The sequence below is a fragment of the Talpa occidentalis genome, unplaced genomic scaffold (assembly GCF_014898055.3).
Source record: "Talpa occidentalis isolate TD23 unplaced genomic scaffold, MPIMG_talOcc4v2.1 talOcc4.12, whole genome shotgun sequence".
Lineage (NCBI taxonomy): Eukaryota > Metazoa > Chordata > Mammalia > Eulipotyphla > Talpidae > Talpa > Talpa occidentalis.
Window position 1 is genome coordinate 61,780,857 of NW_023601212.1, and position 72,089 is coordinate 61,852,945.

Below are 72,089 nucleotides of genomic sequence, written 5' to 3' on the forward strand. Positions count from 1 at the left end.
CTTCAAATCTTCAAAGAATGAGGACAGGTGATGGGAAGTTGATGGATGATTGTAAAATGAAGAGGGAGTGGATACTATTGTAGATTATAATGGCGTGTTCTTTAAAGAGTTGAAACTTTGTGGGGGAAGCATGGGTGATTGGTTTTTATACAAACATGAGTTATGAAGATACTTACACTATTTGCACACATTGTGTTATGTTGAATGTGGAGAAAATATTCAGGGGATAAGGGTTCAGATATAACAGTACATATTCACCTGGGCTAGTGGGAAGCACACTGCAGGGAACACTGGGAGAAGTGTTTGAGGATAGAAGGGTTTTGCTGATGACATCTGTGAATTCCATAGGATGTGGTAGAAAATTTTGGATGGTTCAGGAAGGATGGAAACTTAGGCTAGTCAGATATGTAGAATCCAATAGGGAGAGAAAAGTGATGACAGATAATCTGGGAGCCTGGACTTTTGTGGTTGACTAAGGTAAATGGGGAGGTAAGGCATGATGATATGAGTTCTAGTGGACTCTTAGAAGAAGGTGGCTATCAGTTCATTTGTATTTTCTTTTACTGATTTGGACTCATAGGTGGTACAGGTGCTAGGTCTGGGAGGAATAGTCTCATCAGGAGTTTCAAACAAATATCCCCTAACTCTCCAGCACATTGTAATCCTAATGCCTCACCAGCCTGATCGCCCTCTACTGGTTACATTCTATTTTATCAACATCATAGTTTGAATAGATTTCTTCAAATAGAGTGTGATATTTTGAATGTGGGTAGGAAGCATAGAGTGACCTTAACTTGTTACCTTCTTTGATTGAGATGCCATTTTTGCATTTATCCACCTGTTGTGTTCCTCAGTTCATGGCTAATAATCACTCTGTGATATCCCCCCCTCAGAAATTGCTATAGTGCCAGTTCTTCCTATATGCTATACTTTTAGAATCATATAGTTCTTGTGCAAGATGAGTTCAAAATATCATTTAACACATTTTACAGACGAGAGACAGTTCCTGTTAGGGTAATTGATGAATGTAATTTAATATTCTGAATCAAAAACTTGACTAGTGGGCCTCCCTGGAGGCACAAGGGGTTAGACCCAACTTATGAAGCAAACTGCAGCCACCACAGTGTGAGTTCAATCCCTGGCCAGGGAGCAAACCACATGGCGCAGCAGACCTCTCCCAGCTTGCCTGCTGCTTCCCACAGCAGTATATTTTGGTCAATCTTCCTGTTCTGTTCCCCACTCTGTCTCTGGTGGATCCTCTCACCACCTGCACCTTTGGCCTATACCCCCATTCTTATATGCATAAATAAATAAACCTTTAAAAAAAAAACTTGACTCTTGATTAGTTAAGAATGATGCAGGATTAATAAAACCACTGGCAACTTACCTTAGTCAAAGTGTGTGAATCCAAACCTTCTGGAAAAGTCTGGGTTATTATGGAAAAGTCTGGACTTTCATTTGGTGGTGGAGGGTTTTACATTTGCATAGAGGGACTTACCTGCAGCATTGCTAGCTGGAAACTGGCCAGCTGGTCTAGCTGTTTTATGGAAACTGAACTGCCTTGGCATTTTGCTGTCTTTCCTCTAATGTTAGCATTTTTATCTGAGAGTAACAGATAGTCCTGACTTATATTCTGTCTTTAAAAAAATTGCCCTGCTCAACAAAGTATTTTGTTTTCACTTAGAAATGTGACTTCTATGTTTTTATCAGATACTCTGGATATATCCCCTATCTCTTACTCCAACCCATATAATTTGCTCACTCTATTCAGAATATTGTGGTTAAAGCTTATTGCTCAAATTTGTTGCTTATTGTAATCACGAAACCAAGTTGCATCTTGCATTTTAGACATCACCTTTAGTAACAAGAAATAAGAAAACACACTTAAAATGAACTGAATGTTGCTTCTGTCAACATTAAAAGAAATATTTGTTCCCCTTCCAATATAATATGGGAAGGCAAAATCCATTTTCCAAGCTGTTGCTTGAATTTTAACCCTAATCGGATGGTCCTGTCTGGTGGGACTTAAAGTATGGTCTATTCTGTTTTCTAAAGGTCAGTTCTCCATTTCCCACAGTGGACCTTTAGTCCACTAGTCATTAAATTTAAAATGGATGCCAGTAACTTTCCTCCTGGATAAATTCCAGTTGGAGTCTCTGAGGTAAATACTATATAGAACAAGTAGGAGAGAACTAGGCATTGCTCTTTCATTATTGACCAGTTTATTCACTCATCACCTTTTGGTGAAAACTCTTAGAAACAGCATAAAATTATTTGCAACTTTTATTGATCTTTCCTTGACCTTTGCCTTTATGGTCAGACATGTATTCTGAACTTAGCTTCATATAGATTCCAGAGCTACTGAAGTTAATATAGAGGCTATACTTTAATAGCATCATGAAAATCTGGGTCAATAGATGTTTAATTCAGTTGGAAGTAAAATGCAATGTGATGTAGTCTATACCCTCCTTTTAAAACAGTTCTTCCATAATGGCTTGACATCATCTCTCTCTGAGTTGGGTGCATGACCCTTTGCTGAAAAAGCACATCTATATGCTGGTACTGGAATTATATTACCAAGAATTATTATAATCTCTTACTGTAAGAAAGAATGTCTTAGTTCAATTTTAGAGAATCCAGTAACACTAGGATGTTTATGGAAATTTAGTACATTAAAGGTGTACATCAAATCCCTGGGGAATGATGAAGTATTCAATTTATTCCACTGAGAAAAGCAGTTATTATTCAGAAAAGGAAAAAAAAGTAACATGTCATTCATTAAATTTTAAATTGCTTAAATGCTTAAGTATAAGAAACTATATTTTAATGTGCTAAAGTGAAACAAAAGATTATTTAATAATTTTGTGGCAGAAAAGTCACAAGAAAGACACTGAACCCAGGAACCACAAAAAAAGAAAACAAAACAAAACAGAAAAAGAGGTGTTCTTGTAAAATTAAAAGTTTTTCAAAATGAAAGTTACCTTAAAAAAGTAAAAGATAGAAACATACTGGGAGAAAATATATACAACATATATAATAGAAAAAAGGTCAATATTAAAAAAATAAAAGGAGCTCTCACAATTGTTAATTTAAAAAGTCAAACAATAGCAATTGTGAAGATAGAAAGGAAGAAATACAAATGACCCACTTAAAAAATTACTCAACCAAGAACAGGAAAATGTGAATCAAATTAAGGTGTGGCTTTTCCACATTATTTATAAATGAATAGAGGTAGAACTCTTATAAAGGGACTAAGAAAATTTAATAATACCTAAATTTGTCAAGAATGTGAGGCAAAGGGCTCTGAAAAGGGTTTGATGGTATCTATCTATTGGCTAAGTAATGCTAATTCTAACAATCTATCTTAGTATCTTAGTCAATTGATAGACATATATAGATAAATAGATAGTCAATTGAAAGACACATATATATGTGCCTTTGAGTTCTAATCCTTATTTCCATTTCTAGTTGGTTACTGGAAAACTCTATTCAACCAAAAATTTCATTTCCTTATTCTCAATTCTAATTTTTATCCTATCTTTCCTGTATCAGACATTGTACCTCTATCCAATCTATTTTCATGGCACAAAATAAGGAATATATTTGACTCCTCTCCTTTATATCACAAGTGGGGAGTGAGAGGATTCACCAGAGACAGAGTGGAGAGCAGAACAGGCAGATCTACTGAAATACACTGCTGAGGGGAGCAGGGGGCGAGACAGGAGAGGTCTGCTGTGCCATGTGGGTTATCTCCTTGGCCAGGGATCTAACTCCTGTTGCAGTGGCTAGTGATAGCTTGATAGGGCTATGTATTTAACCCCTTGCCATCAGGGAGGCCCTCACTCCCCCCATTTTTAAAATAATTTTTTTTTGCAATTGCTTCATAACTTTCATGCTTTTATCCCCACCAATTCAAATTTCTTTTTTTAAAGATTTATATGTATGTATGTATGTGTATATATATATATATATATATATATATATTTTTTTTTTTTGTGGGACTCTCGCTGGTGGCCGGGGATTGAACTGCTGGTGCAGAGGCTACGGGCAGCCTCACAATGCAACCCAGCACTCAACCACTGCGCCACCAGTGGAGGCCTGATTTATTTATATATTTTTAAAATTTTATTTTATATATTTTTTACATCATTTTTCATTTTTGCACAATGTATGCATTTTCATCTTGGTTATAGTCCCCATACAATTCCCACCCCCCTTGTTTTGATCCTACTCCCTTCTCCCCCCACTGTAGTGTGTCTCTGGTTTATAGTTGCTTGTTGATTTTGATTTTTACTTTATTATAATTAGTCTTTTTCCTGGTCCCTTATTTAGCTTTTCTAAATTCCTGCCATGAGTGAGACCATCCGGTATTTTTCTTTTTCTTTCTGGCTTATTTCACTCAGCATGATCCCTTCCAGCTCCATCCATACCAACTCAAATTTCTAAGTAGTAAGAAAATGAAAGGACAAGCCACATACTAGAAGAATATATGTATAAGTCACAGATATGATAAAAGACAGACTATAAAACAAGTGTTTACATTTCAATAAGACAAACATTGTAATTAAAAAATGGGTGGAGCCTCCATGGTGGCACAGGCTGTTGAGCACAGCGCTGTGAACCTGTCCACACCCTCTGCAGTGCCTGTTCGATCCCCGTCGACCTCGAAGCAACCCACATGGCGAACAGACTTCTGTCTTGCCTGCTGCTCCCCTCAGCAGTGTATTTTGTCAGTCTGCCTGTTCTGTTCCCCACTCTGTCTCTGGTGAATCCTCTCACCCTCTTATGCATCTGGCCTATACCCCGGTTCTTGTATAAATATAATAAATCTTTAAAAAAAATGGGTAAAGGATTTGAATAGACCATCAAATATGCACACATAGCAAAAGATAATAGAAAGGAAAAGATGTTCAATGCTGTTATTCATTAGAGAAATGCATATTTAGACCACAAAAACATACACATCTGCTAAAATGACTACGATAAAAAGTCAGGCAATGGAAAGTGTTGGTGAGAGTGTAGAAAAACTGGAGCCTCAAATATTCTTTTTTTTTTTTTAAAGATTTGTTTATGCATACAAGACCTGGGGTACAGGCCAGAAGTTGGGGGTTGAGAGGATTCACCAGAGACTGGGGAGCAGAACAGGCAGATGGACTGAAATACACTGCTGAGGGGAGCAGTGGGAGAGACAGGAGAGGACTGCTGCGCCATGTGGGTCACCTCCCTGGCTGGCCAGTAATCGAACTTGTGCTGCAGTGGCTGCGGATAGCTTCATAGTGCTGACCTTAACCCCTTGTGCCACCAGGGAGGCCCGTCTCAGATATTTCTGATGGAAATGCAGCATCATCAGCCACTGGGGAAAACAGTTTGGCAGATTCTTAAAATGTCGAACAGGAACTTAGCGTAGATCTAGCAATTTTACTTCTAGGAATCTAATGAAGAGAAATGAAGTGAAATCTACGCCAATACAAAGAACTGTAGATAAATGTTCATAGCGGCCTTATTCATAACAGACCACTTGAAAACAATCCAAATGTCCATCAATTGGTGGATGGATGAACATGTCTCATATACTCAACTTGGAATACTTCTTAGCAATGAAAAGGAACTACTGTTACATCCAATGCCATCTATGTACCTCAGAAACATTGTGCTAAAATGAAACAAGTCAGATGCAAAAGGTTACATAGTACATCATTCTATTTATTTGGAATTTCTCAAAAAGACAAAACTGTGGAGACGGGGCCTCCCCGGTGGCGCAGCGGTTGAGCGCTGGGTTGTGAAGCTGCCCGCAGCCTCTGTAGCGCCGGTTCGATCCCCGGCTGCTCCCTGGCCACCGGAGGAGAGTCCTGCATGGCGCCCAGACCTCTCCTGTCGCCCGCTGCTCCCCTCAGCAGTGTACTTCGGTCATTCTGCCTGCTCTGCTCCCCGCTCTGGCTCTGGTGAATTCTCTCGCCCTCCCGCGCTTCTGACTGTACCCAGTGCTTGTATAAATAAATAAATAAATCTTAAAAAACAAAAACAAAAAAAAAAAAAAAAAAAAAAACTGTGGACACAGAAGTCCACTTACTGGTTACCTAAAGGTTACAGGTGGGAAAGAAATAGATTCAAATGGACATAAATGATTTTGTTTGCGTGATTGTAATGATAGTTGTACAACTGCATAATTTCATTAAAACGCATCAAACTATGGGCTTCCAAAGGCTAAATTGTATGATAGGCTAATTATACTCCAGTAAGACTTAAAATCCCCCTTGTAGGACTTTAGTTTATAACACATTTTGTGTAAGAGCAGACATGTTTACCATGACTCAGAAAGTCTTGATTTATTTGACTTGTTTGACTTTGATTCTTTAGACCCCTCAGGTGTTTCTTTTTGCTCATTGATTTTCAGTTGGCAGAACCTACTCCCAGCAACACACTGGACTCTTTTTGCTTCAGGGACTTCCTACCTGCTGTTTTTCTGCCTGAAATACACTTAATCCTTCACTCGTTGGCTGGAGAGCTATTACTAATCCATCACGTCTCAGTTTAAATGCCACTTCCTCAGACAGAACTTTCTAGACACATCCCTTCACAGTTTAAATTAGATCACACTGTCATTTTCTTTTCCGGGGCTGTTTCTTCAAAACATTTTCCACAATCTATAATTATAAAATTACTTTGTGATTGTTTAAATTCCCATCTTTCCATTTGAATGTAAGCTGTGAGGGCAGGGGTCTTGCATATTTATTTTCAGGAGGTATTCTCCAACATTAAATTCATTCATCCAATTCATTTAATTGCACAGGATTACACATTGCAATTACATTATCCGAAAGGATTCACCATAGGGCCTCCCTGGTGGTACAGTGGGTTGAGTGCAGTGCTGTGAAGCTGTCCGCAGCCTCTGCAGTTGGGTTCGATTCCTGGCTGGCCAGGGAGATACCACATGGCGCGGCAGACCTCTCCTGTCTCGCCCGCTGCTCCCCTCAGCAGTGTTTTCGGTTTGTCTGCCTGTTCTGCTTCCCTCTCTGTCGCTGGTGAATTCTCTCACTCTCCTGCACCTCTGGCCTGTACCCCAACTCTTGTATAAATGAATAAATCTTAAAAAAAAGGATTCACCATAAAGTGAAATGAAAATGTTAAAATGAACATAAAAACATTTCATTGAGTTTTCTTTTTTCTTTTTACTATTGGGCAATTGGTAACATGAACTCTGGGAATTTTTCAAGGTAATATTATTGCAGGCAAGCTCAATGTTATAGATGTTTGAGTTCTCAAATGTTTCTGTATACATTGGCAGAATTGATTGTCAAAGTGCAGATATGCCTTAATTGACCACATAGCTGTAGGAGACTAAATTCTTGCCAAAAGCTCATTTGAGAAGAGTAATAGGGAAGATTTCTAAGGGATATGTAGTTCTTCCAGAATATCAGGTACCTGCTTACTTGTTCTGGGCTATTTTGGTCCCTCCTTAAGGGAATTGCCTTAAGTGACTTGTGCCATCAGTTAATAAACAGAACATTCTAAGAGATACTCCTGCTGAATTTATTGCAAAAACTCAGTGGTCTGTATCACCCAGTGTTCATTTTATGAGAAATTACTGTCTCTCAGGAACTCCAGACTTGCATATCTTGCTACCTACTGGCATTTCCTCTCACATGCAGAACCAGGGATTAGAGTGAGCCAGATGATTAAATATAATGTTAACATACGGAATCCTTTTCTATTAGAGTTAATAGGAGTGAGAGGCTTCCAAAATTTTATCAGGGCATCATTTTCCCCAATAATATATGACTGGGAACCCCAATAAGTAAAAGAGATAAAAAACTGGGTCAATCATGTTGAGACAGGGGGAGCTATCCTTTAGTTTTTCTTCCTAATCAAGTATCTTTGGCCCTCTGAGGTAGATAACAGAGAAATATAAACCACTGATCTAGTCCAATTCCTTCATCTGGAATTGTGTCCCTCTCTAAAAAAACAGTGGAATTGCATCCCCAAGGAAAAAGTCATTTAATGACACAAAGATATTGTCAATGATTCCTCATAAAGATATAAGGGAAAATTTTCTTAATACTTTGCAGATATTTGTAGGCTATATAAATATAGCCTACAATGAGAGGAGATTGCTGGAGTTAGCAAAATGTGTGACCTGGACCAGTCAATGATGTATTGAGGATTTTCTAAGTGGCTTGTCTGTCAATCCTGGCTGGAGGGGGAAGGCTTTTGAAAACTTATTTAAAAGCTAATCAGCAGGGGGAGCTGTTTGTTAGGGTTTTGGTGTTTTAGATGGAGCTGTAGGGAACTATCAGTGTGGTAATATTACTAAAGTCTGGACAACCCTGAGCACCAAGCAAAGTCTATGAGGGCTTGGAGAAAGGAGAATATGGAAGCAAAGTCTCAAAAGGCATGGTTTCTATGTGGTCTCTTGCTTTATCTCAAAAATTAATGTAAATACCATGTTCTGTTCATAAACTGGCCCATGCATTTTAGTGTTAAAACTTTTTCACTGGGGCTAAAGTGGAACATAGCTTAACATAATAAAAACTCTAACAAACCCAGAGCTAACATCATTCTCAATGGTGAAGAACTGAAAGCTTTTCCACTAAAATCTGGTATAAGATAGGCTGTCCACTCTCACCGCTACTATTCAACATAGTATTGGAAGCCCTAGCTAGAGCAATTAGGCAAGAGAAAGACATAAAAAGAATACAAATTGAGAAAGAAGCACTAAAACTATCATTATTTGCAGATAACAGGATAATATACATAGAGAACTCTCAAGACTCCCTGGTAAAACTAAAACAATAAACCAGTTCAACAAATTGTCAGGTTATAAAATTAATATACAAAAATCAGTTGCTTTCCTATATGCAAACAGTGAGCTAGAAGAGGAACAAATTAAGAAAATGATCCCACTTAACAATCACCAAAAAAAAAAAAATTAAATACTTAGGTATAAACCCAACAAAGGAGGTAGAAAACCTATACAAAGAAACTATAAGACATTGTTAAAAGAAATAGAAGAAAACAAAAAATGGAAAGATATTCTCTGCTCATGGAAGACCCAACATTGTTAGAATGACCATCCAATCCAAAGCAATATCCAGATTCAATGCAATCCCAATAAAACTCAATGACGTTCTTCAAAGAATTAGAACAAACATAACTATAATTCACCACAAAAGAACTCAAAAAACCAAAACTATCCTGACAAAAATGGGAAAGGATGGCAGTATCACACTTCCAGACTTCAAACTATACTATAAAGTCATCATAATTATAACAGCATGGGACTGGATCAAAAACAGACATACAGACAAATGGAATAGAATTGAGAGCCCAGAAATAAACCCACACATGTATGGGAAGTTAATCCATGACAAAAGAGTTATGAATATATACAGGAACAAGGAACTTCAATAAATGGTGTTGGGAAAACTGGACAGCAAGATGCAAAAGAATGAAAAACCAGACCTCTATCTGTACCACACACAAAAATCAACTCAAAATGGGTAAAAGACTTGCATGTAATACCTGAAAGCACAAAATAAATAGAAGACAGGCAAAACACTTCAGGATTTAGACTTCAGAGATGTCTTTGTGGATTTGTCTCTAACAGCAAGGACAACAAAAAAGAATATAAAAATTGGGGCTAAATCAAACTAGAAAGCATCTAGTTTAAAGAAACCATTACTAAAATAAAGAGACACCCTACTGAATGGGAGAATGTATTTGCACACTATACATTTAATAAGCAATTAATAGCATAGATCAACCAAGAACGCATACAACTCAACAAAAAGAAAACAAATAACCCAATCAAAAAAATGGGCAGAAGAGTTAACTAGGCACTTCTCCAAAGCAGACATACAGATGGTCAACGGGCACATTAAAAAATGTTCACCATCACTTATGATCAGGGAAATGCAGACTGTCTTAATTACAGGTTGATTTTTGAGGTACAGTAGGGAGGTAAGGGTTGGGACTGACTCTGAAACATCCAATTCATAGATGAATCTCAGTGTTGAATAAATTAAGTGGTCTTTACTTCTTAGATGTCACATAGTTAAATGACTGCCATTTAGGAAGTCTGCCACTGTTTACTCCAGCAATCAGAAACTGTTTTACTGCCTAGAGAATTGATTTGAGCAACTTTATGCAAAAATGTTCTGAAGGCCTGAGCGTCTATTAGAGGGGAAGTAGCTACATAAAATTTAGAGGGACAAAAAATCAGTTCTCTTTCATCTATTCATCCATCCACCCACTTGACTGTTTTCAATTACTTACTTCCTTGGTTAATTCAATTCAATTGTCTCTCTCTCTCTCTCTCTCTCTCTCTCTCTCTATATATATATATATATATATATATGAAATGTTTGAATAAATTTATCTGGGTTGGAAACAAAACTGGTTAATACTGGATAATGTTTTACAAGGTAATAAACCATAACCTTTGGGATCATCTCTTCCACTAAAGAAATAATTTGCATCTTTTTTGTTTGTTTGTTTGTTTGTTTGTTTGTTTTTTGTGGGACCTCACCAGCGTCCAGGGAAGGAACCTGTGCTGCAGACGCTGCAGGCAGCCTAGCAGCCCAGCGCTCAACCGCTGCGCCACCAGGGGAGGCCCTAATTTGCATCTTTATTGGATATAAACCTCTGTCTTCACAGAACCTGAGTCCCTAATTAACAGTAAATAAAAATGTCAGAAAATTCTAACTTCTCCTAGAAAGTGAAATAATTCTTGAGACAATTTTTTTTAAAGATTTTTATTGTTTATTTTTATGTAGAAGAACTTGGGTATGGGCCAGAGTTGCAGGAGGGTGAGCGAATTCACCAGAGACAGAGAGGGGTGCAGAGCAGGCGGATCAACTGAAATACACTGCTGAGGGGAGCAGTGGGCGAGACAGGAGAGGTCTGCTGTGACAGTGGGTTCGCTCTCTTGCTGGGGATTGAACTTGTGCTGCAGATATCTTCAAAGCGCTGAGACTTAACCACTTGTGTCACCAGGGAGGCCTTAATTCTTGAGACAATTGTTAGACAATGATTAAGTGTGAAGCATTGAAAGAGGATGTTGGTATCTTCTTGACCTTATTTCTGTGTTTTGGATAATTTTACTTAAGAAGTGTGAACAGGTAACTTTAATTCTAACTTGTATATATCTCCTCTGATGTTTTAACTTTAGGATAGTGCAGCAATGTGAATATGGGGTCCAGAACATACTACCCTCAAATTTGGTAACTTGACATATGAATATCTTTTATTTATTTATTTATTTAAAAAATTTATTTATTTATACAAGCACTGGGTACAGTCAGAAGCGCGGGAGGGTGAGAGAATTCACCAGAGCAGAGGGGAGAGCAGAGCAGGCACACAGATGAAGTACACTGCTGAGGGGAGCAGCGGGTGGCAGGAGTGTCTGTGCGCCATGTGGGACCCTCGCCCGGTGGCCGGGGATTGAACCGGCGCTGCAGAGGCTGCGGGCAGCTTCGCAACCCAGTGCTCAACCCTGTGCCACCAGGGAGGCCCATATTGAATATCTTAATCTGAAGGAACTTGAGAAAATGGCAAAAAAGGGTGGTCAGTCTGACTCCATACTACCCCTTATACTTCTTCCAGAAACAGGTCATAAAACTCCCACTTGAAATGTACCCTCCCATACCAGTAGAAAGATCTCATTGTCAGAGATAGGGATTTGGGGCTGAGGGATCTGTACAAACAAACCTTGTTAAATGAACCTTTATTTCCTACTTGCTTTTTCACCATTGACTACGCCCAGTCCAAACCCTCCAAATCCTCTGTCTTTTTTTTTTTTTAATTGTTCTTCATTTCCTTTCACTCTCTTGCCCCCCATCCATTTCCTACCTCTAAAGAGTGTACAACCTAGGGCCTCCTTGGTGGCGCAAGGGGTTAAACACAGCACTGTGAAGCTATCCAAAGCCTCTGCAGTATGAGTTCGAGCCCTGGCCAGCCAGGGAGCAACCCACATGGCACAGCAGACTTCTCCAGACTTGCCTGCTGCCCCCCTCAGCAGTGTATTTCAGTCAATCTGCCTGTTCTGTTATCCACTCTGTCTCTGGTGTATGCTCTAAACCCCCCTCCACCCCCCCCCCCACCACACTGTGGCCTGAACTCCAGTTCTTGTATGCATAAATAAATAAATCTTTTAAGAAAAATGGTACAACCTAGAAGAGACATAAAAAAGTAATTGTAAAGAATTTTCCTTATCTGGGGATTTGTTATCTGATCTCTCAAGCTATGAGACTGTAGGAAAGTGAAATCATCATAATACAAAAATATTCACTAGTGAGTTTTTTTATTGTTCTTCATTTCCTTTCACTCTCTTGCCCCTATCCATTTCACTCGTCACATCTTCTTTGTACAGGTCTGCTAAGACAAAGCTTCCCACACAGTGTGCTGGAGAAATTGAACCCTTCAGCCTTCAGGTTGGTGGCCAGGTTGATGACAGCCCCTAACAGGGGTCAGAGGGTGAGAGCAGCCTTTTCAGAGGATTGAAAATGTCCTCAGACTCATTAACTACTTAAAAAAATGTAATATGGTTTTTTTGCTATTTCACACTGGGAATATTAGGATCTTATTTGTTTCTGGTAAAAGACATTTTGGATACCTTTGAAATTAGAAATGCTTAATATGAATAATAGAACCACTTTTTTTTTTTTAAAAAAAGACTTATTTATTTATTTATACAGGCACTGGGTACAGTCAGAAGCACAGGAGGGTGAGATAATTCACCAGAGCCAGAGCGGAGAACAGAACAGGCAGACTGACGAAGTACACTGCTGAGGGGAGCAGCGGGCGGCAGGAGAGGTCTGCGCGCCATGTGGGACCCTCACCTGGCGGCCTGGGATCGAACCGGCGCTGTAGAGGCTGTGGGCAGCTTCGCAACCCAGCACTCAACTGCTGCGCCACCAGGGAGGCCCGATAGAACCACTTTTAATTAAGACAGTGCATTCAACATTTTTCCTTCAAGATATACATATTTTCATTAGCAATATATGACTTAGTAGAATAAAATAATTGTACAGTATAGGCTCTAAAGATCAGAATCCTTATTTCAGTATCAAAAATAATATTCTAGTCACAAGCCAATGTTTTACTATTAGTATTGGTCTGAGAGAATAAAATTCAACCTCGTAGTGTTTGTGCTTGTGTGAGTGTGTGTGTTTTCCGTGTTTGTACATTAGGCCCCTTCAGCTCTTAATAGCTAATTCTCTATGCACCTAACACCCTATATTGTCTCACTTAACATTCACTTATAAGATAGGCACTATTATTACCTTCCTTTTCATTTTCCAGAAGAGGACACTGATGCTCAGAGAGGGTAAGCAACTTGGCCAAGGCCTCACAATGGCAGAGCTGGGATTGTATTCCAGGTTGACTTCTAGAATACACTGGTTCCCAGTTACTTGATAGTTGCTCTTAAAATATCCACATAAAATTAGGTTTTGGTGTCCTTGTGCATTTGCATGACTGAGGAAATCTGAGGTAAAGAATCCTGTTAATAGGAGAGAAGAATGTGGGTAGAAGAGGTGAGACAAGGAATGCCAAACCATCAAACCATTATTTAATCATCAAATATTTATTTAGAAACATTTGTTAGGCAGTGTGTTGGCTAACCAAATCATAGCCCCTTCAGGAACTCATTATTTATTAGGAGACACATACAAAAAGTAAATCATACTATAGTCAGACAAGAGCAATAACAGAGCAGTCCATGAGTCCATGTCCATGAGCAATAAAAGAGCAGTGCTCAGTTCTTCCTTAGGGGGAGTTCAGGGCAGGTTTCACAAGGGAGGGAATTGAACTCTGTCTTGAGTGATAAACAATCAGATGTAGGTTTGTGTACCTGGCAGACGTGACAGCTCGGTGCAAAGTGAAACCGTGTGACATTAGGAGTCTGATATCCCGGTGTCGGTAGAGCTGGTTGCCTCTGAAAGTTCTGAGGAAGAATCTATTCCATCCCTCTCTCGAAGCTTCTGGAGTTTCCTTAGCTTTAGACACATCATTCACTATCTGCCTTTGTCTTCACATGGTCTTCTCCACCATATTTGTGCCTGTGTCTCTTACCTTCTTTTTATACAGACACCAACCATATTTGAATCTAGGACTCAGCCTATAATATGAGCTCGTATTCATGTGATTATACCTACAAAGATCTTATTTATAAATAAAGTCACATTCACAAGTACCAGGGGTTAGGACTTGAATACAATTCAATCCATAACAGTTACCTTGTCATTTGATTAGGCCATTAGGGAGCAGGGACAGAGGATCAGAGGAAGGGAAGAAAATAAGGTTAGGTAATTTATTACCCCAATTCTGTTTTTTAGCCTCACCATGTACTACTTTATTCTGTAGGCTGAAGATCATAGCTCTTGAGAGGTGGCCTTCTCCAGTGTCTTTCTCTCTCTCCTCTCATAATTGCATTCTTCCCTGGCCTCATTAGGTGTAGAGATATTAAAAGTACATGTAAGTTTATTTATTTTTACTAGTTTGGGAGTATTTCATTATCCCTATGATTTCTCTATACTCTGCCTCAAACTTTTGTGTGTTTTTTTAAAGATTAACTTATTTATGCATACAAGAACTTGTGTACAGGCCAGAGGTGTGGTGGGTGAGTGAATTCACCAGAGACAGAGTGGGGAAGAGAACAGGCAGACTGACTGAAATACACTAATGACGGGGAGCAGTGGGTGAGACAGGAGAGGTCTGCTGCACCATGTGGGTAGCTCCCCGGCCGGCCAGGGATCGAACTTGTGCTGCAGAGGCTGCAGACAGTGTCATAGGTTGCATCTTAACCCCTTGCTCCACCAGGGACACCCTACCCCAACCTTTTGATATAATCTCTATATATTAAAATTTTCACAAATGAATCTAGGTTGAGTACATTATCAGACATGGATCTTGACAAAAATAATGATAATATTTTTATTTTAGGATAATTGCTTAGGTAACAGAGTAGAATATGGATTAGAAAGGAAGACAAGAAAGAAGGGTACTGAGACCGGAGGAGATGGTACAATAATTCAGATAAGAAATGATTGGACCTGAACTTGAATGATGGTAGCTATGATTGGACCTGAACTAATGATAGCAGTTATGATGAGAGGAGAGGAGGGATGCCCAAGATATTTGTAGATAGAATAAATATGACTTGGAGCAGTCCTCTTAACAATCTAATTCATCTCCACCAAATTTTTACTAGGTAAGGGGAAATTTGATCCTGTAGTTTACTTTGTACTGTTTTCAAAAAAGGTGAAGACTTATAAATCAGTAGAAGAGAGGCAAGTAGGATAGGTGCCCCCCAAATTTTTAAATAGTGTGATGTGGAGGCAGGTGTGGAGGAATTAGGAACGATTCGAGTTTTTAAAGGTTTTAGTGTCCTGACCCACTGGGTCAGGATAGCATTTCTTGCTCCATCCCATTTTCCAGGGCCCATAAGGCGGTACTGATAAGGAGTGCATGGCCCAAAGAAAACTTCCCAAGCTAGTCTGGGATCCACGAGGAACAGAAATGGGATATTGGGCTTCGCACCTATGCATGCAGCAATGTCATCCATATAGGGAATGTAGGCATGTTTATCTTCACTGGTATCTTTTATCACACCCCTGAGAAGAAAAAGAGAGATCACTTTGCATTTTCGAGTGATAAGAGTCACCTCTCTTTCCCCACATTTCATTTCATTCTATCAGAGTCAAACCATTCTTAGGAATGTTTTTCTATGTAGGGGAGAAACACGACTAGACTGTGGAAGAACAGTGTGGAAGCAGGGGAACTAGACAAGGGGTGACAGCAGGGGTCCTGGTGAGAGATGATGGGGCTTGATTTGGGGCATAGCAGCAGGGTTGGAGAAAGGTCTGGATTCTGAGTTTATTTGATAATAGGTGTTGACAGCATTGGCTGATCTGGGTGTGAGAGTAGAAGAGGAGAAAAGGATCAGGGATTTTGATTGATCATATGGAATGAGTAGCTACTGACTGAGATGGAGATGTCTCAGAGCTGCCCATGTGTAGCATGGTCTGGGGTGTGGTGGAGGTCAAGAGTTTTGTGGACTGAGAAAAGCATGATGAGGTTAAAATGAAATAATAGCATTTATTTGGGGGGGGGTCTTAGATTTATAAACTGGGGAATATAATTTCAGGGATTAATCTAAATTATGTCTGCTAGGGTTTTTGTTCAAGGTTTTTTTTAAATGTAATTTTTAAAAAAAATATAACCATTAAGGTGTATTCTTTTTTTTTTCTTTAAAGATTTATTTATTTATGCATACCAGAGCTGGGGTACAGGCCCCAGGTGTGGGGGGTGAGAGGATTCACCAGAGACAGAGTGGGGAACAGAACAGGCAGACTGACTGAAGTACACTGCTGAGGGGAGCAGCGGGTGAGACAGGAGAGGTCTGCTGAGCCATGTGGGTAGCTCCTTGGCTGGCCAGGGGATTGAACTCATGCTGCAGAGACTGCAGGCTGCGGAACAGTTCATAGTGCTGTGCTTAACCCCTTGCACCACCAGGGAGGCCCGATGTTGTTATTTAAATTTACTAATGTTGACAGTGAGGCACAGAGAAGTTAAGCTCCTTGGCTGTGGATCCAACTTGTGCTGAAAGTGCTGCAGTAGTTGTGGATAGCTTCATAGTACTGATGCTTAACCCTTTGCACCACCAGGGAGGCCCCTGTTTAAGGGGTTTTAAAGGAAAAAAAATGGGGGAAGAAGGATAGAACTGCAAAAAATTAGAATTCATCATAGATTACATTTCTTGCAGTTTATTGGCTTTTGGTTAAATCGGTTTGGTTTATTCTGGAAAAAAGGAAAAGAGAAAAAAAAGTTCTCAGAGGTAGCTATGTCCAGTTGGAAACTGGTTCTTGCCAGTCAGTAAATAGTTTTTAAAAGTTAAATGCTCAGTAAGATGGCATTTTGGGCACAAGACAAAGCTGGCTTAGTCTAGCTAATCCCTCTTCACAGCTTTTAGGCATATTACATTTGATATATCTACTCCATACCTAAGTGGAAACATCTAGACAGAAATGGATTGGGAATTGGTGTTCTGGAGAGAGATTTGGGCTAGAGACACAAGCTGGGAGCCATGAGTTAGGATGACATTTAAAGTCACAGGCATCTAAGGGTGAGTATTCACAGAAGGGAGAAAAGACCTGAGGATTAGGATTGGGGATCATCAATTTTTAGGAGAGAGGAAAAGGAAACACCAGTAAATGGAGAGAAAGTGCAGTCTGAAAGGCCAGAGGAGAATAAAAACAGGATGGAGTACCAGGGGCCAGTGAAAGGCAGCAATGTCACCTGCTGGGGCCAGCCTCTGTGTTCTGCTGGGGCAAGCTGGTACCTCACCTGACACACATGACACCACCATACTGGTGGTTGGAGGAGTCAGGACTAAAAGGATATTCTTTGGATTCCTAAAGCAGTTGTTTCCAATCTACCACAGTGCTTCTCTATGCATGGTTTTTATATTGAAGATTTTTTTTATGTAGTGGCATATATTGTTGATTTTTCCTGTAGATTTTCCAGATTTCTTACCTTTCTATGAGTTCTTTCTTTTTCATATACTCAGCCATCAATTTTTGGGATGGAGGTATCTTACAGAGTCCTGTGAGAAAAATCAGAAACAGCACTGAAGTCACAGGAGGTTTTCTCCTTGAGTTTTCCTCTCCCAGGGAAATATGAGTGTCAAAGCTCAGAATGGAATTGGAGTGCAGAGGATAACTTTCTGGAGTAAGACCCCTTCCAAATCCACTTGGCCAGGGTGCTCTACTTCCAGAACTGTGACAACGCCTCGTCCTCAGCCTGTGCCCACATACTGGTCCTCAGAACCTGCCCCAGCTGGCCTGTCCCTGCCTCTTTTCATCTGCAATCACATGACACATATTCATACGTAGTAGTATTTGTTGTTGTTGTTTTTTTTAAGATTTTGTTTATTTATACAAAAACTGGGGTACAGGTCAGAGGTGCAGGAGGGTGAGAGAATTCACTAGAGACAGAGCAGGGAGCAGAACAGGCAGACGGACCAAAGACACTGCTGAGCAGAGCAGCAGGTGAGGCAGGAGAGGTCTGCCACGCCATGTGGGTTTATCCATGGCCAGCCGGGAATCGAACACGTACTGCAGAGGTTACGGACAGCTTCACAGTGTGGTGCTCAACCTGCTGCGCCACAGGGGAGGCCCCCATAGTAGTATTTATATGTATTAGATTGTTCGTACACCCTTGTATTGTAGTGTGTGTGCGCTTGTTTGTTTGTGTGTGTGTGTGTGTGTGTGTAAAGCTGTTCACTGATGAAATGTAAAACTTAACCCTATTTTAAAACCCTGCTTTGGTATATCTTTGCTTCTGTTTCCCAGAGCCTCAAGCATGGAAAGAGGCACCTGAGGTCTCTTCATCCTGCTGAGGCTTCATCCTCTAGAGTTGGTGTGAGTATGCGTTTGTTCTCCATCTTCCTTCTAGACCATCAGCGCCTGAACTCTGTTTCCTGATCAGTTCCACCCCTGCCAGGGGTCAAGTGCTCACCACTTAAGATAAACCAAACTTATCTCTGTGGTGTTCTAAACACCAGGGTTATTTTATTCTGTAGAAAGCTAGCACACTATTTGGTAGTTCATGATTGCCTCTTGGAGACTTAGAGTATGATCTAATCGAGTTTTATTTGGTTAGCTTTGTCATTCTGATAAGTATTTTTTTTAAAAGATTTATTTATTTATACAAGCACTGGGTACAGTCAGAAGCATGGGAGGGTGAGAGAATTCACCAGAGCAGAGCAGAGAGCAGAGCAGGCAGACTGACAAAGTACACTGCTGAGGGGAGCAGCAGGCGGCAGAAGAGGTCTACGCGCCATGTGGGACCCTCGCCTGGCAGCTGGGGAGCGAACTGGCGCTGCAGAGGCTGAGGGAAGCTTCTCAACCCAGCGCTCCACTGCTGCGCCACCTGGGAGGCCCTGATAAGTATTTTTTTGAGCTCATAAAATAAACAGGTACTTAAGAGTCTTCTGTGGTTTTAATATAATTGGATAATGCTGTGAAAGCACTTTAATTGGGCTTAAGGAAATTAAAATTTTGTGATAATTTAGTGAAAGTCTGTGGAGTTTTCCCCTATCATGTAAATAAAATGAGATTCCCAAACCACCTTCTACCACCCCCTTTCAAATAGCATTTGCTAATTTAGTTGAACACATCATTTTTAAGTATGGTTGATGATATCTATTATATTTGTGCAGTGTGTCAGAAGTCAATATGATTTAGTACTATGTTATGGGTTATTTATAAGTTGCGGGTGATTGCTTTTATTCATTAAGGACAAAATACTGCTAAAGGACAGTTTATTGACATGAATGTTTATAGTTTAAAAATAAAAATGCGTTCTTTAAAATGCTAAGTAATCTAAAATTTGCCCAACTGAGAGAGATGATTACAGCAATAGTTGGAGGAGCTACCACTTAGTGAGCATTTATTATGTGCCATGTATTGTACTGATTGCTTTTTTTTTTTTAAAAAAAAGATTTATTTATTTATGCATACAAGAACTGGGGTACAGGCCAGAGGTGGGGTGTGTGTGTGAGGATACACCAGAGACAGAGTGGGAAGCAGAACAGGTGAAATAAGTTGCAGAGGGGAGCAGTGGGCCAGACAGGAGAGGTCTGCTGCACCGTGTAGGTCACCTCCCTGGATGGGCATTGAACTCATGCTGCAGTAGCCATAGATTGCTTCATAGTACTGACGCTTAAGCCACCGGGAGGCCCTTGTACTAATTGCTTTTTTTAAAAATATTTATTTATGCAAACAAGAACTGGGGTGCAGGCCAGAGGTGTGGGATGGGGGGTGAGAGGAGTCACTAGAGACAGAGTGGGGAGCAGAACAGGTAGATCTACTGAAACACACTGCTGAGGGGAACAGCAGGAGAGACAGGGGAGGTCTGCCTTGCCATGTGGATTAGCTCCCTGGCTGGGGATCGAACTAATGTTGCAGTGGCTGGCAATAGCTTGACAGCACTGAGACTTTAACCCTTGAGCCACCAGGGAGGCCCCTGTACTAATTGCATTGCAGACATTCATTTTGCAAAATCCTTGTGAAAGAGTTCTTATTATCCCCATTTGATAGGAAAAAGGGCTAAAACTTAGAGGACCTCACAAAGCTAATGAGTTTCAGAGCTGGGATTGGACCCCGTTATCCTCGTAGTGGTAACTAACACCATCTAGAATATTTCTCACGGGCATTTCCCAAAGGTTACAATCTCCTCAGAACTGAACTTTTTCCACTGTGTGCCTCATCCTAACATTTTTCTTTGGAAGCAATATTAAATTCTACTTTTAGCAATAAATGGAAAGACAGTAAATAAACTAGACTAGACTAGACTAGAATAGGATTCTGAGGCTTCCAATCATTTCAGTTAGTCTGAGAAATAGGATCATATTCTGTTGTCCAAATTTATCCCATCAATAGAGTCAAAATCTCTCTATTCAGTCACATGAGCAATATAAACATACTCATCACAATGTTAGACATATATAAAATTAAGCATTCACTTTTTGGGGGGTATTTTGTTAGGTTACATGTATTTGATCTTTAGCTACATTGCAGGACACTGATTTTAAGAGTTAGTTGATTACATAGAACTTTATATAGTCAAGGTACCTTTGAAAACTCTTGTGGCCCATCGGGCCTGGAGCTCCGTGGCCGATAAGATGGAACCTGTGAGGCTAATGAGGCCGATGATAGCTAGTGTGGTCCTCTCTAGGTTTGAGGGAAAGACTTGCTTGTACAGGAAAATCTTCTTTGCACAAAGGCTTTGGAAAGGTTCTTCAAGAAAAGGAAAAGAAACTGTGTATCCTGTGGAGAAGATTACAGTATCTATGTTTTCTTCCACAGTCCTGTCTTCAAAGATGACAGAGGTTTCAGTAAATTCCTTCACGCAGGTTTTTATGGCCACAGTCCCACAGAGGATACACACTGGCAGCTCATCATTTATGATTATTTTCATTTTTTTCCTTTGATACAGAGAAAAACATTCACTGTGGTAATATCTATGAGACACGTCAGCAAATTATTCATTTGGTCAAATCAGTGAAATTTATCAACAAAGACAAGCAAGTGAATCGACCGATGCCTTATTCAAGACTTTCTCCTGACTTACTGTACATATAATGTGATTTGTTTTCCTGTTCTTGGTAAAGGGTACACGGAAAATTACTAAATCTAGTCTTTTCTGGTTGAGGTTTAAAATTTTCTAACTCTTTGAAGGAATTTCTGGAGCAATGTTCTTATCAGAGAGTTAGGATAGATACATGACAATCCTTCTGAAGATCAGTTTTGGGTCTCACTGCACTCAGGCCTCAATCAAAGAGAAAATTAGCAAGAAGCTTTTGGACAAAAATTTGAAAATCTGAATCTTTTCATACTGATAGCTATTTGCATTATGAACATTAGTCTAATCACAGTAGATATAGTGGTTTTATAAAATTTATATGTCAAACCATCTGGCACCACTAATTTTCCTTTTGAGTTGAAAAATATCTTACCAAAAGACTATATTTGGGTAAATCATATAGTGAAGGTCACATTTAATGACCTTTGCATGCATTTCAAATGTTTGCCAATGTGCAGCTCTATACAGATGTATATTAAAATACATGATTCTAAGAATTTCTATTTGAAATTCATACTTCTAATCATTGAGCCAGAGTACACATTTATTAAAAGTTACTGGTGGTTGGCCACCCTCACTCCTTGATACTGTGGATACTCTAGTTGTAGATGGTAACTATTCTAATATTTCCCAAAGCTGACCTAAATTTACTGATTTTCAGGCTGGAAATGAAAAATTTCATTCTCCATTTTCTTCTCGTTTCATGAATTGCTGCTTTTGTAATCAGACAGAGCATACCCTATTTTTAAGAATCACTGTGATACCTGATGGACATTCTTAAGAAAATAAACTCTCAAAAGGATAGACAGAGGAAGCATTACAGTTATTGAACATTGGAGTTCTGAATAAAATAGAATGAGAAATATCGATTCCACCATTTTATCATGAAATAAAAAAAATAAGTACCCCTTTGTAATACTTAATCCATAATTCTCATGGTTAAATCTTTTATTCAGCTGCCTTGCTAGACTCCACTTTTGTACACACAAAGGCAGAACTTCAGATATAAAATTATGGCATCTTCTTGTATTCATCATATTATATGGGTAGCCCCCATCTGAAGAGCGGGCAATAACCCAGGTACCAGTTCTAGTACTGAGAAATACCTAAAAAAGTGAGGCAAGAAGGATAAATACGTGATCATCATTTTATAGTATTTTTCTTCAACATATTTCAAATGTTCTTATCACATTATGATCTTATAACAGAGAACATAGATTTACAAATTACTATCTGTTCCTATTGCTGTTACTGTTTTCACAAATCACACTGATGTGACCTACATAGCTGTTAAAGTATTTTCATTAGGTTTGCTATACAGAATTAAAATACCAGTATATATGAGCTATTGATTTGGCATTTTTTTTTAACATGTAGATAATAAAAGAATCTAAAGTGAAGATTTGAAAATACAATTTTAACTGAGTTTAAAAACACTATTCTCTCCAGACATAATCATTTTCCTATAATTTATGATAAAGTAGAATAGATTTCTAGTTGTGGATCCTTGCTGAGACTCTCTAAAATCATGATGTCTACTTCTTTGGCAAAATAAGGGTTGTTTTTATCTTAAAACAGGGTATAAATATCATGTCTAATAGAAAACTTGGAGATGTTCAGAAAACATCCTCTCCTTTTTAAATAAAAAGGAAAATAAAATAAGTAAAAATACATGGAAATTTTGCTGTAATTACAAAGGGAGGGTAAAAAAGAAAGTAATTGACCTGGTTGGCACAATTTGTTCATTTGGTCTTGTTCCTGAAGGAGCATCTCTGAAAATTCCAGTGGCCTGGAAACCACATAATTTTCCTAGACCCTTTCTTGGAGATGGCTCAGTTTTGTTAACTGTGGATTTTAAAACAGTTCAGGGAGGGTAAACAGTGGCTTTAAGGAAGTTCAGGGTTTTTTACTCATCTGGCATCCCCTAATATATTAACTGGCCAGTAAGTGTTATAATTTTGAATAGCCCTCTCCAGTCACTAGAAGTGATGCTGGGAATGGGGCATGGATTCAGGGATGATGTACCTGAGAAGCTGCTCGACTGAGCTCCACGGCAACATCCCCTCCAGTGTTTCCGAGACCAATTACCAAAACGCGTTTGCCTTGAAAGTCTCCTGCGGTCTTGTAATCTTGACTGTGCAGGATCTGGCCTTTAAACTTATGGATTCCTGGAAAGAAAAGGGGATTATAAAATTGAAAGAATCTAGAGTTATGATTCCCTCATAGACAGGCATAGGGTCTGTGATAAAAAAAAGGAAGTCCCTGAAATATGGCAGTCTGTTGCTTGTACTGATAATTGTGGGAGGTAGAACCAGCATATGCTCTTCTATGCCATTGGATGCTGTGAGCCTAGATACAGATTGGGTGGAGTTTGCTTTATTGAACATTTAGGAACACTTATATTCCATATGAATGGAATATAAGCAATGACTTAGGAAAGTTAAGCTTATGCAGACAACAGTAAGAAACATTTCATGCCTTACCTGGAAATCCTCTGCAAGAAGTAGATTATTTGATGCTTGTTATTTTACACGATAGATATATTCCATATGTGTGTCATTTGTGTATATATTTACACATTGAATTTTAATTCAATTAAAATTTCTCATAAAAGATATTTCATGGCAAATTCTTTTGTAAATATAACTTTATTCTTGTGATTCAGACTTGTTACACTTTGCTTTATGTTACTTTTACTTTGTGATTTATTCTACTGGATTCTTATGTTACTTGTTATTTCTGATTGCTCTCTCAAGCTCCTAAGATTCTATCAATAGAAGTACCACTGTGAGAATATTTACATAGTGAGAAAGTCAACCAAATATTTTTCCTCTTTCTTTATTTTGCTGATCATCTCCATGGCAGATGGGCGATTTGAAGCATGAATTCATATAAACTGACAGTGGTGATAGCCGTGGAAGTAAGGGTGTTTACCGTGGAGGCTGCAGCTATGGAAATTTTGAAAAGGTAGCAGAAGGAACAAAAGGGGGCAGAGACTGACCTGTTGACTGGTGAAAGGAAACACTGACAAGGAATCAGAGAGAAAAGTTCAGACAGACTTGAGAGCCTTCAGTCGAAACTTCAAGTGCCTCTGAAATTTAAAGTAAGAAGACAAAACTCTCTCTACCATATATCCTCCTACTATTCATTTAGTGACTCATTCATTTACTCAATAACATCATTGAATAGCTACTATATATAGCGATATTTTAAAAGGATTCTTTGCATCCTGAGGGTCCCCAAAGCAGAAAACTAAATGTAGTAGTTGCCACATTCCAAATGAGATGTTTAACAAACTGCAGAGTTTGCGAAGAATGTGTAAACAGACCCATTTCATGAGCCTTAACTCTTCTTCCTTATTGAGGGATTAGTGTTGAAATGGCAAGGGGATGGAAATTGGAGACTTTCATGAGAGGATTTTTTTTTTTCATGAGGTATTGTTAAAGGACTGTGGTGCTTTCTGTCCCTTTGGCATGAGCCAGGTTCTGGGGGCTTCAAGGAGACCACTGTAAGATATTGATCTTTGGAGTCCATTGGGCACAACCTAAATGGTTGTAATGGAAACTACCAGCAAGGGGTGATGGGTGCCCCATTAGCGAGATTTTCTGTCTGCTATTGACAGTATGAGGTTCTCATTCCTGTGGACCAGATGAAAGTCACATATGAGAGAGTTGGTTTGATGTCAGTCTCAAGTGACTTTGCACAAGGTAGCCATGTGCACAAACACTGAGTCCATGGCAGACAATCTCTATGGAGATGGCTCTGGGAGAAGCTAGGTTTTAAGGAACTTGAAGTGCTTGGCCTATAAAAAGGGTCTGCACTGAGAGACTGCCAGTAATGGAACATCTCTCTGAAGTAGAACCAATAATAGCACCCTATAAAGCATTAATCCTTAAATACCCCAAGAACCTGAGAAAACTAGTACCAGTTTGGTGCCAGTCAAGAAAGACCTTCCTGCCCCCTTACTTTTTATCTTTCCCTTGACTCTAATTCTGAAAGAATCCAACTGCAGTTGATGGGTGAAGGGTCTGGTGGGAGGTGGAGCTTATAGAGTTAGGGAGAAATCAAGCTCACCAGCTAGCTGTGGGAAGGGAGAGGCTTCACTATTATAAGTAGTTGCAAATTTTGATCATTGTATGAGACAAAACATTTTAGTTATGAAAATGAGGTTTTCTGGTAATTTAAAGTCATCAGAGGACTTTTCATTATCTGGAGTAAGCAGAAGCATGAAAACTGCCTGATTCTGCATGCAGGGGCAGGGAAATGTCAAACACTACAGATTAGGTCTGCATGGACATTATAAGAAAAAACACAGTTAGTTAATAACTGTACCTTGCAAAAATCTGTTCTTTCAACATTATATAGCCCAAGGGCCTACTTTAAGTCTATATAACTTTGATGATAAAATGCAGTCTTTATCACAAGTTGTTTATCTTCTAGTGGGAAATAGGTAAATAGACAATAGCTAACTAATATTTATTCAGCCCTATTAAGAAAGTCCCAGACATTCTTCTAAGGGCTTTGTACATCATTTAAAAATTTTTTTTCTAATTTTTAATTTTTTGAAAGATTTTATTTATCTATGCATACAAGAACTGGGGCACAGGCCACAGGTGCGGGGGGTGACAGGATTCACCAGAGACAGAGTGGGGAACAGAATTGAAATACACTGCTGAGGGGAGCTGTGGGAGAGGCAGGAGAAGTCTGCTGTACCATGTGGGTAACTCCTTGGCTGGCTGGGGATTGAACTCATGCTGCAGAGGTTGCAGATAGCTTCATAGTGCTGTGTTTAACCCCTTGCGCCACCAGGGAGGCTCATATACATAATGTTTAATTCAAACCACACAGCACTGGATAGGGTGGACAGTGTTGTTATTTAACTTTACTACTGTTGACAGTGAGGCACAGAGAAGTTAAGAAACTTGCCCAAGATCATAAAGTGAATAACAAAGCCCTGCTACTCCAGTCACCTGCTCGATCTTGAGTCATCTGCCTCTGGATCTCAGTTGTCAAGTGTCACACTGTACTGCCACTATAGTTGGTACTATAACAGCTCTAATGGAGAGTCTAACCTAGACTGAGCCAAGGAAAACACGTTATGGAGGTAACTTTCTTCTTTCAGGATGCAGTTTGAGGGCTGATTAGGAATTTGGCAAGGAAAGCACTAAGGGGATTCCAAGAAGATAGAACAGAGTATGTACTGAATGCTTAGAAAACAGGGCATCAAATCATTCATTGAGGTTTTGCTGGAGAGGAACTTCTTGAGGGCTCAATCTTGGCTTATAAATTGTGTATCTTCCATGTTATCTAACACAATGCCTTGAAAATTATAGGCTCCTTATAATTGCATATTTGAGCAAAGGACACAAGGAAACATAGGATGCATGGGTAGTTTCTGAGACAATGTTTGGTCAATGCAGTGCCCAAAAGGAAAAAAAGGAATCAATTTGGTAAATCACAATTACAAATTCAGGAAAGAAGTAAAAGACAATTATTTCAACTCCAGATGTGATATGTGTGATAATGTTTGACTTTCAAGTAGTTGTGCTAACACTTTGTAGATAAAGCTTATACTTTCTATGTATTTTTTTGATAGGTACAAAAGTAATAAACCCAATATTTCCTACAGAGACAGAAATTCAGGTGCCCCAGTAAGACATTCATGTCCAACAGAAATTTTAAAGCTCTCTGTGAGACATACTGCGGTGATTGGTGAAAACCAGAAATGGAAATTCAAAAAGAGTAAATCAGATGTCAGAGTGGTTTTGACAGAATTTTAAATCACTGAAGAAATGTAGGAGAGTTGTAGCTGTCTTGCACTCTGGTATAAGTAAATTGACAGAAATTATATCTATTCCCAAATGATTTGGATTTTGTCCAGGATTGTTTTGTAATGTCTTGCTATTTCCTTGATGGACTCATATAACTACTCAGGCTATTTTCTGAATTGCTGGGATGTCTGAAATGTTTACTTTACCACTGAATGAGTTCAGGAGTACCGCCCCAATGTCACTTTATTATATTGATGATTTTGAGCTGAAAGCACTTGAAAAACAGCAAATACAAAGAGAAGATTTTTCCCCTTAAAGGAGCTCAATGGTCAAAAATCTCCTGTGAGTTTCATTAACCAGAGAAGATTGAATGACAGGAGAGTTGACTAGAAATTGATACCACATTCAAGGAAATTTTGTCACAAATGATCATCTCTCATATTTACTCTTCTAAGGGCTCATTCATTTTTCTAAAAACCATTTACTTTCCCTTAAATTGGCCATGTCCCTCTTCCATTTCCCCTACCTTAAGATACTATATGAAATCTCATTGGTGGTTTTGTGAAATGTATTTTTTTTTCCTGTGATGCCCCCACATGTAATATAATAAATGATTTTTACTTGTTTACCTTTACTCCTGTTATTTTGCCTGTTGTCAGTTTATTTTTATTTTTATTTTTTTTCAAAGATTTATTTATTTATACATATAAGAACTGGGGTACAGGCCAGAGGTGTAGGGGGTGAGAGGATTCATCAGAGACAGAGTGGGGAACAGAATAGGTGGGTTGACTGAAATACACTGCTAAGGGGAGCAGTGGGCAAGTCAGGAGAGGTCTGCTGCACCATGTGGGTAACTCCCTGGCCGGGGATCGAACTGGTGCTGCAGTGGCTGCAGACAACTTCATAGGTTGCGTCTTAACCCCTTGCACCACCATGGAGGCCCATGTCAGTTTGTTTTTAGACCCAGCTATTGAACCAATAGGTAGAGGAAAAGTCTTTCCACTCCCAAATCCTGGAGGTGGCATGTTTCAAGGGAAACAGACACAGAGGGTGGTTCATTTTAGAAAGAAAGAAATTATAATCCTTTCCCTCAGCCCTCAGAATAAATTGATCTGTTAAGGGATGTTTTCTATTGCAATTTTAGTAACATGTATATGTGATTTCATGTTCTTTTCATAATAATCTCTTGAGGTCTTTATTGTTTTCACTCATATTTTACATATATGAAAACAGATTTGGAGGGATTATGTGATTTTTTTTTGTAAGATCACAGTCTGTGAGTAGGGGAGCTGGGATCAAATCCAAGAACTGTGAGGCAAGATTCTAGACTTTGAACCTTAATGCTATGCTCTGTCACCCTCTTCCAAACAGGATTGTGATCTTTAACCTCTATGTCAAAACCTCTCTCGCTCTCTTTCGCAAGTTCATACTATGATCACTTTGTGCATGGTAAATTGCATTATTAGTTTGCTCAGAGAATGAATTCAAGCTGTATTTAGTAGAAAGCTACCTTTTACAAAAAATCTTTAAGCTCAAGAGTTCTCTTATTTGGCATTTTCTATTGCAGTCATCCCCCTATCCCAGAACCAACTTTGCCAATTTACATACCTTATATCACCATTTGGAGGCTTGTTTCTCAGCTATTGGTTGATTGTCCGTAACAGCATTCTCTAGTTATAGTGTAAGTAGGACTGAAGGTAGTTAGGAGTACAGGGTAAGCCATCCCAAACCTTACTGTAAGCTATATTCCAAAAGCATGTTATACATTTTTGACACTTACAATACATTTCCACATAGAAATATTGCTGTAAGAGGTGGTTCTATAGTTATTTAGTTCTTTGCCTTTGTGGATTTAGTTCTAGACCAGCAACAAGCCAGAAGCCCACTACCCATTTGGACTTAATTTTGGCATAATAAAAAATTATTAATCAAATTCTTAATCTATTCCTAAACACATTTTTTGAGAGGATATTTTGTTAATTTGAGATTTTATTTATAAGTCTCAACAATTTGAGGTTGGCTGAACTAAATTTTGAAAACTTTTCTTCACATTCTTCCTTTAAAATTCTATCATTTCGAAAGAGGAGAAATCACAACGGACACAGCAGAAATCAAAAGAATAATCAGTAACTACTATGAACAGTTATATGGAAACAAGTTCAACAATCTAGAGGAGATGGACAAATTCCTACAACTCTACAATCACCCAAAGCTAGATAAAGAAGAAATAGAACACCTAAACAGACCAATTACAAGCAGCAAAATTGAAATGGTAATCAAAAACCTTCCCAAAAACAAAAGCCCAAGACCTGATGGATTTACAAATGAATTCTACCAAAGATTCAGAGACGAATTAGTGCCTATCCTTCACAAACTCTTCCAAAAAATTGAGAAGGAAGGGACAATACCAAACACGTTCTATGAAGCCAACATTACACTAATACCAAAACCGAATAAGGACAACACAAAAAAGGAAAACTACAGGCCAATCTCCCTAATGAACACTGATGCAAAAATCCTCAATAAAATTTTAGCTATCAGAATCCAACAATGTATCCATAAAATAATTCACCACGACCAAGTAGGATTCATTCCAGGGACACAAGGATGGTTTAACATCAGAAAATCAATCAACGTTATCCAACACATCAACAAAAAGAAATATAAAAACCATATGATAATATCAATAGATGCTGAGAAAGCTTTCGACAAAGTGCAACACCCATTCATGATAAAAGCCCTTGAAATTCTGGGGATACAAGGAACATACCTCAACATCATAAAGGCCATCTATGACAAGCCAACAGCCAGTATCATCCTCAATGGTGAAAAGCTGAAAGCAATTCCATTAAGATCTGGAACAAGACAAGGATGTCCACTCTCACCACTGCTTTTCAATATAATACTGGAAGTCCTAGCCAGAGCAATAAGACAAGAGAAAGACATACAAGGAATCCAAATAGGAAAAGAAGAAGTCAAACTATCACTATTTGCAGATGATATGATAATATACATAGAGAACCCCAAAAACTCCACAGAAAAACTAATTCAACTTATCAATCAATTCAGTAAAGTGGCAGGATACAAAATCAACACGCAAAAGTCAGTAGCCTTCCTATACACAAACAATAAATCTGAAGAAGAAGAAATCAAAAAAACCATCCCTTTTATTATCGAAACAAAAAAAAAATATTTGGGAATAAATCTAACAAAAGAGGTAAAGGACCTATACAAAGAAAATTATAAAACACTGTTAAAAGAAATAGAAGAAGACACAAAGAAATGGAAAGACATCCCCTGCTCATGGATTGGAAGAATAAACATTATTAAAATGGCCATCCTTCCAAAAGCAATATACAGATTCAATGCTATTCCAATCAAAATTTCAATGTCATTCTTCAAAGAAATAGAGCAATTATTGATGAAATTCATATGGAATCACCAAAAACCCCAAATAGCCAAAGCTCTACTGAAAAAAAAAAGAAGGAAATGGAGGCATCACACTCCCAGACTTCAAACTCTACTACAAAGCCATAATCATCAAAACTGCATGGTATTGGAACAAGAACAGACATACAGACCAATGGAATCGAATAGAAAATCCAGAAATAAACCCACAGATTTATGGTCAACTAATCTTTGACAAAGGAGCAAAGACTATGCATTGGAGCAAAGAAAGTTTGTTCAATAAATGGTGCTGGGAAAACTGGGTTGCTACATGCAAAAGAATGAAGCTTGACCACTACCTCACACCATACACAAAAATCAACTCAAAATGGATTAAAGAACTAGACATAAGACCTGAAACCATAAAATACATAGAAGGAAATATAGGTGAAACACTATGTGATCTGCATATCAAAGACATCTTTACAGACACATCACCCAAAGCAGTGATAGTGAAGGCAAAGATAAACAGCTGGGACTACATGAAATTAAAGAGCTTCTGCACAGCAAAAGAGACAATAACAAAAACAAAGAGAAACCCCACCAACTGGGAGAACATTTTTGCACCCAACACTAATGATAAAGGACTGATCACAAAAATCTGCAAAGAGCTGATGAGACTCAACAACAACAAAGAAAATAACCCAGTCAAAAAATGGGCAGAAGAGCTAAAAAGAAACTTCTCTGAAGGGGAAATGCAAATGGCCAACAGACATACGAAAAATTGTTCAACATCACTTGTAATCAGGGAAATGCAAATCAAAACTACCATGAGATACCATCTTACACCAGTGAGAATGGCACATATTAAAAAAACTAGCAACAACAAATGTTGGCGAGGGTGTGGAGAAAAAGGAACTCTCTGCACTGTTGGTGGGAATGCAAACTGGTCCAACCACTATGGAGAGCTGTGTGGAGATTTCTGGACCTACTAAACATAGAGCTTCCATATGATCCAGCAATTCCACTCCTAGGTATTTACCCAAAGGACACAGAAACATCAATTCCAAAGAACACCTGCACCCCTATGTTTATAGCAGCACTATTTACAATAGCTAAGCTTTGGAAACAGCCCAAATGCCCAAAAATAGATGACTGGATCAAGAAGATGTGGTACATATATACCATGGAATATTACTCAGCATTCAAAAAAGATAAACACATGCAATTTGCAGCAACATGGATGGCACTGGAAGGGATCATGCTCAGCGAAATAAGCCAAAAAGAAAAAGAAAAATACCGGATGGTCTCACTCATAGCAGGAATCTAGAAAACTTAAATAAGGGATCAGGAAAATGAATAACTATAAGAAAGTGAAAATCAAAATCAACAAAAAACTATGAACCAGAGACACTTTTTGGGGGGTGGGGGCCGGGAGGGGAGGGATTGGGGTCAGAATGGGGCATGTGCAGTTGTATGGGGGAATATAAAAATAAAATTTATTATTTAAAAAAAATACTGAATGTATTTGTCACCTTTGAAAACTAAAGAAAAAGTGTTATGCAAATACTATCCTATTTGAATAAATAAATTTGCATACTGAATGTAAAAAAAAATAAAATTCTATCATTTCCTTAAAAAAGTATGAACATTTCACTTATTGAATTGCCTTGGAAGCCACTGACAAGTGACAGCAGAAGAGTACTTTCATATATTTTAGTAGTCTTCATTTGACCTCAAAAAATGGAGCTTTACCAATCCTGAGCATATAAAAAGAATGGACCTTTGGAAGCAAGAGAGTTTGATTCTGTAAAAGGAAATTTCTAAAATCTTTGTTATGATAGTCTGATTTAAGAAGAGTATGGATTACTATAGTAGTAACTACTTTGAAAGGTGCAAATAGTTCTTTAGATATATAATTTCTGGTGTGTTTCTTAAAAAAAACATCTATCAAGTTTCCCAAAAGCCTCACTTCCTTTAGGTTATTGAATAACAGGAACTCCTGATTCAAATGACCTGTAATTCAGTGACAAAAATCAAAACCTGTTCTTTTTCATGATAAAGCTGATAGTTTTGAAATTTATGTGAACACTGAACTTGAATTAGACACACATCTAACGCTTGAATGATGGGGCCTCCCTTGTGGTGCAAGGGGTTAAGACGCAACCTACGAAGCTCACCGAAGCCACTACAGCACAAGTTCAATGACCCCGGCCAGGGAGGTGACCCATATGGCGCAGCAGACCTCTCCTGACTCACCTGCTGCTCCCCTCAGCAGTGTATTTCAGTTGATCTGCCTGTTCTGTTCCCCACTCTGTCTCTGGTGAATCCTCTCACACCCCACACCTCTGGCCTGTACCCCAGTTCTTGTATGTATAAATAAATAATCTTTTTAAAAAAAAGCTTAAAATGACATTAACATTTATAGTAATAATAGTAAGACTGGACACCTACAATGTGCTTTATATCTTCCAAAGGTATATACTATTTTGAAGGTACACGTTCATTTTGTATATATTATTTCTGAAGGAACATAAAATTATTTATCATTATTTAGAAGTATTTACAATGACAAATCAATAGCTTTTCTTCTAGAAGAGTAGACATGATCTCAGGTAGAACTGACTCACCAGGAAAAGATTCCAGAGGTAAGCAGGGATTTGGGAAGTGTCCGGTGCAGACCATGACAGCATCAAAGACATCTCTTTCCTGCTTCCCCTCTGTGTCTGTGACGACTTCCCACTGACCAGTTTCATTAAAGTCTGGATGCTTTGTTATGCTGCACACTGTGGTCTGAAAGCAGAAGGCAGTTGCTTTACATCCATCACTTTGGGATCAGGAATGACTGTTAAGGTGACCATGTTTGTTACTTCTAGTGGATAAGGCAATCTCATGCTCTGAAGTCTGCCAATATTGATTTGTTTTGCCCCTAGAGAAATTAAGTAACTTGTGCAGAGTCTTAAAACATATCATATAGACGAGCACCCAAAACACTTGAATCCTTTCATTGTAAGGAAAAGCAGTTAATTTTTATTCCTACAGAGGAGATGCATTATACTTCCTGATGTCTTGGAAAAATTTAGAAAAATGAGTTTTGATGCATTATAATTTCTATGATTCAGATCTCTAGTCATTGCTTCCCAATTGGTTTCAGGAACAAAATTTTTCCTTTCATCTCAGAAGAAAAATTATAAACTTCATCCTAAATGAGAGCTTAGATTTAGAGAAGGAATCGGGAAATTCCAGTATTTTACTAATTTCTGGGCCTGCAAGTGAGTAGCAGGAGAAGTGACAAGGCTTTGTTACCTGCCTTATTCAGGTAGAGGTAAAAATAAGATATAAGTTTACTTAAGTATCCCATTACCATTAGATTGCTAAATGGACCAGTTCCCATTCATCTGTCTACCATAACCCAAGGTGTCTTACCCTAAATCGAATATATTTCAGAAGGTCAAAATGCTTAGCAAATTCTTGGAGATAGTTCCAAAATTTCTCATGCTTCATGAAATTGGGGTAGTCTTCTTGGAAGGGGAAGTCACTATAACATGACATTTCTTTGCAGACATTTGTCACTAATGATTTGTAGACCCTGGTCATCCCATCTTTAGATGTGTCCTAAGGTGAAACATAGTTAGCTTGGAGGGATGGGGGAGACATGAGTAAGAGAACAGAAATCACAATGGCTTATGCCAGCCCTGTTGAGAGGGCTGCACAGCTGTTAGTGTTCCACTTGTAATTCCAAGAAAACATAATATTGGATCCCATCCTATACTTATCACAAATTATTGATGGCATTGGAATGATTAAAAACAGAATCTTTCTCAGGCTACAAAGAAGCTAACCAAATTTAACAGAACTCTCCAAGACTCACATTGTCTTTGAACAATTCCTTCAACATGGAACCCATGGTCCATTCTGGCTCCCTTTTTTTCTGCCTTTTCATGTTTAATCCCCCCACTCATGCTCCAGAACTCTTCCTCTGCCCTGCTCAGGGAACTGCTCGCTGGCTTTTGTATTTACTATCTCTGTATACTTTCAATCTATGTATACACTCTCTTCACCGGATCCTTACTATCAGCACTTAAAATACTGGGGTCTTTTATTTAAAAAACAAAACAAAAGCCCTTTTCAATCTACATGTCTTCTAACTTTCTTTCTCTCTCTCCTATTTCAATCTTCATAAAATAATTATTACATATTGGCAACCTTTGTTTTCTCACAGATTCCTCAAGTTGTTGTGTCACTCATTCTCTATCACTCAAAAAACAAAACAAAACAAAATCTATTTTAAAGGCACCAGTGAATATCTTGGGCCTGAAGCTAATCTCTATTTCTCCTTCCTGTCTCTTTGAAAACTTCAGTCACTGTAAGATCTGTGTGAGGTAGCTGTCTGGTCCCAGAGCACCTTATATGGTCAAACATTCTTTAATGACAACAATAGATTCTGAGAAATGCATCATAAGGCAATTTGTTATTGTATGAAGACCTGAGAGTATAATGTTACAAAGCTAGAAAGCATAGCCTACTGCATGCCTAGGGTATATGTTACAGCTTATTGGGACCACCATCTATGGCATCTGTCTTTGATTGAGATGTCATTTAGTGATGTACAATGTAACTCTAACAGAAAACTGATCACATTGTAATGGTTTGTAATGGTACTATTTCTGTTACCTGTTAGACTGTAGGGAGAGCAAGGTGTCTGCCTATCTTTCTCTCCATTATGTCTTGGTAGTAGGGATATGACAAGTACTTGCTGCATCAATGAAAATTAATACCATAACTGCATTCTTAAAAAAAGGTAGTATATATATATGATTAGAAGAAATTACATAGAAAATTTAATAGTTTACCTGTAAGTATTGTTATGAGGTATAATTTGTATTTTTCCTTAAAAAAATCTCAATATTATTTTCTGAAAGTAATCTACATAATGTTAATGTAGAAGGAACCACATCAGCCATGGGATCAGATACCAAAAGTCATACAATCCAGACCCAATACTTTCTTTTCATTTACATTTGGTGGTTTGATGAGGATACTAGTATGCCAGACTTTTTTCTAGGACACTACAATCCTAGGATTGTAACCATTTCTGCTTATAAACATTTGCTTGTTCAGTCTTTTTACCATCAGTCTTCTTACCATCAAAGATTGGTAAATACACCCCCTCCATGAAGACTTCCCTCATTTGTACTGGTTTGAAGTCATCTTCCCTACTTTGCGTTACCATAGGTGTTGCTCCTCTCTTCCTCCTGAAGCATTTAGTACTGGGTCCTCCAATTTTCTGATACTTTATACTCCATCCCTGGGACAGGTCTCTTGATTCTCACTGAAGACCCTGCAGGACATGTCCTCACCAGAGGCAGAGGTACTTAACTACTTTCAGCCACACCTTATGATGCTCAGGTTAACTGATGTTGGCCTACTCTGAGCATAACCCTCTGGTCTGCAAGTTCCACTCCTAAGAAGGACTGATCAGAGACTGGGTTCTTCGTATTTTGATAAAGTGAAGGTTATCACCCAAACCTTTCAACGTCTGGGTCCTTGCCTCACCTTGCCAGTTGTCTTTCCAAAGACCTGGTCAACACTGGGTTCTACTCTGATCCATATTCATCAAAGACATTCAGGTTACCTGATGTGACACTGCTACTTTATCTTAGAATATCCATGGTCAGAAAACCACTGTAACTTCAAATACCCTGATTGTCTATTGGGTGTAATTCTATCTTCCTCTCTCTTCTAAGAATCCCTGTCCTTTTCTGAACAATTTTCAAGGTTCATCACCTATGAGACTGCATCCTGCATAGTTTTAGTACTGCACTGTGTGTATGCTCGTGTTGTTGCAGTGAGCTGCTTCCTCACTTGATCACTAAGATAGGCTAAAGCCACCACAAATGGCCAGGATTATGGTTGGGGGTGTGATGGTATGAACTACGCACAGTGAACTTCCACAGTCCCCCGATGTCATTGCTTTTTTCAAAGCAGATGGGCTGCAGGTCCTCATCCAAGCAGCATTTGATGGAGGACAGGCCACTCACACCAGCTCCAATCACTGCAACTCGCTTGGCCATAGTAGACTCTGCTAGAGGAAGGGATAGAGGGCTTTTTTAAAAAAATATTTATGCATACAATAACTGGGGTATAGGCTAGAGGTGTGGAGGGTGAGAGGATTCACCAGAGACAGAGTGGGGAGCAGGACAGGCAGATCTACTGAAATACACTGCTAAGGGGAGCAGCGGGTGAGACAGGAGAGGTCTGCTGCGCCATGTGGGTCAGTTCCCTGGCTGAGAATCAAACTCATGCCATAGTGGCTGGCTATAGCTTGATGATGCTGAGACTTTAGCCCCTGAGCCACAAGGAGGCCCGAGAGAACTTTTTGATGACAAAGGTGGAAGGGAGCCCAACTTTTGCTGTGATATAAATATCCTCCTTTTAACTTTGATCTGAGGCAGAACCCCATTTTAATTAAGAATGCAGGCTCTGAAATCAGACTATTTTCTTATTTAAATATTTTATTTTATATAATTCTTACACTTTTTTCATCTTTGCACAATGTATGCATTTTCATTTTGGTTATATTACCCATACAATTGCCCCCCACCCCTGCTTATTTTGACTCTAGTCCTTCCTTTCCCCGCCCCTCCTCCCCCCAGTGTGTCTCTGGCTTATATTGCTTGTTGATTTTGATTTTTACTTTGTATTGATTAGTCTTTGAAATCAGACTATTTTGGTTTAAATGCTGGCTTAGTAACAGTATAAATTTGGGCTTAATAACAGACTTTAATTTTCTCATCAGTAACATGAGGATAGCAGTAATAACAACAACACTTATTTTAAAGGTTTGTTGTAAAGATTAAATGACTAATATATTTTGGAGGGGCTTTAGAAGTATGTCTGCTATATAGTAAGTGCTCAATTAAATTTAGCTTCTTTACCATCACCAAGCCCCTCTGAACCTTAGAAAATGTAGCCAGCAGAAATGTTAGTTTTTATTCAACACATCTAGAGTTCTAAAGAACAGTTGGTCTTGGAGGCATGTCCTGCCACAAAACAAAGATACTACATTAATCAAGGGGGCAATTCTTACCCTTGCAGAGAGGCAAGATTTACTGATTACTATACAGAACAAGAAAGAGACAAGAAAGAGACAAGAGACAAGTCCCCAAAGAAAGAGACAAGTCCCCAAAGAAAGAGACATGGGATATTTTAGTATCCAAAATGAGGCCAAATGAAAATGAAAATACCTGTGTTTTTCAGCAGGGATTAGAGGAAATATGTGTCATGGAGATTTATAACCAGTATTTCTTGATTTCATAATTTGGGCTTCTGCAATAAAGCTTTTGCTCTGATCACCGCTTAATACCCTCTTTCCTTCTATTCTGCCTAGAGAAGACAGCTCACACAGATAAGATTTATTGACAAGTTTAGAAGCAAGTAGGAAAACAAACCTGTAGCTTCCTTTGTGTTGAGGAATTGGAGGTTCAGACAGCTCCTAGTCAGAAACAAATGACCTCCACCAATAAAAATACTTGAACTTTCAGGCCACTTGATAAGGATCTGGAGTTGGAAGATCTCTGTTGTGCTGTCTTTGCAAGAATAACATGAAAGAAATGGAATTGGTAAAATGCAAAATGTGTTAGATTAGCAGCATTAATTTATTCAGCTGATGTACTCTGGCTGATTTTAAGTGCAGGTACTGAGCCAAGTGTGGGAGCTCCAAAGGTGATTGAGATCTAGTGAATAAATAATACTAATATAAAAGGATACAATGATTGGCCATAAGTAGGTGACCCTATGTGGAGAAAGGCTGACACACAAACTGTCATCTGGTACATTCTATAAGTGTGCTCTGGTTCAGTGTTTGGAGACATTATTGGGCTGTTCAGGTATGCCCGAGACATGGTTAGAGACACAGAGTGAGCTGTGTCTTTTCTGGGCAAAATATCTTGTCCTTTACAGACCAATTTAGAAATGGTACAGGCAGAAAAACCAAATTGAGAATCTGCACCTCTTCAAATTATGTAGTATTTGGAGATTTAATTTTTTTTTAGAGATTAAAAATTCCTGAGTAGGGCCAGCCATGTAAAAAATATGCTTCAAATCAATAAGGGAAGTTAATGAGTGAAATAAAAATTGAGAAATCTGAGTTCCAGTTCTGCTTCTGCTTATAACCAGCTGCATAGACTTGGACAACATTCTTGATTTCCTAGTGAGATTGGTCCCACATTTGCGAACTAGAAGCTTCTAGTTTTCATTTCCTTCTGGTTATAAAGAATAATTTTTACATCTGAATGTCAAACAATTGGTGCCAAAAATCGATGTGGATTGCAAGGCAGGAGAAAATACTATGGATTTGAAGGGTTGGGAGGATATAAGGTGCGAGTGAACTCTGTAAGCTGGGCTATAAATATAAGCCTTTGGGGCTCAAAGGTTGTTTACATTTAGTTCTTTGGTAGACATGAGTCATAATCTATTTTTTAAATTTAATTTATTTTTGATTGATTAACTTAGGTTTACAACACTATATAAGTTTTAGGAATATAAATTTATGCCTCTGCAAATATTTGTCACCACACCTACCACCATAGCACCAATAATCCACCATAGTCCATTGGGCCCTCTCTTCTGTTTATTGCCCCCCATCTTTCCCAGCTGATAGCCTCAATTCTGCAGAGAGACTTCTAGGGATTATTGTGTTTCCTTTTGGTCTATTCTTTATTTTGTTTCTCTACATATCCAATAGGAGTGGAAGTATTTGGTATTTGTCTTTCTCCTTCTAAGTCCTCTAAACTGGACTTTTGAACAACAGGAAACCCCATCCCATCTCCGACAGAGCAGCAAATACAGAAATCATTTTTGGGACCTGCAGAGACTAGGGTGATTTATAAATTGTGTTATTGATTATGATTTATTTGAATGTGGAATTTGATCTGTTTACATTTTTGATGACCACACACCAATGCTTTTAGTTTGTTACAGAATTTCCTATCATTCCACCAGTGAAGGAGTTTGTGTTGTTCAGTTCCTCAGACTCCCATCTCAGCCATAGGATAAAGTCAGAGGTGAGCTTAGATTCACAGAAAGTCCCATGATTCTGTTCTCACCAGCACCTTCCTTTTGGGTGGTTTCCTCCTACAATATCACTTCATTTACTACAACATTGTTTGGCTTTCTGACTCTCCTGAAATCTGTTGTTTCAATCCTAATCAAGAGGCCTTGAGAATCACATTCACTCCTAAGGTATACAGCCACAGAGGAGAAAATTCCTCTTATTAATCAAAGCTTACACTTAAGAGGGTGCCCCTTTCCCTAGCCCCCAACTAAGGGGGTACATGCCAAGAATCAGGGCACAGTGGGTTTGATCCTGAAGAAAACTGTGCCTAGAAGTAAAAAGATGCCATCTTTGTGAAAAAGCAGCATTTTGGAAACTGCTCTCTCCAGACAAATCAGTAACTTCCAGTAACTTCAACTCTAAGATAAATCATCGTTAAATTTCCCAGTTCCCAAAATATAAGACACTAAAAAAATACGGTAAATTTTATCAGCCCTTTGTTTTTCTCAATGCATAGACAACATCTGATAGATATGTTAAGTATCTGCCCAGTTTTTTTTTTTTTAATAAAAATCCTTGAATTGTTTTTCCAGGCAAACTGTATAGAGTTCTCACAGAATTCTATAGAAGCTCAGAATTTGGGCAACTTTTGCAGGGCTCTATTCCTCAGTTTTGATTCTTTAATAAACTCACTGGCTCTTGCCCACTTCAGATTATTTAAGCCAACAATACTCTGCAAAGTAGCTTTTGAAAACATTTCCCCATGTAAAAAAAATCAGTACACTTACCTTGTTGGCATAGACCAAATAATCTGAATTAAGGTATTTCTCAGCGCCAGTAACTCTTTTTTGTGTGTGTCTTAAAAATTCTCAAAATCAAGCTTTTTGTTTAAAAGAAAAATAAAGGAATGTCGACTTTGATCAAGGAGCTATCAGCTTAAAACAAAACCCACTTGTCTTTTCTGTGTTAATGGTGACAGCAAGAAATACACTTATTGAGGAAAAGAAAAAGTTGTGTGGGACACAAGCTTGATAGTTCCGTGATCTTATGGGAGGGTTTAATGACGAGTTAGACTATGGCATTTGGATTGGATGGAAGTGAATGACTCTGTCCCTTTGCCCCACCCTCCTAAAGGGCACAGTTCAGGCAAAGTTCTAAAACTTGAAGGGAAGCGTGTGGTAGGCAACTACTTTTCTTATTGTTGTCTTTAGAGGGCGCCAAGTCATTCAAAATCATAGTCTATTGGAAACTTCTAACCCCCCCTCTTTTTTAAATATTATTTTAGAAAAAGATTTGTTTATTTATGCATACAACAACTGGGGTACAGGCCAGTGGTGTGGAGGGTGAGAGGAATCACCAGAGACAGAGTGGGAACAGAACAGGCAGACTGACTGAAATACACTGCTGAGGGGAGCAGTGGGTGAGACAGGAGAGGTCTGCTGCGCCATGTGAGTAACTCCCTGGCCAGGGATCGAACTTGTGCTGCAGTGACCATGCATTGCTTCATAGGTTGCATCTTAACCCTTTGTGCCACCAGGGAGGCCCAATATTATTTTTTTAATTGAGGTAAAATTGATTTACCACACTATATATGATTTAGGGGTATTGGTTTACACCTTGTCAAACATCTGTTACCATATCACCCTGAACACCAATGTACCAATCATTCTCCACCACAGTACACTGGTTCTTCTTCCCCCTTCACGACCCACTTCCAACCTCCCCTTTTGATGGTCTCAGTTCTGAAGTCGGCTTTCTAAGACTGTTTAGCTTTGTCTGTTCCTTTGTTTTGTTTAGTTTTGTCTGTTTCTTTGTTTATATTCCACACATGAGTGAAACCTCCCATAATTTGCCTTTTTCCTTCTGAATTATTTTGCTTCACATAATCTCCAGTTCTATCCATGTTTTCACAAATGGCAAGATTTCGCCTTTAATATAATATTGCTGAGAATATTCCATTGTGGGTATATATACCACATCTTCCTAATCCACTTGTTTCCATACATTGGCTATTGCAAATAGTGCTACAATGAAGATAGGAGCACATCTGTCCCTTTGAATTGGTGTTTTTGTGTTTTTTGGATAGATACCCAGTAGTGGAATTGCTGGGTCATAAGGCAGATCTATTATGAATATTTTGAGAGCCCTCCTTTTCTATTAAGGCTGGATCCGTCTACGTTCTGAACAGTGTATGATATAAATCCTGACTCTTTATCCCTGGCACTATCACAAGAACTGTCCAAAGGAGAAAGTAACTTAGGTGACTCTCACCTCATCAACTTCTTCCGTATCTAGGGTTCTCAAGCCCCAGAGTATGATTTTAAAATTCAGAATTTATAAGGAATTTAAGTAGTTTCATCCCTGCAGAAAGGGTCAGCAGAAGGAGTTGGTAAAACATGTTTGAAAAAACATAAAATTATTTTTGGATATTAACTTAGGACACAAGAAGAGGAATAATTACAGAAGCAGTGGCGATATTAGAATGCTAAATAGGCACCATCTTTTTTTTCTTTTCTTGAAAAAGTTGCAGCAAAGGTCATCTTATCTTCATTGAACAGGATCTAAATCAAGAGCACAAACACAAATGCCCACCAGGGTCAGGAAGGTAATAACCCTGATGAGGGGAGAGAGCCAGAAATATCTGCCAGAAGAGCAAATTGCCTGTATTAGGTTCAGCTCAATGGTGCTGTTTGAGATCATGAGCTCAATATTGCAGGCCATTCAGCTCTTTTCAGTAGAAACTGCAAATCCAGATTTTTTTTTTTAAGATTTATTTATTTATTTATACAAGCACTGGGTACAGTCAGAAGCACGGGAGGGTGAGAGGATTCACCAGAGCCAGAGCGGGGAGAAGAACAGGCAGAATGACGGAAATACACTGCTGAGGGGAGCAGCGGGCTGCAGGAGAGGTCTGCGCGCCATGTGGGACCCTCCTCCGGCGACCAGGGATTAAACTGGCACTGCAGAGGCTGCAAGCAGCTTCGCAGCCCAGTGCTCAACCGCTGCGCCACTGGGGAGGCCCCACAATAGCCTTTTCTATAAGGAGACACAGGTGATCTGACTTGTCACTCCCAATCAGTTTTGAGTCCATTCTGTATTGGGAGTTTCAAGCTCAAGCAAGTAGTCAAAACTTAAATATATTAAATGCATGCCTGCTCTTGTAGCTATCCAATAGTTTTCCCTCTGTCCTGGATGCCAGCTCTGTGCACCCTTTTATCCAGCACAGAGTCTCCAAAGTTCCCAATGTGGGTGTGTGTCCTGGTGTCATGAGCTGTAGGGGGGCTCCATATGGCTTTTCTCTTCTTTCTTTGAATTTTGCTGCCCTGCTGTTGCTGTGAACACAGTTTAATTAAAGTTTTCCCCACTCCTTTCTGCTGGACCTTTGCCTCTACTGTATGCTATAGTTGTTTATCTTTCAAGGGTTGACTTTGTTCTTGTATAATTTAGTTTGAGTATATAGTGGAGGAGAGCACAGCAGCTTCCTTCTGCCACCATTTTGCTGGACTCCTCTCCCTTGCCTTATTATTTTTTTGTAATAAACACATTAGTTTTTTTAAATTTATTATTTTTAAAAATTTTATATGTTTTTTACATCATTTTTCATTTTTGCACAATGTGTGTATTTTCATCTTGGTTATAATCCCCATATAATTCCCAGCCCCCTTGTTTTTCTCCTACTCCCTCCTCCCCCCAACCTTTTGGAGTGTGTCTCTGGTTTATAGTGGCTTGTAGATTTTGATTTTTACTTTATTATAATTAGCATTTTTCCTGGTCTCTTATTTAGGTTTTCTAAATTCCTGCTCAATGAACCTCATCACAGCCATCTTCATGGGAGATGCTAAGGTAATTAGGCAGCTTCAGGGACAGTACAGGCAGGGACTTCGGGAGAGTTAAAGAGACATTTGAGATAATGACAGCAAATTCTAAGAAGTGCCAACCAAAACATACTCCAGAGATGAGATCAGAAAGTTCAGGAGGACTGAAAAAAAGAATGGACAATGCCTGGTCTGGTGACTGTAATTTCTCTTGCACACACTGGAACCTTAAAGAAATCTGCACCCTGAGATCTGCACCACCATAGATCTGTGTAGATATGGTGGAATAAAAATTAAAAGGGGGGAAATGAAATGGAAAATGTCAGAGTGACCTGTTGATTAGCTGAAGTTGGGACAAAGCCTGTAGACTTAAAGTTTCAGGGAACAGCTGATAAGCACCCCCAAGGCCATGTGCACCCTGATTCATGCATTCCCAGCTGACTATCCCTTGATTTAGTCAATAAATACTCTGTAACTTAGTTGCTCGGGGCTCAGACTTTGGAGAGACATCTCCTCTGGGCTCCCCCATTGTAAAGCCAGCCAGCATAAATAAAGATCTTCCCTTCACTTCTCTGAGTGAGGCCTGCTTCCCTGATGGAATTCTGCCATGACAGAATATCCACCTCCTCACTAACCCATAAACTCTCCAAACCCATGCTTTTGAGTTTTTAATGAAAGCTTCATTGCATAATTATGATTGATTAATCATTGGCCATTGCTAATTGATTCAGCCTCCAACCCCTTTCCCCTCCCTGGATGGGAATGGGGGATGGGGATGAAAATTTCAACGCTCTAATCACAATGGTTTTTTCTCCTGGCAACCAGCCCCATCCTTGGGGACTACCAAATTCACCCCGTTAGCATAGAAAATACCTTTATGCTCTCATCACTTAAGAGATGTCAAGGGTGTTAGTTCTGTGCCAGAAATGAGATGACAATGAAATATGTATCTCATATATATCATATGTATCTCATATGTATCTCACATTATTACAAATATTAAGAAGTAAAACACATCAGGAGGAAAGTTTGAAAAATGTGTAGGGGGCAGGAACAGGCCACTGAGCAGGTTTTTTGATCCCTCAGACCAGGTAAAGGAGGAGTCCTAGAGAGTCCTGGAGCCCTCGGTGGCTGTTGCAGGCTTTTATTGGGATTTACCAGGTACACGGCAGGCAAGGGTGCTGGGGGTTTGGGAGGCCAGGCCTCCCAGCCCCCAGCAAGTCTTCACTCTTTCTAGGCTCTCCAACGTTCTCTCTGTTTCTCTCGTGGTTGTGGTTCTGCTTCTGCTTCTCTGCTTCTCTCGGCTTCTGCTGGCATCCCCATGATGCCGCCCTTAATAACTCAGTCTCTCAGCCCAGGTGTACCCACTTCAGGTGCCCGCCATCAGGCATGCATTCAGGACCACAGGGTTCCGTCATCTATCCTAATGGCGGGAGGGCAGAAAAGCCTGATACTTTTTCCTTACCCTACAAAATGGAACAATGAAAAGAAGGGAGAAGAGCAGACAAGTGGAGAAGGAGTGACCTGCATCTATATGCTTCCCTCCAGAGTTTGCTTTTTCCTGATTCCAGTTTTGTAATCCACTCCCGGATGCAAGCATGGATTCTCTGTGAGAGCTGCATGCCACCTGACTTTACCATCCAAGCCTATCAATGAGGTGAAGTGAAGGCAAAACCTTTTCTGCCTGTGAGTTACAGTCTAATCAGGTATAAGTGTGAGAGAACCAAGGGCTGGGTTTAGTTTGGTCAAAAACTGCTTTTGACATGGTGTTTCCATTTGCTTTGCTTTTCCTTGCTCCTTACTTTTTCTCTATTAAAGACTTCTTGGCTCTCCTCATTCTCTTATGAATTCCAGTTGAATTTGGTTGGACTGGACTTTTAAGAGGAGCCAGCTGCTGCAAAGGGAGACCTGAGCAGGAGATTGCTTCCTTTGGCTGTTGGAAGTCAGTTCCCAGAGCAGGTAGAGGTGGTTGTTTTCTGTTGAGTAGATCTGATTTGAGTCTGTATTATCTGGTTAGAGCAGCCCATTTTGTTGTAGATTTCCCTAAAGGGCAATGAACACTCCTAGGCAGGCACATTCCTTTAGAAACACTCCAACAAACACACTGAATTCCCTGTCCTATATGGGTGTTATTAATAGGCACCTCAAATAGAGGATCTATTTCTCTCTTTCCCTTCATCATCCCTCCAACTCTTGAAAAGAGTATAAAAAACACATGAAACAATTTCTAGGTGTCTTTCTTTTTAATCATTTGATACCAAAAGACCACATTTAGCACAACCAAATCTTTGTGGAGTAGGGGTTTTAATTTAGATCTATGAAAATAGTTTATGTAGGAAGGACGTATGTATGGGTACTGTCTAGAACAGCTCTTTCTTTTAAAATGAATCTGGAACCTTCCAGCAGCCTTCAAATGCACACAAATCTTGGTGGTCATTTACTAGCATTAGAAGTAGATGGAGGAGCTGGGAGAAATTCAGGAAAACTAGTGGTAGCCCTGTGAAGGGCATGGGTGGCTTTACAATTCAGATTTGGTTTATAGTTGTGAAAGCAATGTTCTTGCAGTGGAGGAATCAGGGCATAAATCTACTCTACAAATCTAATCTTGCATCTGAAAAGCCATTTAGGAATTATTTTATTTATAGGAAAATTAGGAAAATGGCCACAAGCAAAGCCAGAAAACTAAAGAGTTTAAGTAATCTTACAAAAGGAGATGGGGATTCTTTTACGATTCGTGTCTTAGTGACCTGGAATGTTCGGTCCCACTGGGTCATGATGGCATTTCTGGCTCCTTCCCACTTTCCTGGTCCAGTCAAGCGGAACTGGTATGGTGTGCATGGGCCAAAAAACATGGTGAGAGCCAGGCGTGGATCCGTCAGGAGGATGGAGAACAGGTTGGGTTTTGCATCAATGTAAGTCAGGAGTTCATCTATGTATTCGATATAATCTGTTTCTAAAGCTTTGCAGTAGCACAGACCAAACCTTTATGATAGAAAGATTGGGGATAAGGGGAAGAAAAAAAAAGATAAAATAATGATGATCATAGAATAAGGAAATTGCCAAAAGTAAATGATGACATTACAAACTTTGGGATGGTTTCTGTACTCTTCCCTCCATAGCTCTCTAATGGTGTCATTTGATTGCTGGTTATAGCTTGAAGCTTGATAGCTTGATAGCATTGACTTTAACCCCTGTGCACCAGGGAGGCCCCTCTAAGCTGGGTCTTTAAGCTTGTCATCTTACCCATAGTTTGGTTTCCCTATGTTCCACATCTAAAAGATGGGCTCTTTGAAAAGATATTCTATATATAAGGTGCTCAAAAAGCTGGTAATGTCTCTAATATTACTTTAGCTCTTTTGTCAAATGATTAGCAATTTCTTGAGGAAAATACATTTTACTATTCCTAAACCTTTCTAGAACTCAATTGTTACTAGATTTCTATAACGTAGAAAGTCGCAAAAGTCAATCGAATGGATTTCCTTGTAATGTTTGTATTAGTCCCTAAAATCACTGGATGATCTATGTGATGAAAATTTTTTACATTGAATGGTTCTAGTTAATTATCTATGTTTTCCACTGGGAAACAAATCAAATTACAGATTAAGGATAAAGAAAAAATATTTAAAATGCTTTTATTGTTTTGGGATTTAGTAGTTGGGCAATCATATCAATTCATTGTTTGGAAATACTTTTGAATGAGAGAGGTGGTAACAAGTTTCTTAAATACAGTGATTTCATTTTTTTTTTAAAAAGATTTATTTATGCATACAAGAGTTGCGGTACAGACCAGAGGTGCAGCTGGGTGAGAGGATTCACCAGAGACAGAGCTGGGAACAGATCAGGCAGATTGACCGAAGTACACTGCTGAGGGGAACAGCGAGTGAGTCAGGAGAGGTCTGATGCGCCAAATGGGTTGCTCCCTGGCCAGGGATTAAACTCGTGCTGCAGTGGCTGCAGATTGCTTCATAGGTTGTGTATTAACCCCTTGCGCCACCAGGGAGGCCCCAAATACAGTGATTTTAACACTTTTTGGGGGTCACAGGGCATCTTTTTTTTTTCTTTTGAGTTAAAATTTGTACCAAAGACCAAAACAGTAAAACAGACAAAACCAGAGATATTTTCATGAGAGTAGAAGTGAGAGTAAGGGCCTCAAAATTCCTTTATTTGCTGGCCTTCTTCCAGTAGCCTGACCCCAGAGTGGTAAACAAAGAAGATAAACAAACAAAGAAGGTAAACAAACAAAGCACAGGGGGAAACTCTCCCCTGGAGAAGGGGGTCAAGGAACTTATTTTGCAAGAAGCCAGATGTTGGGCACAGGTGGTTAAGCACCGCAATATGAAGCTGTCCGCAGCCTCCACAGCACGGGTTCGATCCCAGCCAGCCAGCAAGAATCCCACATGGCGAGGCAGACCTCTCCTGTTGTGCCCGCTGCTCCCCTCAGCAGTGTATTTCAGTTAGTCTGCCTGTTCTGCTCCCCACTCTGTCTCGGTGAATCCTCTCACCCTCCCGTGCATCTGACCTGTACCCCGGTTCTTGCATAAAAATAAATAAATCTTAAAAAAAAAAGAAGCCAGATGTTAAATAGGATTTGAGGCCCATGTTATGGCCTCTAATTCAACTAGTCAACTCCTGCTCTTGCAATTTCAAAGCAGCCATAGACAACACGTAAATGAACCCAGGTTGCTAATTTATTATGTCTTTACTTATAGTCATTATGGTTTGAACTTCATATCATTCTCACATACCACAAAATCTCTTTCTTTTCCAACCATTTAAAAATATGAAGGTGAAAAACAGGTGAGATGAGCAGGTTTGGCTAACTTTTTAGATTGCTAGATTGCTGCTTGAGTGTCATAGAATAAAAACAATAAAGCTAAGTAGACATTTGTTGAATGAATGAATGAATGAATGAGGGAACCCTTCCAATGTCAGAGAGGACAAACACAGCTATATATATCATGACTTTCCCAACAACCTAATATTTGCCTGCTGATTATGGGTAATGGGTGGTATAATATATCTTGTAGATGAGGGTTATTATAATTGACTTAGAATCCACACATGCCCTGTGGTGCTAGATGACCGGTCTGATGTGATGATTTGGGGACATTAAAACTTCCTCCTCTCTTCTTCACTGGGGTATCCGAGTTTTCCCCCTCCAAGTCTCAGGTGCTTTTTCTTTCTCCAGTGTATCCCTCCTACTCTCTGCTATTAGTTTTACCAATTTTAGTTATGACTCAAAAAGGCTGCATAACTTACCCAGTGGGCTTGTTTTCTTTTCTTGCATTAACTTCCTCTATCATGACACTTGTAGGTGGTAACTTATTCACCCCTAAAAACAAATAAAAATGCAATTTGATTTTAGTTCCAGGTGCTTATTTAGTGGGCAAAGGTGCTTTGCCACTGCTCATCTTTTGTTGCTAGTAACCATAACTCATCTGTTCTTCTGGCAAAACTGTCAGTAGCCCAAGTGGACAGGTGGAAAGCTCCTGGTAAAATGCCATCAGCTGAAAAGATAAGCATCTGTTCTTACTCATTATTTGATACTACAGGACCTCACAACTGGTGTGATGGAGTTTTGTCACTTAATGATAGAAGTTTTAAATTTTAATTGAACCAGTTGATTCAATCAAAATAACAGATAGACGTAGACACAGCTTATATATTTTGACACCTGAATTAACATTTTTGTGTCGATGACAGCACATATTTTGATAGTGTTATTCAGTAAAAAATAGAACAAATTCTGCTTTTACAGACTCTATTGTTTTAGATAGGAGATGGAGGTAGTCTCAACATTTTTAGTATTGAATCACATGGCAACCTGAAGACATATGCCCTGCTATTTCTGATGCACTTACCTTTCAGGACACGGACAGCCCATCGAGCTTGCATTTCTCCTGTAGGTATCATGGAACCCAAGGGTTTGATGAGGCCTATCACAGCCAGGGTTGGCTTTTGCAGATGAGCAGGGAAGATGTACTTGTATAGTGATGCCTGGCCAGCTTCAACTTTCAGTACAGACTCATCAAGGAAGGGGAAAGCAAAACTGTATCCAGTGGCAAAGACAATGATATCAATGGACTCTTCCTTTGCCGGGCTGTTAAATATGACGGAGCTTTCCTTCACTTCCTTTATGCTTGGCTTGATGGTCACTTTCCCAGTGATGATACGGCCTGGGAGCTCATCATTGAGCACAGGCTCTTTCAGTTGAGTCCTAAACAAACACACAATGGGAAAGATAACTGCCAGTGAACAATATAGTCAACTCTCCCTTCTCCTCCCTTCCACTCATCTTCATTCTGGAACTCTCCCCTTGGCTAGATAGGAGGTGCTCATCTTTGGATTGCTCATCTGCAATTTCCTTCATCAGATGATACCTCTGTAGGAAGGGATTCCTGAGTGTCCAAGAGGTCGTAGGAAACATTCTTCCCATTCACCAGAGTTTGGAAGTCTGAGAAGGGGGCCAGAGCTTTCTCCAGCTCCTGTTCCCTTGCTGAATTTCAGCATTCAGCTCTCACTGTCATTTCAGAGATAATTGAATGCTGAAGGAGCGCAAAGGAGACCAGGGGCTTCTATATCTGCAGAGAACTGCGAAAAGCCCTCTTCTCTTGGGAAGTAATTGTGCAAGGAAAAAATGATGTATTTAAAAGGGGTAAAGGCAAATTCTTATTTTTTTCTCACTATACCTTTGGAAGCACAAAACAAACATTATGATTTTAAATTATAAGAATTTAAATAAGTCACTTTGGCCTCTGGTGAATGTATCAAAAAAGTGTGATAAAATGTAAAGTCTGGAATAGGAGCTAATGAAGGTGGCTTCATTAGTGCAAATGTTTATAACAGAAATAGGGGAAGTCCCTATAGGCTTTCTTTTATTCATCTGTAAAATAAGGATGGGGGGCCTCCCTGATGTCCTAGGAGTTAAGTTTCAGAGAAATTACTACGAAGGCCTGAGTTCAATCACTGGCCAGGGAGATAACACACATAGGCACAGCACAGCAGACCTCTCCTGCTTTGCCCACTGCTCCCCTTAGACTGTATTTCAATGGATCTGCCTGTACTGCTTCCCACTCTGTCTCTAGTGAATCTTCTCACCACCCCATACCCCCAACCTCTGGCCTACACCCCAGTTCTTCTATACATAAATAAATAAATCTTAAAAAAATAAAATAAGGATATTAACACTTGTCCTCTTTAGTTCACTGGGTGGGATGAAGAGCATATGAAGCAGTGTATATATACAAGAACCTTGAAAATGATAAAGGATTAATAAATCAAAGAGAGAAGGGATTATATCACTTATTCTAAACTTTATGGGATTAAATCAAGCTCAAACACCATACAGGCTAGATAAGCCACCATACAGGCTAAATAAGGTTATCGTACAAAAGTCTCTGGTGGAATGAGAGGTCTGGAGTTAGGAGGCACATGAAGGTAGGTAAAAAGTAAGGGAGGAAAATGGAGCTATTAGAGGGAGAGGACAGCAGAGGTAAAGGAAGGTATTGGACAGAAGAAAAAGACCAAGAAGCAGCAGAAGTGCATGCAATTGGAAGTGGACTGTGAGCCATCAATGAAGACTGGGGTGCCACCTGACCATGTTGTTGCACAGTGAAATCTGGAGGAAGATCAGACAGGATCTCAGGCTATGGTGTGACCTGGCAATGGAAAGTCATAATATAAACTTGGCAAATGAATGAGGATGTAAAACTGTTGGTTCTTGTTAATGGGATAGGTTGTAGGTTACAACTGAAAGGACAGACTGAAGTCAAGGTCATCTCAACCAGGGAAAGAAAAGGCACTACCACTAGAGAGAGGGTGAAGGGCAACTATAGGATTCATTTTTTTCTCACACATGGAAGCACAGCAGGTATATTGCTTTTGTCAAGAGTCAAAGGAACCATTCTCTTTGGATTACTGCAGCTGAGGCCTAAATAAACTGCTAAGTTCACAGAGTTCAATTACCATTAAATGAGTTTGAGCAAGTCACTTTACTTCACTAGTTCAGTTTACTCACAGTAACCAGGAGATTGTAACAATACTTACTTTAAAGACCTGTCAACAAGGTAAAATACATAATTTCACATATCTGGTACTCAAAATAGTAACACAGTAACTACAATCAAGTAAATTTGTGAGACATTTTTCTTCATAGTCAATCATGCTGACATATTATTGCCTGTTTTATTTTATTTTGAAGATTTATTTCTTTATGCATACAAGAACTGGGTACAGGCCAGAGATGTGGGGGGTGAGAGGATTCACCAGAGACAGAGTGGGGAGCAGAACAGGCAGATTTACTGAAATACACCACTGAGAGGAGCAGCAGGTGAGTCGGGAGAGATCTGTTGCACCATGTGGGTAGCTTCCTGGCTGGGGATCGAACTCGTGCTGCAGTGACTGCTGTTAGCTTCATAGTGCTGCATCTTAACCCCTTGTGCCACCAGGGAGGCCCCTATTGTCTGCTTCATACATGGCACTGGAAGGACTGAGGCTTTTTCTTCCTAAAGCTCTCTGCAGATACCTTATATTTACCTGTTTTCGGGTACTAAGCCATAATTTTCATGATTGAACCTGCTGTTCATTTTTTTTTCTATCAACCAAGTCGCAATTGGAGTTGGGAGAGAATTTCTTAACAAGTTCTGAAACCGTGTCGTGAACACCATATCCCATGGATAACCTGAGTCAAAGACACGGCTTATCACCCAGGACCCTCCAGTGGTGCTGAGGAACACCTGCAAGTAATCAAACAGGTCACTCAGTTGGACACAGTGAACAGGTCTGGCCCTGCCAGATAGTTTAGAAGTTTCATGAATACCAAAAAGTCAGTGTCTTCTTTTTTTTAATTTTTATATATATATATATATATTTTTTTTTACATCATCGTTCATTTTAGAACAGTTTCCTCCCCCGCCTCCTTAGGTGTAGTCCCCATAGAATTTCCTTCACCAATGCACCCCTGCATCATCACCTCAGTCCCCTGTGCTCCTCCCTCCCTCTCTCTGATCCCTCTCCCTCCTCCTACCCTGCAGGATGCCTCTGGTTTATAATTAGTTTGTTTTTGTTTTGCCAAAAAGTCAGTTTCAAAGTACATCCCTGACAAGATAGCTTGGCTCTTTTTTTTTTAAAATTAATTTATTTTTATTCAAGTTCTGGGGTACGGGCCAGATGTGTGGGAGGGTGAGAGGATTCACCAGAGACATAGCGGGGAGCAGAACAGGCAGACAACAGAAATACACTGCTGAGGGGAGCAGCAGGAGCGACAGGAGAGGTCTGTGGCTCCATGTGGGATTCTCGCCAGCCGGCAGGGATCGAACCCACACTGTTGAGGCTGCAGACAGCTTCACAGCATGGTGCTCAACCTGTTGCGCCACTGGGGAGGCCCTAGTTAGGCTCTTCTAATGCCTATTTTAGAGTTTGTAGTTTGACAAAATGATCTCAGTATCAAGAGTGTTAAATGATTTAGGATACATTTGTTATCTGCCAGACTCAGTGCTAAACACAATATTTAATGTGTCAAGGCACAGCTAACTTAACTTCTCATGCGAGGAAACAATGAAAAGTTGACTTTGTGTAAGCTTACATTGTGTAGGCAATAAGAGTGGAAAAAGGCAGCAACTGAGAGTTATTAACAAAAGGTCTTAACACAAACCACTGTGGGGCTTGGTGGTGAAATTCAGTACCACAATTATTTTTGGTGTTTTGTTTTCAGATTATTTGGCTGTTTGTGTTTATCAACTGACTGAGTTCACTTAGCTAAATAGTTGTTTTAGTTCCTATACAAAAGGGAGTTTTCTGTATCAGTGGTAAAAAAACAAGAAACTTAGCTAGTCAATCTGTTATGTTGATGATATAAAACAACTGAATAATAGATGCCCCTCCACCCCCCTTTACAAATTAGGGTGTGGTGACCAATGTCGGCATTTTTGTTTGGTTGTATATATATCATAGTTAACATAATGGAGCAGCATGGTGGCATCTGAACTGTAAGTAAATCAACAATTCAGATATTAGAACCTGCCCCTCTGTGTCACATGTAACATTTAGTAGATATGAATTATGTTCTTCTTTACTGACAGGAGTTTCTTTGTTGATATAGAAACATAAGATGTACGCCAAAACATGTTTTCTGATTCAAGAAATGTCCAAACAATTAGAGAAATAGAAATTATAATATTCCACCCGCACATGGTGGCTAATGATGACAAAACTGTGTCCATTTTTATTTCAGGACTTCCTTTCCTCTTCCTTTAGGAGAATTCCACCAAATTGTTAAGTCTCTCTAAATCAATGACTCAATCAATCAATGAATCAACTCAATTGTTAAGTCCTTTTTCAAAAATCCCAGAAAGGATACTCAAATTTACACACCTCCAATCCTTTTTCTTTGGAGCTATTTTCACTCTTGCAATTATTTATCTAATTATTTAAATTTATTTACTTGACATCTATTGTCCCTATGATTAATATCCTCCATGAGAGTGGAGAATCTTGTTTTTATTGTGTGTCTTCCAGTGTATCCCCAGTGCCTGGCCCAACATTCAGCACCTCAGAAGCCAACAACTAATATATATTTGTTGGATGAGTAATACTCATAGATTGAAGGAAAATGTATTTTATAAAAGGCAATTAGCAATACTAAGAATTAAAAAGTGTCAACCTAGGAGTGTAAATTGCAATTATTGTATACATTTGTACATTCTTACATGAAGAGGTCACTTTGTCTTGGAATGAGAGAGCCTGGAATGTAAATGTAAACTGTAGTAAAAAATAAAAGAACACTGAAGGGGGAGGGGCATGGTGAGCAAAGGGATGCACAGAGACACTGGAATTAGAAAGGGTGTGGAGTAGACCTGTTAGGCTGCATTTAATGACCATGCAGTAAAGTAGTTGGGCTAGAGTTAAGACCACAGATTTGGGTCAGATCATGGAGAACCCTTTAAATAGGGCTAGTGTACCTGCAATTTATTACTTTTTTTTTTTAAGATTTATTTATTTATACAAGACCTAGGGTACAGGCCAAATGTGCAGGAGGGTGAGAGGATTCACCAGAGACAGAGCGGGGAACAGAACAGACAGACTGATGAAATACACTGCTGAGGGGAGCAGCGGGTGAGACAGGAGAAGTCTGCTGTGCAATGTGGGTTTCTCCCTGGCTGGCCAGGGATTGAACCTGTGCTGCAGAGGCTGTGGACAGCCTCATAGTGCGGTGCTCAACTGCCTGCACCACCAGGGAGGTCCAATTTATTACTTTTTTAAGGCAAGGGGAAATATAAGTTTTAAAATACAGTGTTACGTAAGAGTAAGTTTTTTAGATGTTTTTGTTGGCAGTTGGGGTTCTGGATGGCTTGTTTGATATGGGAAGATGGGTTGGGGTATAAGAATGCAGGGCAGAATTAGGAGTAGGGCCTTGAATCAAAGAGACTTGGAGTGAAGATTGGTTTTACCACCTGCTAGTGGTACAACATCAGGCAGGTAACTAAACATCTCCATGCCTTAATTTCTTCATCTGTAGTGAAGGATAGCAACTGTTCCTATTTTACTAGCTTATTTGGTGATTGGTTGATGTAATCCCATCAAACATTAGGTGCAATGCTTGATAGAGCGTAAACCCCAATAAGATATTAACTATTTCTATAATTTTTATTAGGAGAAAAATACAATAAGCCTCAGTATGAGGTAATATGGACTTGATGAGGGTGATCACAATTCACAAGAAAGAAGGTAGCAAGTGGGAGACCTTAGTAAGGGAAAATAGATATGATTTTCTGAACTATATGACTGGGTCAAAAACAAGATGTCTCTTGTTGGATGATTGGGAAAATGACAAAAACAAGAAGAGAAATTGATTTTGGATGACACCTGTAATGACAGTAAAATTTATAATAATTTAAGAAAAAAATACTTAAAAATTTTTGTGCTTGCATGCATTTTAGGCACTTTTATTCTTGTCATCTTTTATCACTGTGTTAAACATGGTTTCTCTGAGGCATGCATCTTAAGAAAAAGTTCTTTACTACATAACATCAATAATGGTACCTTCTTTGCCACGTGGCTGGCCTCCACAGCAATATCTGTGCCAGAATTTCCCATTCCAACCACAAGAACTCGCTTGTCCTTAAATATATCTGGATATTTATACTGTCTGCTGTGAAAGTATTGGCCTTTAAAGTTTTTTATACCTGTGGAAAAAATAAATCAAATAGGGAATTTAGAAGATCAATGAATGAACATGAGACATAAGTACTGTTCAGTTAATAACACCCTTTAGATGGATAATTTAGGTTGTTTTAAATAGTATACTCAATTTTAAGAAAATCTGAAATATGAATACATAACTTTACAAGATAATGAAATTAATGAGTGATTGTTTATTTAACAGCCGTGTTTATTCCATCTCACTAGGTCAGCCTCTTGTTTTACTTACTAAGTGATGAACTAGTAGTTGAATATTGTGGTACAAAGACTTAAGCAAAAGTGTAAGAGGTCATGACCATCTGAAGGTTGTTAGAAACCAATGAGATAACAACATTTTAATTACTAATATTTGATTTACAGAGAACTTTTCAAAGGAGCAAGAACAAAGCTGTGGGTTGATGTCTCTATTTGGCAAACTTATTTCGTCACCTGCTATGTCAAGATGATATTGGGGAAATAAGATAAATAAAATGTGGTTCTGATCAGTAAAGGACTATGTGGGTGGGGAATTTCACACTTCACCTTGGTGATCAACTGTAATTCAGGCTGAATTTTGCTGAGTCAGACAGAATTGGCCCGGAGAGAAAGGAATTATGTTAGTTATATTGGGATTAGATGTACTGTTCTAAGTATTAATAACTTGGATAATTTTAGCAGTTAATACCACATCTCAATAAAATATCAAACAGGAATAGAAAGTTGTGGTGAATACTCTTATGGTTGCATGGCAGTCTAACACACACTCCACAAAGAAACTGTTTTCCCAATCCTTCCCCTGGAGAAAAGGTGATAGAACATCCAGATTCTCAGGGAATAAATATGGGGGTTTATGGCAAAATAACCTTAACAAAGCCTGGTAGCTTGCCTTAAATCATTAGAAATCTGATGTGAATCCCAGTTAAAACCCAGCCACAATGTAGAGCATATAGATTTTAACAATGAGTTAAGTAAGTTTAAAAGTTTAAATAGTAGCTCAACATGGGGACCCAATATGGATCTGATCAATGTAAAAGAAACTGAGATGCAAAGGTGTTTTAACTTGCCTCGAAAGTCTCATCTCCTTGTTGACTATTGACCCAGTGCCATAAATCTCTCACCAAGTAATTTCTATGACTCACATGTATCAGATCAAGTTGACTTTTCCTTTATGCACTGACTGGACTTTGTTACTCCTCAGGTCAACTAGGGCTATGTGCGACTGCTGAGGCCCACAACTGTCTAAGAATTCTGTGAATTATAAGGCCTTCTGAGTGCTGCCTTTGCTGAAGGAGAGACATCGAACCTTAGACTGCTTATTGCTTGTTTTTTTTTTTTTTAAAAGATTTATATATATATATATATGCATACAAGAACTGGGGTGCAGGCCAGAAGTGCAGCATGGGGGGCATGAGAGGATTCACCCTAGACAGAGTGGGGAACAGAACAGGCAGATTGACTGAAACACACTGCTGAGGGGAGCAGCAGGCAAGAGAGGAGAGATCTGCTGTGTCCTGTGGGCTAGCTGCCTGGCAGCGGCTCAAACTTATGCTGCAGTGGCTGGCAATAGCTCAATAGCACTGACACTTCAACCCCTGTGCCACCAGGGAGGCCTCTTATTATTTATTATTTATATTCTTTGGTTTTCATAGCTTGTTTGGAACAAAGGACAGTCAAAATTTAACCAGGAACTTCTGGCTAGAAAAACACCCTCAAGAGGATGGTGGCTGGAGCAGGATGGTGGCTGGAGCAGGTCTCTGAGATGGGCAGCATGGCCCATGCTGCTCTGAAGCCTCCACTTGTTGGCCAGGGAACTATCAGCTCCAGCCAGCCTCTATCACAAGAAAGCTGTTGATCATTATGGAAGTCCTAGAAATTTGGGTTTCCTTGATATGAAATCTAAAAATATGGGAACTGGATTAGTGGGGGTTCCAGCATGTGGTGGTGGTATGAATTTTCAGATTCAAGAGTATGAGAAAGGGGAGACTGAGGATGCCAGGCTTAAAATACATGGCTGTGATTCCTCACCTGCCTCAAGTTCATTGGACACCAAATGGATCAAAGAGAAGGTGGAGGAAGGCTTGTCTATCAGAAATCAATATCGCCAAGAAACTTTGTGTTCCTTCTATGAGACTGCACGGCTTTATGCTGACTGAAGATGCAATCAAGGCTACCCTGAAGCAAGAACCCAAGAAAAGAGGCAGGAAAGGAAGGAGGAGTCTTTGGAGAAGTCGTCCTATTTGTCCAGCCTGCTGCAATCACCTAGATATTCAAAAGTTTTGAATTGTGTGTCTGACCTCAAAATTGAGAAATCAATAATGATGTCTCAAGTTTTGATAGTCCATGAAGGTCACATATATTTAATTTTATAGCTGAATCTATTTTGGGGACAAATACCAGTAGAAGTTTTGGTATGATTATTTGATGGAACTGGTTATTGTATATAGAGATTTGCATATATGTAATAAATAAATGTGTGTGGGGGGAAGCAAAATCTATTACCTCTTAAAGTTTAACTATTCAATGATGGTACCATAGGAATTCATCCCTAGACCAATCAAATGTTATGATGACACCCATGGGATAAATTAAGGTCAATTGCAGAAAATGCTGTACCTGGAAAGCAGTCCAGGGGCAATTTGGGGTCAGTAAGAAAGCCAGTGCAGACCATGACGGCGTCAAAGATGGCAGACTCTTGCTTCCCCTCTCGCAGAGTGACCACCTCCCATTGGCCGGTGACAGCAAAATCTGGGCATTTGTTTACACTGCAGACTTTAGTCTGGAAAAGGAACCATAGCCTTTGGTTAACGTTGTCAAGTTTCCAGTTAATGCTTACTGGCTGATGTGGCAATTGACATTACAAATGTTCTAGAGCACAGAAAATAAGCATAACCCCTGTAAATCAAATTGGACTATCAGATTAATCATAATGTCCTGGGAGGAAATAGTCTAAATTTAGTGCTTTAGAGAGGTATTTAAGAGAGATGATGAAATCCAAATATTTTGTTATTTGTGCAAATTCTCACTGTAAGCAAAAGAACTAAGATTATAACTATGTTTTCTGATGTCTTTTTTTCATTTTTCTTTCTGTTACATATACTTATTTCCTATAGAGCTATCTCTATGAGAGACAGTTCCCTCTAGTAAAGACCTGGATAAAACATAATTGAAACTATAAACTTGGTCCTAAGTATTTTAGTTCATGAAAGTTCTTTTACAATATATTGCGAAAGATTTTCCAGATCACGAGAGTCATTTGAAAATACTAACTTTACAGCCCGAATTTTTGGGGGGTATTTCAAATTTCAAATAATCTTTTTTTTTTTTTAATATTTATTTATACAAGCACTGGGTACAGTAAGAAGCGCAGGAGGGTGAGAGAACTCACCAGAGACAGAGCGGGGAACAGAACAGGCAGATAGATGAAATACACTGCTGAGGGGAGCAGCAGGTGCGGCAGGAGAGGTCTGCGCGCTATGTGGGACCTTCTCTGGCGCCAGCGCTGCAGAGGCTGCAGGCAGCTTCGCAGCCCAGTGCTCAACCACTGCGCCACCAGGGGAGGCCCTAAATAATCTATTTTTGAGCACTAGTCCATGAGTACTAAGTTCTGTTTTAGAAAATATGTAAAATAAATTTACACATCAAATTTAAAAGCATAAATAATTCAGTGATCAAGAGACTTTGTTACCTTTCCATTTTAGTTTTCAAAGAAGTTTCTTATTCTAATGGTCTAATGGGTTCACTGATTTACATATTTGAATTGCTTGTTGAGTTTTTGCATTTGTTTTAGTAGCTGCCTTTTTAAAATATAACTTTTCAATTAATTAAAAACCTTTCAAAATAAGTTTATTTTTATCTTAAAATAACCAATGTTCATTGAAAATCTGGAATGCATAGAGAGGAAGGAAAAACAAAACCTCTCACAAACAGCTGATATCTGTACTTAAATTTTTTGTGAAAAACTTGCTTGTTTAAAACTGTTTTAAAAAATGGACTTAGACAGCCTGTAGTAAAGGAAATGCTTCAGATTCAGAAGTTTCAATGCATTAAATAGATTTCTCTGGACATATGCATTCACTATGATAATGTCTAACTTTACCATGTTCCCTACAAAATAAGGAAGCATGAAGTGCTCCTTGGAAAACTGATCTACAGTGTTTCCTCCCCTAGTTTCATTGAGATTTAATTGACCTATAAAATTGTATACATTTAAGGAATACACCATTGTGATTTAATTTAATTTAAGTAGGAATTGCAAAATGATCCTCACAATAAGCTTAGTTAACATCCATTACTACACAACTGCACATTTTTTTTTTCTTGTGATGAGGATTTTAAAGATCTCTTTCCAACATCATTCAAATATACAAGCCAGTATTGTGAGCTAGAGTCACCATGCCATAAATTGTATCTTTAGAACTTATAAGTTCTGATAGATAAGAACTTCTCTTATATAACATATAACTTACATAACTTATGTAAGATAACTCCAGTTTAAGATAACTTTAATTCCCTTTTTTGATCCCCCTTCACCCATCCCCCCATTCTCTCCTGTCCACCTCGGCAACTACCATTCTGTTGTCTCTTCCCACCTCTCCACCCCCCTACCCCCCTAGATTCTACATATAAGAGAGATCATGGAGCATTTGTTTTATCTTCAGTCCTTATATTACTTAGCATAATACCCTCAAGGTCCATCCATATAACTGCAAATGCCAGGATTTCTTTCTTCTTTTTATGACTAAATAATATTCAATTATATCAATATACCACATGTTCTTTATCCAGTCACCTGTCAATGGACATGAGCCTGTTTATATATCTTGACCCTTGTAAAAATGCTGCAACAAACCTGGGGGTGCAGATGCCTCTTCAAGACAGTGATTTGATTTTGATCAGTATCTTTATAGTTGTGTGAATCTTATCTATAACTTGTTTTGATCAGTCTTTCCATCCATATGTCTCTGTATGATTCCCTATGAATTCCTTACCCTCCCCGTCTCTGCTAGGGAGGGATATAGAAGGAAATACATGGATTTTCATGATTCTTGGAGAGGAGAAAAAAGTGCAAAAGCAAATAAACAAACAAATAAATGACCAGAGGAGGAAGAGGACATAGTCATTTGCCCTATCCTTTTACCTCTTCCCTATCATTTTATCCTCTGAAATGGGAAGGGCTGAGGTAGGACCTAAAAAAACAATATGCAAAGATTTTTCTTTTCCCAAATATATTAGAGATTTTCCTCCAACAGCAAGGTTCTCTTGTGTTTGGGCTGTTGCACACATGGAGAGATAGGCAGGAAGAAAGTAGAGGGGACTGATGAGAGTTCCCAGTGTCCCCATGTGCAGTCATTTGGCCCTGTTTAAGGGGCTTGCTGTTTTTTAGGTCTCTTAGGATTCTTGGATAGGAGTTTTGCAAACTAGGAATGTACCCTTGTATTCTTACACCAAGCATTCCTCTCTACCTCTAGATTTACTCAAGGTGGAGGAAAATACAAAGAGAAAAGGAATCTTTACAGGAGTCACGAATGTTGCCAATTCATTATCTCCTCTACAGAGACCAGGGTGAGGCTACAGAAAAATAATAGAAAATAGGTAGGAAATGTTTTCTGACTACTAGCTGAAATTTTGTGTCTTACCTTGAATTGAATGCATTTCAGAAGGTTGAACTGGTTTGCATACATTTTGAGATATTCCAGGAAGTAGGAATTTGGAACATAATTTGGAAAATCTTCTGGGAATGGGAAGTCTGAATAACAAGACATCTCCTTGCAGCTGTTGGAAACCACAGACTTGTAGAGACTGGCTCTGCCTTCTTCCACATATTCCTGTACAAACAGGGCATGCACACGAGTGAAGATGTGTGTGCACATGAAATTAATATTAATTTTTAGATGTTTCAAACATTGCCCAAGATTAAGATGACCCAGATGATGTACAATGTCACCTTTCTAATGGAATTTGCTATCTTTTCCTTGAAAGATGATGAACATTGTATTCCACTATGAATGTCATGATCTGAATTACAGTTTTATCCATTACATACTAATAAATATACCTTGGATAAACTCACCTGTCCAGATTAACACTATAATCAATGCAAAATATAGGAGAATATGGAAATAGACAAAACCAGGACATAGTATTTGGGTGGTGAACAATTACTAGGTACTTTGGTTTCTTGGGATGCTGTTGAAAGGATTATGGAGAAGGGGGTTCAGATTATTAAAGAGTTTTTTAAATCTAAAGTTAAAATGGTGTGTTTCTGAATGGAAGTGATTTTTAAGTGGAAGTGATTCCACTTTTGGAAATTTTGGAAAGATAATTCTGGTTTCACATAAAGTTATACAAGGCTCTGGGTAAGTAAGTAAGCTAGTTAAGAACCTAAGCCACATGAGCCTCCCCTGGTGGCGCAGCAGTTGAGCGCTGGGCTGCGAAGCTGCCCGCAGCCTCTGCAGCACTTGTTCAATCCCCGGCCACTGGTGAGGGTCCCACATGGCGAGCAGACCTCTCCTGCCACGCAGACCTCTCCTGCCACGCCTGCTGCTCCCCTCAGCAGTGTATTTCATCAGTCTGTCTGTTCTGTTCCCCGCTCTGGCTATGGTGAATTCTCTCACCCTCCCATGCTTCTGACTGTACCCAGTGCGTGTATAAATAAATAAATAAATAAATAAATCTTTAAAAAAAAAAAAAAAAAAAAAAAGAACCTAAGCCAGTTTCCACTTGACTGCTAATAAAGCCTGAGCAGAAGCACTGGCAGTTGAAAGTGAGAGAAGTGGGATTTGGGATTTGGGTGAGGAATCAGGCCAAAGGTTTCCAGAGTGTGGTGAAATACCAACCAACTTCCCATCCCCAGTTTTAACTGAAAAAAAAAAAAAAAAAAAACCAACAGCAAATAACCACATCTAAGATGACTATTCAAGGTCAAATAAGTAATAGTTTTAATAATGTCTTTATATGCATTGCCACAGCAAATAACCACATCTAAGATGACTATTCAAGGTCAAATAAGTAATAGTTTTAATAATGTCTTAATATGCATTGCCTCTCTTTGGTATATATTATGGATTTCAGTGGGAAAGTCCTTAGTATTTTAATATTATTTACCATTTTGGATATGTATAGTTGCATTTTTTTTCTATGAAACAAACATTATTTGTGTAAACAAGCAGAAAATGAACATGAATGTCATGAAATGATCTGCATAACATATAATAATCACACAGAATACAATTATAAGGATAATGTCTTGTGGCCATATTATTGGATAGTAGAGGTTTAGAACATCCTTAAACTTGAATCCAGGTGTTAGGACTAAAGTTAGTGTTGGTTTGATAATTAAGAGTAATCTGGTATTCTCTGCATTATAAGAAAAAAGAGTAAAGGAATAGCAGTAAAGATCTGTAATATTGAGAAGTAAAAGGAAGCAGTGGGAGAATAAACTATAGTATAAGGAGAAAAACATCAGTTATGAATAGTTTGGGGTCAATGTTTGGCCAAAGCTCCCTCACTTTTCTCTGTTATCTGAAAGCATCTCATGTTAAGAAAACTTTTGTTAAAATAGTCAGTTTCTTTTTTGCAGTAAAAATGTAAAATTTGTTTAAGAGGGGTAGAGATATACATAATACATGTTGTAAAGATTTCAAAAATTTGAAGCATTTTGTAATGGCAAGTTCACATATTAAAGAGTAATGAGGATTCAAGATAACCTAGGGAACTGTGTATTTTATGCAACATTGAAACATGGGTTCAAACAAGCAAAAGTAGGGGGATAAAAATTCTAACAGCTCATGAAGTGGAAAGGGTTTTATGCAAAGGAAATTTTGCTAAACATTTTAAACAATTGAGGAAGGGATATATTGTATGAGTTGGTTGTATTATGAAGCAAATATTTTAATTGTTATCTTTTTGTATTGCAAGAAATTTCTTGGTCAGATTTTGGTGTACATAATAGAGAACATTCAAATTGTTAGTCTTAGCTGACTATCAGTATTTTGTTAATAAGTGAGCAAATGTATTTTTAGTGATTCATTTGGTGACATTTTATTTATAAAAACTTGTCAGTAAAATCTGGGTATAAATAATATATATTGTTTAACTTAGAAAATTAATTGTAAGTTCTGTGACATACTCTTTTTGGGTTTTACCCTAATTGAAGATACAAATGTAAGTCTACACATGCCATTTCATGATAAAATTTTAAAATTTGTTCATTAAATCATGTTTGATGTAAGAATGAAGTCACTCAGGAAGTTAAATATCTCTAAATCTATTTTTTTACATTAAAAACACAGTGTAACTTCCCCCTTTTCAGGAAGAAAAAAAATTCATAGATAAAATAGTAAAATGTTTTACTGAAAGTATACCTTTTTGGGGAAAAAGTTTTCTTCATATAGGTAAAAAGGTTCTTGAAGACCGTTGAGTGCTGCCTCTGTTGTTCAAACTTTAAAAGTTTTAACATTTTCTAAGCTTAGAACATGTGTATAAGGACACATTTTACTATGGCAATTGTACAGGTTGCTTTTTTGTTTAAACCTTTGAAAGAATTAAAACTTTTTCTGATTCACTTTTATCTATCAAGATACTGTTTCCCTTTCATTATAAAAGTTGTATGTGAAAGTTCAAAAAAAAAAAAAAAACTCAGCTCTATTTTGAAAAACTTTGGAAGATAATTGTAAAGGCACCGAGAAGAAAGGCTTCCAGGAAATGCTGAAGGCGATTGTGAAATAATGTATCACAGATGTTAGTCAATGAGTAACTGTAGCTTAGAGTGGAAACTTAGGTTTTAGGGTGGAATCCAAGATCACTTCTACTCTTTTCTCTCTTTCCTCCTACTGGTTGTTTCTTCTGGAAAAAGACGAGGCCTGTATTGTGCAGCATACACACAGAGAATGTGGGGTCCACCACTCTTGTCAATGGTGTTAGCAGGTCCTGGACCCTCCCTGCAGAGTTTGCTCCAGTGATTGCCAGACCCTGCTGAGACCCCGGTTGTCGGCATTCTTGACATGAACTTGTGCAGATCTGCCAATTGCCCTAGTACTCTGAGTGTGAAAGCCCATTCCTCCTGAGAATTGATGGGGAAAGATAATGGCCTTGGAGGGGAAAAGGAATGGGCAGGAAGAAGGAATGGATTGTGGAGAGAGGGAAAGGAATCAGAGAGGTATTAATTTCAAGGGACAGGACAATCTCTCACATTTATGGTTCAAGTATTCCTTTACAGTGGAAATGATCAACCTGTACAGTACTAAGTCACCTTCCATCATCAGGCCTGAGGGAGTTGGTTGCAGAACAGATGTTCCATACAAACAGATGTTCCTCATATACCACCCGTGCCACTTGAATTGGTCATCAGACATGAGTTCTTTATCAGAGCATCCCTTTTCCCTTTAAGGGCTCACCCTCTCCTCTGCCCCAATGAATGATGGTCTTTCTTTTTCATTGTCACTTTTGTCTCTTTCCTTTTTAAAGCTGTGGTAGCTGCAAGAGACCCAAGTCATGACCTCGTGGTTGTCAAATGAAATGCAGTTTGTTAGCATCTTTATGATCTTTGGGGCACCTTTGTATTTGCAAATGGAAACTGCCTCCATTTGTGCTTTCTTGGGTTTCTGCAGTTTACCTAACTATTTTTGCAAAATGGTCCCTTTTGTCCAGAACAAGCAACAAGGATTGCCCCTGATCTTACCACCACCCCCCCCCCACTCCCAACATACACTATCCAGCAAGTACAGTCCTTACTAAAGCAGAATCAATTCTGTGGGCTTGAAATGGACCCACAGAAGTGCAAAGACACCTCTAACTATCCTTTTGTGGTATGTGTGGGTGTTGGGGTAGGAGGGTCAAGGGATATCTATAGAAAGACAAGAGACTTACAGCATATTAGAACTGGAAGTCCCCTTTATGTTCAGCTGATTTGGATTTTCTGAGCAGGAGTCACATCTAGTGAGACCACTGTGTCTAGAGAGGGCTGTACAGTGAAGGTGGGGTTGGTATTTCCTGCTTTGCAGCCCCCCAGTAATTCAAATTTTTTCCAAACTGGTTGCATGTTCTCATTTTATAAATGAGGTAATGGGGGTGATATGATGTGTGAATTGGACTGTATTTTATCTTGGCTACTGCTGCATGACCCTCCTACTCATCCTTTGGGGCTCCTATCACACTCCTTGTAATATTTTTTCATGTTTCTCTCCTCATATTCATCCTCATCCCCACTCCCTTTCCATTCTCCTTGGATGGATTTTCCTAAAAGAATCAAGTCCTCTGACATGCATGCTTCTCCCTTTTTTTCTTCCCACCTCAAATTTCTTTTCTGCTTCCTTTTCTTTTTTCTTTCCTTCCGGTCTTGAAGGTGTCTCTCCATTTTTCAAGATGAACCCTTCCACTTGGACCTACAATTCCACTCCTTCTTTTTCCTACCATATACCTGTTCCAATTTGGGGTTATATATTTAATAGTTTCCACCTTCCAGCTATTTTCTCTATTTGAGTCTCTCTATTTGAGTCTTCCCAGCATGCAAACAAAACAAACATAACAATAAGACATCTTAATTCTGTTCCTCATTATCCATTGCTTTCTATGTTAGGTGTGAATCCCTTGGCAAAATGTTCAGCCACCTCCCTCACCCCCATTATTTCTCTTACATGGACCTCACATAATAATAAACTATTTGCTATTTTTGTTTTCCAGGCATGGTCAGTACTTTTTAATGCTGGTTCCCTCCTTGGTATCTCCCACTCACTCCTTCTGCATATTGAAATCCTTCAAAGTCCATCACATGCCATCTTTTCCATGAAGGCTTCTTTGACTTTCCTGAAGAGGATGTATTCCTGACCTCACTTAAATGCCCTTATCTCTGTTTCTGACTTTTCCCCTGAGTCTGACAGCTCTCTGAGGGCAATCTTGTATCTCAGTTTTATATGTCTAACAGTGCTTTGTGCCTTGATATTTTAACCTGCTCAAATCACACAACCAGTTGTGCACAGCTAGATCTAGAACTCATTTCTCTTTATCCTTAGGCCAATGATATTTTAGTGTTTATAATGAGGTGTCTTTGATCTGTGTGAGGAACATTTTTCTCTGGTATCTCAAGGTCTCTGGACTCACTTTTTGCTTTCACTGAGTTTACTTTAAACCAAATAACTTTGAATTACTCCTCTAATTAGACAGTTCCTTCTTGTAAGCTAACCCTCAACTCTGATGCACAAGCACTAGCTTGTGTGGAGTATTGACTGTGTTAAGGAGTCTGAGGTTCACCAAAGGAGAGTATCAAGCTCAAGTAGCAATGTCCTCACTGGACAGAGGAGGCAGAGCTTGGGTATGGGTGTCGGCTTTCTGCTCTCCTATTAGAACACAGCAATTTGAATCTTAGGAGCAGATGTGCTCTTTCACCTAGTTTCTCCAGGGAGGTCTCTGCTTTGATGGTCACATTTGGTGGTTGGACACATTTCAAGATATGCAGTTCTTCTTTGCATGAGCTATGCTGGGAGAAATATGGCTAAATTAGCAATTTTGACCTCTTTGAGGCGTTGCTTACCGAGTTAGAAAACAATTACTTTCCTCTAGTTTGAAATCCTACCGTTCTGTAGGGAGGAATGCTATGTATTTTTCTTAGCCTCTTAGGGGCTCTGAAGCCAGGAATCTGACACCTTGCTCCTTTTTACTGTCCCTGACAGTGTCTCCTCAGCACATCTGAAGCTAATGCCCTCCTGAGAAAGATGAAAATAGAAGTTTGGGGAGACCTGATGCAGATACTTCCCCGACTGAGCCCTGGAGCTCACAGAACACTTCACTGCTTTGCTGCAGGGTTTCAGTGGCCTCAGGCAGGGCACCTGTGGTGTCTTCCCCTGTTCATGCACCCTGGCTTTATAGGTTTATATCCAGAATGGTCTTAATACTTCCCTCTCCTTCCTCCTCACCCCATTCCCTTCTCAAATGTGGACAACAGTCCTGTTGAGATATGAGAATTCAATTGCTATTTTGCTTAAAGAACAATCCCCTCCCCCCAGATTTTTAAACTTGTTTTGGTCATGGAGGGATTGCCTGACAGTGGGGTCTTGAGTATAGAGCTCATCCTACCCTAGTCCTGGGTCATTTTACTGCAGACAAAGCATGGCTGGAAAAAGAAGCAGGTACAAGCAGCTCAGCGGTGCAGGCAGAGGCTGACATTTCTGTTCTGTTTTGGCACTTTTGCTCCAAACACAGCAGTCTTGCCCTGCTTTAGAACCCCCTGCTCTTGCTCCTCTTATCCTGGACTTTCTTAGCTTGTCCAGCCACTCCATCTTCTGCCAACCTTTGTGAGTATTTTTGGAAGCATTTCTTCCTGGTGGTGCTGGATAAAGTTTGTGAGGCAGCTGACAGGACTCCAGCCCAAACTCGGACTGTTTCTTTAATCAGTTTTACTGGCCCTTCAGATCCTCCCATTAGCAGACATTTCTAGCCCCTCCCCACAGCAACCAGCCTTGGTGGAAGAAATTTGTTTCTCTTTCACTGGCCAAATGCTTTTACCCTATAGCCCCAGAACAAAGCTGTTGAAACCCCACTTACAGTGAATCTCCACAGCCCCCCAAGGTCGTCGCTCCTCTCAAAGCAGGTGGGCTCTAGTCCTTCCTCCAGACAGCACTTAATAGAAGCCAGGCCGCTGACTCCGGCCCCCACGATTGCAACTCGCTTGGCCATGTTCTCCTGTGTGGGGAAAATGTAGAGGAGCTTTTATTCACATGTGAAAGCCCCACCCCATCCTTGGCTGCTCTACAAACAAGGAGAAAGAATTTGGACACCGAAGAATTCATTCCCCTTGAGTCCCCTGTAGCTGGTCTCTAGTTTGTGAATGTGAGAGAGGAAACGCTGGGCTTGCTGTTTTAACCCTGTGCTTATGTATGTTCCCCGCCCCCACCAACTCGGAGCTGGTGCCAAATGTCAGTACAGTTAACAAGATCATGGCTTCTGGCAGGGTGGCTGAAATTGGATCCTATAGTAAGTAGACAGAATTTTGCGTTCTGAACCATGATGCCTCCAGTTTCCCTTCACTAACCTCAGAACAGAATTAAATAGAGTGGCAGACCAAAAAAGGATCACCTTGGTAAACACCTTTTTTTTTTTTAATGAGCATGTGCAACTGAAGTTCAAATGGATGATATGACACAAGGCCACACAACAGCTGGTGGGTGGATTTGGGGTGAAGAGCCAAGACAGTGTGGCCACCACAGGTGTTGCTGTGACAGCACCATAGGTGAATCCCAGTGCAGTCATTTTGCCAGAACTTGCTCTCTGGTGTCTTGCCCTCTCACCTGCTACCATGGGCTGGTATCAGTGCAAGAGAGAGAGGGTGGCTACCTGTGAGGGTGTGTGGTGGAAATGTAGGCATGGAAAGCCATCCCTCCTCCCTCTATGGGATAATGAATCACCTCCAGGGAACATGGCAAGGTCTACTTAGGCACAGGTGAGGAATCAGCTGGCCCCAGGCCACAAAAGTCAATATAATGCCCCTAAAGTCAATATAGTGTATCTGGTAAGCGAGCCAGTGTTGAGCCACACTACCTGATTGAAAGCCTAGCTCTGTCACTTACTGCTGCGTCATCTTGGGCAAGTTATTTAAGCCATCCATGTATCATAAAAAGGCAGTGTTTTGTGAGCAGCAAGTGAGTTAACACATGTCAATTGGCTTGGAACAGATCCTGGCACACAGAAAATGCTCAATAAATGCAAGCTATTATAACTATATAAACAGTTTCCCAAATTGGCTCCCTCTTCTTCCTTTCCCATCAATGAGCCTCTGTATTTAATCTTATATACAAACATTTTTCCAAATTGGCATCCTCTTCTGCCTTTCATAGTGAGCCTCTGCATTTAATCTTATATCATTTTCAATGAAAAAAAAAGTTAATCGAACAAGTATTTGCTTGGAGCCAATATCCTGGGTTAGAGCAAATATTTGCTGGTAACTAATATTCCTCAAAATGACTTCTTATCAAATGTGCAATAAACAGAAATCTCTTCTCCAGGCTACCACAGTAACTTAACGTGGACCAGATATAGCTAACCTTATTTTTGAGCAGTAGCTCTCCCTGGAGCTTTTCCTAGGACCGCAGGGAAGTTTCAATTCAGATGACTGGGTGTTCAGTGTTGACTAATTACTAGGGGTGTGATTTTAGACAAGTAACTTGCTTTTGTGTCTCAGTTTCTTTTCTTTTCTTTTTTTAAAATATTTTATTTATTTATACAATAACTGGGGTACAAGTCAGAGGTGCAGGAGGGTGAGAGGATTCACCATAGACAGAGGGGGGAGCAGAACAGCACAGTGGACTGAAGACATTGTTGAGGGGAGCAGCGGGCAAGGCAGGGGAGGTCTGCCACTCCATGTGGGTTTCTCCCTGGCCAGCCGGGAATCAAACCTGTGCTGCAGAGGCTGTGGATGGCTTCACAGTGTGGTGCTCAACCCACTGCACCACTGGGGAGGCCCTTGTGCCTCAGTTTCTTCCTCTCCAAAACTAAGTTGGAAGAACCAACTGTTGTCAGAATAAATCAAGTAATATATAAAAAACATTTAGCACAGTCCTTGGCATGTATGTTATTTTCACTTTGGAAGATTTTTCTTTAATCTCACGGTTTTATGGATATCTACCTGGCAATTTGGGGTTTACTTACAGAGACAAAGTTACAGAATATTTGGAATAAATGCCATTCAGGTAAACTAGAAACATGCCCCTAAAGGTTGCATAGTAGTAAGTGAATGAAATTCGTGAGGAAATATAAGAATAATGATGACAGAAGGGGAAAGAGAAAAAAGGAGGGCACAAAACAGCTTTCAGAGCCACCCTTAAATGCTTTATTAGTGTTTTGGTTCATCATCATTTGGTGTGTCACCAAAGTCTCAGTTGAGTTGTACCCACATTTGCAAAAGCACACAAAGTAAATACTGCCTTTACATGCTGACAAAATTAGTGCTGCCAGCCACTTGTTCATGTACTGGTAATTACAGGAAACCAATGTGTCTTTTCTTTCAATCTCTATGGGGCTTGTGATGGGGTTTTGGAAGAAGTAAAATTTATGACATACTTTACGTTATGTCTCTGAACCAATATATGTGTCATGGAGATAACTTGATATTTTTAGTTTAAAGGAAAAGAAAAAAATAGGAAACCAAAGTGATTTAACAATTAAAAAAAAGCTTTTTAGAAAAAGGTTTTGTTCTCTCTTATTTTAACTCAGTCATTTCCAGTCAGTGACTGCTATATTTTCAGACAGAGTGATTGATAACACCATAGGAAGTTGTGTTAAGGTGAAAAGTTCACTAATGCCACTGATTATTACAGGAGTGTTATTTTACCCGCTAATGCGAAAATAACACTTAAACATGTTATTGCTCCTTATGTGAATATTCAATAAAAAAAATTGGTCATTCCTTTATTGGAAAGTTTTAAAGCAATGTAACTATCAACATCATCATCTTAATGAAGAATATCTGACTAAATACGAAGAAATAAGTAATAAAAACTAAGTGAATAGGACTAAGTTAGTAAGGTTGTGGGTCACTGGGTGAAAGTGAATTATAAGAAAAACAAGTAAAATAACTTAAGCAACACTAAATTGCTAAATGAATTGGGAAATTATTGCTGGCTGCAAAAAAGTGAGAACTTTTTAACCACGGAATTAGAAACTGCTCTTATTTCTGAGGATGTCACACTTTCTCTACTTCAATGAAGTAAAATGCAAATATGGATTGTATGAAGTCAGATTGAGTGTACCATGGCTTGTTTGGATGATATGAGGGCAGAAACTGAGGCCAGGGCTGTCATTCCCAAAGCCTTTTGGAGACACTCTCAGTGATTTTAAATTTTCTAGGAAAGCCCAGAAATACTTCATGTCTGTTGAACACTAAGCTAAGTATTAGCTGGAGAAAGTTTACAATTTTAATATCAGATAAGGTTGCATTTCATTCAAGGACATATTGTTGTGAAGCTGAGTTTTTGGCAGTTAGGATGGTAAAAAGCAAGTACTGCATAAAAGTTGGCCAAGGGGGAACAAGAATGAAGGGTGAGTCTGATCTGATTCCAAGGACTGAGAATTGTGCCCAACAGGCACATAAACCTTGTAGTTAAATAACTGTGATTGTTTAAGAATGAAATAAAAATGTTAGTTTTCTTTCAATTCATGTATTGTTTTTTTTCAAATAGCTACAACTACAAAGTTGTCAGAACAGAAATACTTAAGTTGTTTGTATCTGACTACTTAAAAGAAGAACTTCAGCCTGGGGTGGGGGGGATTGTGAGGAGGGTAGGGGACTTGTGAAAGAATTATTTATATATTAAAGGGCCCCTAGAACTAGGAAATTTAGAAAGATTAGTATTACTAATATGTAGAAATATTAGTATTAGAAAGTTTATATTATATATATGTATATTTATGGAAGGAGGAATTCATCTGTTGATGTCGGGAAAATGCAAATTATCTTGTATCTGAGTCTGGCATGATAATAATTAACCAGTGTTTCTTAATTATTTCCAGGGTGACTCACCTACATTATTTACTAATAAGTCATCTTCAGGGATGCTGTCAAAGGTAGCCAACCTTCATTTATATATTTTCCATTCTTCTCTCTTGGCGCACATGCACACACACAAACACACATATACACATGCGCACACACACACACACACACATACCTTCTTAGCACATTGAAATGTCTCTGAATATTGGCATAGAAACTTAAGTGGGCTGTGGGCTGTACATTTTGGGAGTAATGACAGA

General features: G+C 39.2%; 2 protein-coding genes across 2 annotated transcripts in view; both read right to left on the reverse strand.

Moving 5' to 3' along the window:
* Positions 1 to 15,184: 15,184 nt before the first annotated feature.
* Positions 15,185 to 36,376, reverse strand: FMO4 (flavin containing dimethylaniline monoxygenase 4). Its single transcript, XM_037508003.1, has 8 exons — positions 36,245 to 36,376; positions 33,729 to 33,917; positions 32,933 to 33,095; positions 23,170 to 23,312; positions 22,051 to 22,250; positions 20,634 to 20,986; positions 17,533 to 17,602; positions 15,185 to 15,611 (listed from the first exon to the last, which is right to left on the reverse strand). Exons 1-8 carry the CDS (start codon positions 36,374 to 36,376, stop codon positions 15,185 to 15,187), a joined length of 1,677 nt encoding a protein of 558 aa, XP_037363900.1.
* A 9,027-nt stretch (positions 36,377 to 45,403) lies between these two features.
* The window catches only part of FMO1 (flavin containing dimethylaniline monoxygenase 1), a 28,191-nt gene continuing 1,505 nt past the window's right edge, over positions 45,404 to 72,089 (reverse strand). Inside the window, exons 2-9 of the mRNA XM_037506501.1 lie at positions 67,887 to 68,024; positions 60,986 to 61,174; positions 57,963 to 58,125; positions 55,212 to 55,354; positions 51,708 to 51,907; positions 49,034 to 49,389; positions 48,432 to 48,504; positions 45,404 to 46,154 (exon numbers count right to left, since the gene is read on the reverse strand). Of these exons, the coding sequence (XP_037362398.1) occupies positions 45,812 to 46,154; positions 48,432 to 48,504; positions 49,034 to 49,389; positions 51,708 to 51,907; positions 55,212 to 55,354; positions 57,963 to 58,125; positions 60,986 to 61,174; positions 67,887 to 68,018 (1,599 nt within the window). The 5' untranslated portion in view covers positions 68,019 to 68,024 and the 3' untranslated portion in view covers positions 45,404 to 45,811. The remainder of the gene's footprint in view (positions 46,155 to 48,431; positions 48,505 to 49,033; positions 49,390 to 51,707; positions 51,908 to 55,211; positions 55,355 to 57,962; positions 58,126 to 60,985; positions 61,175 to 67,886; positions 68,025 to 72,089) is intronic.

Coding starts and splice junctions, on each gene's coding strand:
- FMO4 (XM_037508003.1), bottom strand. CDS start 36,376: ATGGCCAAGCGAGTTGCAGTGATTGGAGCTGGTGTGAGTGGCCTGTCC. Junction 22,251..23,169: donor TCAGTCGAGCAGCTTCTCAG/GTACATCATCCC, acceptor TCACTTTTTTAG/GTATTTCTCAGTACTAGAAC. Junction 20,987..22,050: donor GGATTAAGTATTACAAAGGG/GTACTTATTTTT, acceptor TCTGTATCAAAG/GAAAAAAATGAAAATAATCA.